The sequence below is a fragment of the Pleurodeles waltl genome, chromosome 12, assembly GCF_031143425.1.
Source record: "Pleurodeles waltl isolate 20211129_DDA chromosome 12, aPleWal1.hap1.20221129, whole genome shotgun sequence".
Taxonomy (NCBI): Eukaryota; Metazoa; Chordata; class Amphibia; order Caudata; family Salamandridae; genus Pleurodeles; species Pleurodeles waltl.
The window spans coordinates 162,870,223-162,942,311 of record NC_090451.1 but is presented as its reverse complement, the minus strand read 5'-3'; positions in this window follow the sequence as shown (position 1 = coordinate 162,942,311).

Below are 72,089 nucleotides of genomic sequence, written 5' to 3'. Positions count from 1 at the left end.
TCCTAACAGTGAAATACTGCCAGATGTGGGTTTCACTGTTGCAAGGCCTATGTCCCTCGTAGGTTAACCTGGAGACTGCCTTTAAATAACTTTAAGGGCTGATAGAAATGTGGAGTTCGGGGTCTCTGAAATTACAATTTAAAAATACATCTTTTTGTGAAGTTGGTTTTTAGATTGTGAGTTTGAAAATGCCACTTTTAGAAAGTAGGCACTTTTTGGCTGGGTCAGTTTGACAGGTGGGCTGTTCACACCTCTCCTCCAGACAGTGACACAAAGGGAGCTGGGATGCAGCCTGCCTATCCTGATGAGCCATCTGGGCTAGAGTGGAGGGAGGAGTGGTCACTTACACCTGAAAGAACTGTCTGCCCTCAGACAGTGCAGTCTCCAACCCCCGGTGTGTGTCTGGGGCTTGGCCTGGACAAGGAAGGATCTCACAAACACTTAAGACTTTGCTTTGAAGTTTGCCAACTTCAAAGGCAGAAAGGGGTATAAGAGGAAGACCCAAAAACCCAGACTTTTAGAATCTTTCTGGAATCAAGAGGAACCTCTGCCAAGTAGAAGAGCTGAAGAGCTGGAGGAGTACTGTCGCTTTGCTGTGTTGCTTTGCTGGCCTGGCATGCAGTGAATGTTTCTGCTTGAAAAGAGTGCAAAGGGTGAACTTTGCTGTGTGTCCTGCTTGGAGAAGAGCTGACCTCCTATTGGAAGTCTCAGGGACACCAAAGTATTCTGCTTCCTCAACCTGCAGCACTGGGAACTGTGTGTTTTGTGCTGTTCAAAAGGAGAAACCACCATGACACCGCCAATGAACCAACAGGCCTGCACTGTGACCTGCCAAAACCGCACAGAGTCACATTCCCTCACTTTGCACCATGACCCTGGTCTCACCGACGCCGTCATCGGACGACTTCACCAAGCTGCTACTCGCACCGCGACCTGTGGGCCCCGCACTCTGACATTGCTTTGCTCATACTGCAGCCTGGGCATCCCCCACGATGCCGCGCCTGCAGACACTGCTCTTGAGGTACACGAAGCACCGTCCCGTCCTGCACTGCAGCTCCGGTCCACCGACGCCAGCACCATCGACTCCACTGTCGTCACCAGGCATCCCTGCCTGCACCGTGGCCTGTGGACACCACTCGTGAGGGTCACGAATTACCGTTGCATCCCACAACGCTGGATTTACCCTACCGATGACAGCGTTTCAGCAATGATGACACCACTGCCTGCACTATGACATGGTGGCACCGCACATCACACTGCCACACTTCAGATTGCAACCCCGGTCTCACCGATGCTGCTAGATGCGCTCACCTAGCAGCTGCCTTTATCCTGACCTGTGGGCACTGCATGCTGCATCGTCCCGCTTTGCACCACAGCAAAAACACCATCCACACCAGTGCTCCTGACTTCATCAGCCCGGAGTTCGGTCCGCAACGCGTTTGATTGCAGGGGCCCAATGAATCCTGCATCAACTCCAGAACCGCAACCGCAACACTAGCGATGCCGCTCTCTGGAGCTCACCGCGAGGATCACAATACCCATTAATTCCAAAGGTACTTTATTGGGTCTTCCTGATATCGTAGCTGGCTCGCAACACTGCAGCTTGCCTGAACTGTTGATTTTGTTAATCACAATGCCATTATAGCCAGAGGTGGAGCTATTGACTTCAAGGAACTGTGTTTTGTTTTCAATTACATGCTCCTCACATGCAGAGGTAAGTTAAGTTTATGTTACAAATATTATGTGATCCAGTTTGAGCTTGCCAGGTGCTCAACATTACCTTATCATACTCTGCCACTAAGATAGCAATAGTATGATGAGTGAGTTAACATTCTCTGTGTCTTTCTTTATGTAGCTCATACAGTACCAAACTCCCAGTGATGTGTAGTATGCATCTATGCATTGAAAATGGAGACTGATTTGGCCCATCAAGGGGGGATGAGAAGCAAACATCATTTGTTGCAGTGCATTAGTAGTTCCAAATGTAGTTTAGGTTTAGGAAATTGGGACTCAGGCTTAGGTTTGGGAAATTAGGAATAGATTAAATCAAAACTACTATTACTATAGGCAAACTGATTTAGAAAATACAGTGCTACTGTTTTTACCTGTAAAAATATTTTTGGGGAGATTAACTGCACCACTCATCAATTTTTTTTAAATTTAATTAATTTCTTACATCAACATCCAAGGGCAAGAGGGCATCTACAGTGGATGGAGGAGAGAATGCCACCACCAGTGCTACTGCAGTTACAATCACCAACATCGCGGGTGCCACCAGTGGTTCTGCTGGCCCTGGTAAGTCCTGTTGTTATTATTATTTCCCTAACTTTTACCTCTGCCCACTATTAGAATAACTTTAAGTGTGCCTTGTTTTTTTATACTGTACTATTTTTATTCAATTCCTTGATCGAATGTAGGTGAAATTCTTGTTATCTCTGCATTATACTTTTTTCCATATTTCATGTTTCTGTAGCTGACTTCCTCTTGTCTGTCCTAGTCTGTAGCTTTCTTGAGCTTTGTTAGTAAGCTTTCCCTCTCCCCTTATACATCTTGTAATACTGAAAGACTAAGGGGCATATTTATTTGAGAAAAGTGGTGCTGTACCGAGTGTAGCACCACGTTTCTTGAGCCCCTTAGCGTCCCCCATCCTACTGCCACCATGTGTGCACCGTATTTAAAATACAGCACACCATGCTGTTGGCTGGGGGGCAATAATGTAATTTTTTACGCTATTGATGTACTATGCAAAGTTTTGGTACTACTCTTGCAGAGTACATAGGGGCCCGTTGTATTAAATGGCATGCCCCCTTTTAACGCCTGCTCAGAGCAGGCGTTAAAAGTGCAGCACAAAATTACGCAAAGAAATCAATTAGAGTTACTTGTGCCATTTTTTCGTCCCTTCTAATGTGGGAACGCCCACTTTGCATACATTATGCCTGACGCAGGTATAATGTAGTGCAAATAGTTACAAAGTGGCACAATGCTTGCATTGCACCACTTTTTAAATATGGTGCTGAATTTATGGACTTCTAACACCACATTAGCATAAAAAAATTACGCTACTGTGGCATTAGAATGACAATAGGGTCTCTTAAATATGCCTCTCAGAGACCAGCTTTTTATACTCGACTGATTGCAGGCCCAAGTCAGCTATTATTCATCAAGCATGTTTCTTGAGAAGGCTTTCTCTTTGTTGCTGATGCTCAAACAGTTAAAACAAGAGCATGGCCATGATCATGATGGACCCCTAATATCGTGTTATCATTAGTTTATACAGTATATCAACAGTTTCCATGACAGTGCAGCCTAGAAGGAAAGTGTGAGGTTCCATTGCATATGCCAATCAAGATCATAAATCCTTCATTGACCATTAGTCTACCCACCTCTTCATTGCACTTCAGTGATTCAGAGTCATCATAGCTCTGCCCCTCCATTACAAAAAGTGTTTGGTTGACTTGGCTACCTAGCTTTTCTAACATTGTAAACCAACGTCAACAAACCATCCAAAGTGATAGGTTTTATAGAAGATATTTTTAAGCTAAATGTAGTGAGGTATTTACATTTTGTTAAAAACAAATAATAAGGGTTAGGCGTATCTGCCATCTAAAATATATATTTTTTCTAGCCCCACAGACCACCAGTGCTGGGGCCAGTGCCAGTGTACCGAGGGCGTTAGGAAGGGTAGTCACAGCGGTGGCAAGGTAGATTGGTGGTAAGTAATATTGCTTTCTTATTGCCAAATTAAAGATACTTACTGTTTTTGTTGAGCGAGGCAGATATCTTACCCATCATCATTCATTACCTCTCTGTCCATGGCATTTCATCACCCGGGATCTAAAATCAGCATGGTTCAATTGCGCACTGCAGTGTTGGCTGTGAAATGTGCATCGGATTCAGTTAATGTGGCATTTACAAAGTTTTCAATGCTTTACAAACCAAAAACAAGGTGTTTCTCCAGTGCTCCTTTAGTCACCTCCTACAAATACTTCACTGTTTTATTTTTTCTAAGTTCTGTCCCAGACTACCAAACACATTTGAAAAATCCATTCTTCATATGTGCCACATTTGTCTGGAAAATTGTGATTTAACTATATATTTCATGGCTTCTTCCATAACTGAGTTATGCCTGTTGAAATATTTCCCTTTCATCATTCATCAACTATGGTGACTGACCACGGCAAAGCTTAGCACATGATGCTCAGTGACACCCCACAATTGTCTAGAAAAAACGCTACTTAATCTGTTTACCCTAATCTCTCTAAATTGCCCTGCAGTAGAATAAGTTTCCATAACTGCCAAGAGAAGGTATTTGTTGAAAAAAATTGATGGTGGAGGGCAAGGCCTGGGAGTAAAGTGGGACTAAGTGCCTGATTTAGAGTTTGGTGGAGGGGATACTCTGTGACAAACGTGTTGAATAAAACCTATATACTGTTCCTTCCCCTGTACTGCAGTGCATTTTTTACCCACTGTCTACTTATTGCAGACAGGATATTCATGTTTTATATGTGACATGTGTGATGTTGAATTGTTATTATTATTCAACTGCCTATTTGGAGTCAGGGTAGAATTGAAAGGCAGTTGGAGAAAAGCAGAGCCATTGGAATTAAAGTAAGATCATAAATTGTCCATTACAGCTGCCCCAGCTACAGACTGCCAAATGTTGAAAAGTACCTGATGAACAAGTCTGCCTCTAATAATTTAGCACAAGAATACTATTAATTGTGCTGCATAGTGCATAATACTTTACTTATTATTGAGAGGTGATTTATTTTCATTTTACACAAAAGGTGTTTGGTTAGATTTCATACTAGGAAATCCTTTAAAGAAAAAAAAAACACTTCGGCACTCATTACAATTTTGGCAGCCTTTTCCAAAGACCGCTGAAGCTGCTGCAGCCAGCAGCTGACTGTCAGATTTGGAGTTGGTGGAGGACTTCCGGACATTTATGGTCGGAAGTCCAACTCTATCAGCCTGGCCGACGAAGTTGAAGAGGCAAGTGCATCGCTAGCACCGCCACAGCAGCAAGACTCTGCCCACTGTATTATGAGCCATAATATAGCTTGGCGGAGTCTTGCTGGTGTGGTGATGCTGGCAGTGCAAAACCGCCTGGACCCATCCCCTCCCTGATGACCAGCTCGCTGGGAAAGGTAAGGTGATTGCCTGAAAGGGGGTTGAGGAGTGTTGGGTGTGTGTGTGTGTGTATGTGTATGTGTATGTGTGCGAATGGGGGTGTATAAGTGTGTGTCGGTGTGCGAATGGGGGTGTATAAGTGCATGTATTTGTGCTAAAGGGGGTGTATGAGTGCATGTCTATGAGCGAGTGAGTCGGGTGTCTGTGTGCAAGTGTGCAGATGAGGGGGGTGCATATTTGAGAGTGCGGTTATGTGAATGGATGCATACAGTTGGGGGGTATCTAGGTATGTGAGTGCATGAATGCGAGTATGCAGAGAGGGTTTGTGAATGCGTGCGTGTATGTGATTGAATGTGAATGTTTCTGTGTGTGCGTGTGAATGGGGGTGTTCATGTGTGCATTTGCATGGGTGTGCCTGAGTGCGTGTCAGTGTGTGAATGTGTGTTTCAGTATGCATGTTTGAGTGCGTGTCTCTGAGTGAATGGGGCTGTATGTAGCAAGTGCGTGGGAGAGTGGGGTGTGTGTTTGTAAGAGTGTGGATGTGTGTGGGTGCATGTGGGCAGATGTGTGGGGGTGTATGTGCCGGCAACAGGAATGGGATTCCTGTCACTGGGTACGTTTCCCCCAGAGTTTTCATTGCTGGGTGACTGCCATGGTAAGCCTGGCAGTCTGCAGCTCCATAATCCAGACGGCAGGCTGTGGCCTGTCGCCGGGCTGAAGGTGCTCACCGCTGGTCATGTCAGTGCGACCGCACTGGCGGGCCAGGCGGCGTTGTGGAGGTTTGGCTTCTACCAAACCCCACAACTTGTACTGCGGAGGTCTCTATCGCCGGCTCTGCGGCGGTAAGGCCGCCACAGCAAGGCTGGTGGTCTGAGAACTGCCAGCTTCATACTGAGGGCCTTAGTCTTAAACTGGTGGTACTCTGGCTTAATCCTTTCAGCCAGTCAGTATTTTTATGTGAGGCATGTGTGGGGAAACAGGGGACTGCAATGTACTGCTACTGTGTCATTATTTAAACAACTATTTGCAAAGAGAATTGTTTACAATTTGTCTTTTCAATTTCTTTTATTTCTTGATATAGCTACTCCTGCTGGTCCATGGCCATCTTGGCATGAGATTAGCAGCTCGGCTGCGATGGCACTGGATGGAGGCCACCAGGACAGAAGATGGTCAATTGGTGGCTCTGGAGGAAGAGGGGGATGCAGAGGCATCTGTCTCTGCCCCAGGCCCGAGTTCCTCCAGTCAGCCGCCAGTATCTCCATCCGGGCCACAACATTAGCATCTGCCCCACAAGCTAGGATCCTCTCAATCCACCCAGAACTCTTCAAATGCTGCGTGCTTCGTGGGCTGGAGCTGCTTTGTCACGAGATGGCAAGCCTTCTCACCCCCATGCATGATGCCCTCTGATGCTCTTTTTTATTTTTTGCTTTGATGGGAGGGACTTATGCAGTGGGTAGAGAGAGCGTAAATTGGGAAGTGAACAGGAAGTTTGACTATGCTTTACTTTGGACATTCTTTTGGGCTTTACTTTGTGCTGCTGCCTGTTAGCACCACCTGCTTTCTTAATCCCCTCATCACAGTGTATATCAGTTAATTGTACCCTTATCTTATTACTCTCTGTAACTATAATGACCACTAGGTTGGTGTGCCATTGGCTATGCCAATATTGCCTAAAACCTAGATAAAAAACATCCTAATCTTCAGTAGAAGTTAGTTACTAACTAATCTAGTTCACTTCAGTCTATAGTTTTCCTACCTGAATAGATGAAGCAATGGCTGCTACCTCTCAATCTTCCAAAGCCTTGCTGCAGGGTTTCCCAAATTGTCTTCTTAATGGCTGTGGTAGTAGTAGCAGGCTACCGAGCTAAACCTACCTAGGTGAACTCCATCTGTAAGATTAATCAAAAGTATTATCCATCACAGGCAACTAGATTGAAAGAAAACACAGAGTTAGTGGTTTATTTATTTATATCTTAGCGTTACAAATACTGAGGCCATGCTGTCACCTTGACGCAAAGACCTCATATCATTACAAAATGGGTAACTTCTTCTTAGCAATGGGGAACTAGTATTTAATTAAACTTACAAAATACTTGAGTAAGGAGAAGTTGCCCCAGGAGTGAACAGGGTTAAGTGTTTATGCAAAACAAAGCCTGATGGATGATATTGACAAATTATGTTAAATTATGGATTCCTTTTATGCATGGGTGGGACAGTGGGGCTGGTGTAGGTTGTTGCTCAGGTATGAGAAGATCCCACAGTGAGTTGGTGTCACTTTCACCACATCCACTCAACAAAGTGTGTGTGATCTATTTATGGAGAAGTAGCCCCAGGAGTGAACAGGGTTAAGTGTTTATGTAAAACAAGGCCTGATGGATGATATTGACAAATTATGGTAAATTATGGATCCCTTTTATGCATGGGTGGGAAAGTGGGGCTGGTGTAGGTTGTTGCTCAGGTATGAGAAGATCCCACAGTGAGTTGGTGTCACTTTCACCACATCCACTCGACCAAGTGTGTGATCCATTTATGGTGTAGATTGAGTTACATCTCAATAAATCATACTCCCTAGGAGAAGAAAATTAGGGGTTTGATGAAAGGATTGAAAAGGGGAGTTGGGAAGAGGTGTGACAAAGACAAACACTACACAACAACAATATTCATCAGGGGGATGAGCAGCACATATTCATCATCAAATCTTTTGTGGAAGGAAATGAAGAAATGACAGTTCAATTAATAGCATTACAAACAGTCCTTCAGCCCCAGCGACCCAAGTTATTATGGCCCGCATTACAACATTGGCGGTAAATGCTGCCTACCACCATCCTGATGGCTGCCAAGATACCGTGAACGCGGCTGTATACCGCTACGAGTATTATGAACCACACAGAGAAATCCGCCACTATACAGACACCCACACAGGTCCGCTAGACCAAAGGTCAGTGATAAACTGGCAGTACCAAAACCCACACCATTACACCATCAGAAATACGCCCACAGTATCAGGACCCACAAATCACTGCAGCGGACTTTCAACCGCAGTAAACCATTGGCAGTATACACCACTGCGCTAAAAACACACACAAACTTACAAAACTACACCACTTCGGACATTTCAAACTACGCACACCTGACACACATACACACACCCACAACACTATAAAACACACACCCACATTACCCACAACCCTTTCAATGAAAAAAATGATTGCTAACAGAGAGAGAGAAGCAAGCCAGGAGCACCCACTCAATCTGAGCCACAGAACACCATCACCTATGCACCATCCACGCACCTCACAGCACACACCACATCACCCCACACCACTCACACAACATCCATGGCACCCCAAAGACTTTTCAGAGGAGGAGCTAAGGGTCATGGTGAAGGAAATCATCTGGGTAGAGCCACAGCTATTCGGATCACAGGTGCAGCAGACGTCCATTGCTAGGAAGATGGAACTATTGCGGAGAGTCATGGACAGGGTCAATGCCGTGGGACAGCACCCCAGAACAAGGGATGACATCAAGAAGAGGTAGAACCATCTACGGGGGAAGGTGTGTTCTGTGGTTGCAAGACACCAGGTACCTGTGCAGAGGACTGGCGATGGACCCCCACCCCCTCCCCACAACTAACAACCTGGGAGGAGCAAGTCTTGGCGATCATGCATCCTGAGGGTTTCGCAGGAGTAGCAGGAGGACTGGACTCTGGTAAGCCAAATCTTTACTACTAAATCCCCCACCCTACCTGCATGCCGTCACAAACTCCTACCTCTACCCTCACCCCATCACTCCACCACCTCACATATAACCCACTATCACAACCCACCATCCCAATACCAAGCCCTGCATGCAACACTAATGCATGGACACCCATCACAGACCTGCATGGACATCCATCACTAAAGCATGCCCATTAGAGAGAATCACCTAGCCCACAAAATCACCACGCACACAAGGCAAAGCTGACAGGGCTATCACAACAATACAGGGAAACATACCCATGCACAAGATGACACACGCAGATACAATAACACTGCATTTCCGTCCCCACAGGACCACCACTCAAGTCACCGGAGAGAGGAGGTGCCACCAACATCCAGTCCCCCCCACAGAAGAGGCCAACAGTGATGACAGCAGCTCTGCAGGCCTGAATCAAGATGACCAACCTGGCCCATCAGGGACCTCTGGACAGTCGGTTACCCTGCCACAGTCCCATACCACCACAGACCCTCCCCCTCAGGAAACACCAGCACAGCACTCACCCAGCAGGCCCATACCGCTGTCCTCAGGACACATCAATCAGCAGTGTGTCCACCGCTACAGGGACCCCAGGCAACCCTACAAACCCAAGACAATCAGGCACCTGTGGTCAGTGGCAGTGGGCACACGGTTCATGGGACAGAGGCACCTGTCCGACAGCAGGGAAGCTGGGAGGACTGCTGTGTGACACTGGGTGACAGGCCCAGGGAACCCACTCTCCACGAGGCACTTGCAGGGATCCTAGGAGCATACCACCATTCCCAGGAGACCTTGGGCCAGATACTGGCCAAGTCGCAGGAGACCCAGTGGCTGCAGGAGGGACAGTACCAGGGGATCAGGGAGGACCTCAAACACATCCACACCATCCTGGTCCCCAATGCAGGATGGTGACATGGCCAACACCATGAGGGAGGCAGTCGCAGACCAACTGGCCCCTGACACTAGCCACACAGAAGAATAGCCCTCCACCTCCACCGGCAGTAGTGGACAGGAGGCCCGCCACTGGAACATCAGGCCACCAGCACCCCCTGCAGAAGGAGAACCATCCCAAAAACCCCTGCGATCCAGGCAGAAGCCAGAAAACATTGCTAGGACCCCCGCCAGGGAATAGGACTCTCCTGAATGACACCCTTCTCTCCCACTATGTCACCCTGTCCACCTTGAACTTCCATTACTCCTCTTCCTATGTCCCCTTGGACAATGCACCTGTGATACAAAGCGACTGGACTCTAACTGGACATTCCTCCACCATCACCCCAGGTCATTGCACATCACTCTCCACCTCATAGCACTTAAATAAACACCCTTGGAACAAATACAAGTCTTGAGTCTGTCAATTGATTGAAATATGTATTAGTTCAACCATCTGTAAACATTGCAATTCATATGTACAGTTATATATACATTGGTATGACCTGTAGTGGGCAGCAGTAAGCATACCAGGAGCCAGAGCACAGAGATCTGAAAATAGAGATGCCAAAGGGTACAGTATTTGGCCATAGACTTAGGTAAATCATGCTCCCATGTCCAATGTCCAACACAGAACTGCAATGTAAAGTGAAGTTACAGTGTCTTACCTGTGTGTCACTGGAAGTACTGCTGAATGAGAGAACTTCTGTTGTCCACATCTTCATTCTCTGCATCCTCTTCCTCACTGTCCACAGGCTCCTCCGCTGCCACAAGACCATCTCCAGGCTCATCCCCCTGCAGAAAAGGCACTGTGCGTCACAAGGCCAGGTTGTGCAACATGCAATATGCAACAATGATCTGGCACACCTTCTTGAGTGAGTTGTACAGGGATCCACCAGTGAGATGGAGGCACCTGGCCTTCAGGAGGCCAAATGTTCTCTCAATTATTCTCCTTGTTCGCTAATGTGCCTCATTGTAATGTTCCTCTGCCCTTGTCCTGGCATTCCGCACTGGGGTCAGTAGCCATGAGAGGTTAGGGTAACCAGAGTCTCCTGTAAATACCTGTTAGCCACACACTCACCCTTAGGGATGACCCCATACCCATACACCAACATATACTTGGTGGGGACCTTGGGCTCACCTATTAGCCACACCTGGAGCCTCTGGAGCTGAGCTATCACATATGGGATGCTGCTATTCCTCAAGATAAAGGCATCATGCACAGAGCCAGGATACTTGGCATTCCCATGTGAGATGTACTGTTCCGCTAAACGCACCATCTGCACATTCAAAGAGTGATAGCTGTTTCTATCCCTGAACACTTGTTCATTTCTCCGGGTGTTGGCAAATGCTACATGGATACTGTTAGACCTGACATGCCTTAGGGTGGTCACCCCTAACTTTTTGCCTGCCTCCCTCCACTTTTTGGACCCTGTTTTGCTGGCTTTTAGACTCTGCGCACTTTACCACTGCTAACCAGTGCTAAAGTGCATATGCTCTCTTCCTTTTTAAACATGGTAACTCTGGCTCATACCTGATTGGACTATTTAATCTACTTATAAGTCCCTAGTAATGTGCACTACATGTGCCTAGGGCCTGTAGATTAAATGCTACTAGTGGACCTGCAGCACTGGTTGTGCCACCCACTTAAGTAGCCCCCTTAACCTTGTCTCAGGCTTGCCATTGCAAGGCGTGTGTGTGCAGTTTCATTGCCACCTCGACTTGGCATTTAAAAGTACTTGCCAAGCCTAGAACTCCCCTTTTTCTACATATAAGTCACCCTTAATGTGGGCCCTAGGTAACCCCTAGGGCAGGGTGCTGTGTAGGTAAAAGGCAGGACATGTACTTGTGCAGTTATATGTCCTGGTAGTGTAAAACTCCTAAATTCGTTTTTACACTACTGTGAGGCCTGCTCCCTTCATAGGCTAGCATTGGGGCTGCCCTCATACACTGTTGAAGTGGCTGCTGCTGATCAGAAAGGAGCTGGAAGGTCATATTTAGTATGGCCAGAATGGTAATACAAAATCCTGCTGACTGGTGAAGTCGGATTTAATATTACTATTCTAGAAATGCCACTTTTAGAAAGTGAGCATTTCTTTGCACTTAAATCTTTCTGTGCCTTACAATCCACGTCTGGCTGGGCTTGGTTGACACTCCTTGTGCATTCACTCAGACACACCCCAAACACAGGGTACTCAGCCTCACTTGCATACATCTGCATTTTGAATGGGTCTTCCTGGGCTGAGAGGGTGGAGGGCCTGCTCTCACACAAAGGACTGCCACACCCCCTACTGGGACCCTGGCAGACAGGATTGAACTGAAAGGGGACCTGGTGCACTTCTTAGCCACTCTTTGAAGTCTCCCCCACTTTAAAGGCACATTTGGGTATAAAACAGGGCCTCTGCCCTACCTCATCAGACACTTGCTGGAGAAGAAACATGAACCAGAAACTACATCCTGCCAAGAAGAACTGCCTGACTGCTCAAAGGACTCACCTGTCTGCTTTCTACAAAGGACTGCTGCCTTGCTGTTGCCCTGCTGCCTTGCTGAACTCTTGTCTGGCTGTGAAAGTGCTCTCCAAGGGCTTGGATAGAGCTTGCCTCCTGTTCCTTGAAGTCTCAGGACCAAAATGTCTTCCCTCTTTTACTTGGACGCTCCGTGCGCCGAACATTTCGACGCACAGCTTGTTTCACGGCGAGAAAAACGCCGCACTCCGACGCTGATCGACGCGACGCTCTTGGGACGATCGAAGATCCGACGGACGGCCTCGCAAGGACAACACCGCCCGACGTCTAGAGGAGAAATCGACGCGACGCCTGCCGTGAGATCGTAATTTCAACGCGAAGCCCCGCAGATCGAAGTGTAGAGGAGAAATTGACGCAACGCCTGCCGTGAGATCGTAATTTCGATGCGCAGCCCCGTAGACAGACGCGCAGCCGGAAAACAAGCAGGAAAATTCACGCACAGACCCGGGACATCTGGTAGTCCCCGCGATCCACAGAAAGAGACTGTCCGCGCGCCGGAAAATGACGCCGACTTCCCCGCGTGGAAAATAAGGACGCAAGTCCGTGTGTGCTGGGGAGAAATCGACGCACACACCCTTTTTCCACGCACCTCTTCTCTTGTGGCCCTCTGAGGAGATTTTTCCACTCCCAACCAGGTACTTGTGCTTGAAAGAGACTTTGTTTATATTCTAAAGACTTAAGACACTTTATATCACTTTTCTGTGATATTTCTACAATTTTCCATTGCAACCTTATTCTTTTTGACCTACAATTATCCTGATAAATATTATATATTTTTCTAAACACTGTGTGGTGTATTTTTGTGGTGCTATATGGTGGTATTGTATGATTTATTGCACAAATACTTTACACATTGCCTTCTAAGTTAAGCCTGACTGCTCGTGCCAAGCTACCAGAGGGTGGGCACAGGATAATCTTGGATTGTGTGTGACATACCCTGACTAGAGTGAGGGCTTTTGCTTGGACAGGGGGTAACCTGACTGCCAACCAAAAACCCCATTTCTAACATTGGTGATCAGCGGTGAGGATAGGACTTGTATTTGTGCAGTGACATACAGTAGCTAAGTATTTCACTACCTACCCACAGTTAAAGGTCAACTTGGTTTTTATCTCTTTTTGAAAACCCGATTTTTTTCCTGACAATTTTCAAAAACTAAATCCTCACTCAACATGTCTCTGACTGGGTCTCAGACAGGGGACTTTGACCTAGTGCAGTTGGATACATATACGGTCAAACAACTAAGAGGATTCTGCAGGGCACTGAGGGTACCCACCCAAGGGGCCTCCAGAAAGGAGGACTTTCAAGTGGTGCTGAGGGCCTGGGCAGAAGCCCATTTAGAGGAGGATGAGGAAGAGGAGCCAGAAAATGGCACCTCAGAGGAATTTTCACTATCTGTGGATGGTGTTACCATTGCAATTGTGCCCCCTTCCAGACCAGGGAGCAGTGTCTCTATGCAAAGCCTGACCGCAGAGGAAAGGAGAGAGGAAAGGGAGTTCCAATTGCAAATGGCAAAACTGAAAATTGAGGCTCAACAGGAGGAGAGAAGGGCAGAGAGAGAAGCCAAACAAGCTGAGGCTGAAAGAGCAGCCAAACAGATTGAAGCTGAAAGAACAGCCAAACAAGCAGAAGCTGAAAGAGCAGCCAAACAAGCAGAAGCTGAAAGAGCAGCCAAACAGGTGGAAGCTGAAAGAGCTTTGGCTGAAAAGAAACTATTGTTGGCTCATGAACTGAGTCTCAAGGAGCTGGAGATCAAGGCGAGACAGTCTGAATCCAGCAATAATGGTGGCAGCATACAGACAGGACCTGCTGGAGAAAGGAAGGTTTGAATACCCAAAAATGTGGTGTCCAGTTTTGTGGTGGGAGATGACATAGATAAATGGTTAGCTGCTTATGAAGTTGCACTAAGGGCTCATGAGGTTCCTGAAGGTCAATGGGGGGTAGCTATGTGGGGTTATGTGCCACCTTTGGGGCGGGACACACTTCTCACACTGGATCAACCTGATCAAAACACATACCCACTTCAGAAAGCCACTTTATTTGCCAAGTTTGGGCTGACCCCTGAGGGATACCGTCAGAGGTTCAGGGACAGCACCAAACAACACACACAAACATGGGTAGATTTCTTTGACTTTTCCAGTAAGGCACTGAATGGATGGGTGCGGGGCAACAAAGTAAATGACTATAAAGGGTTATATGACTTGATTCTGAGAGAGCATATGCTTAATACTACTTTTACAGAGTTGCGCCAGCACTTGGTAGATAGTAAGCTGACTGATCCCAGGAAGCTTGCTGAGGAGGCGGACCTCTGGGTTAGCACCAGAGTGTCAAAAAAGGTACCTGGGGGGGACTCACACAAAGGTGGTCAGGGATCCCAACAGAAGAAAGAGGGGGGAGATAAACTTACAGATAAGGAACTCTCAAAAGGCCCCCAAAAGAATTCCCAGGGAGGGGGTGGCAACCATTCCTTCTCTAGATTTGGGAAGAAGCCAGGGACATTTGATAAGTCAGGGAAATCCAACCCCAAATGTATGGAGTGTTACCAGTATGGTCACTATAAAGGCGACCCCCAGTGCTCCAAAAGGGCACCGTCCACTACCGGACAGACACCTGGGATAACTAGTGTAGCACTTGGAGGGGAGATGGACCCAGATAGCTTTGGGGAGCAAGTAGAGATTTCCCTAGTGTCCCTGGGAGAAAGAGAAATGGTGCCCAAAGCCCACATGCCCCGAAATACTTCCAAGTACAGGCAGTGGGTCACCATTAATGGGCAGAAGGTGGAGGCTCTGCGTGACACAGGAGCCAGTATGACTACTATCCAGAGTCAGCTGGTGTCCCCAGAGCAGATAGTCCCTAATACATTCCACCAGGTCATAGTCGCTGACAATCGTGAGAGTCACCTACCGGTGGCTCTGGTTCCCTTTGAGTGGGGGGGTCTCTGGTACTCTGAAAGTAGCTGTGAGTCCTGTCATGCCTGTAGATTGTCTGTTAGGCAATGATCTTGAGCACACTGCTTGGAAAGAAGTAGAGCTCAGGTCTCACCTGGAGATGTTAGGGTTACCTGAGTGGGTCTGCATGACCACCAGGTCCATGGCTGCCTGGGAAGGGAGTCAAGGGCGTCTGGAGCCTGGAAAAATGGCCCAGACAGCCGCCCAAGAGGGGGGCCAGGGGCGCGGGATACCCGCCTCCAATGTTCCCACGGTGGTAGACGAGGTCCCTGAGGAAGAGGAGGCCCCCGAGCCAACCGGGGAGGACATAGCTGCCCTGGGTAACCTACCTGAACTTGCTGGCTGGCAAGTAGAGGGGGGGCCAACCAGGGAGGCATTCTGCAAGGCGCAGAGAGAATGCCCCACCCTTGAGGGTCTGAGGAAGCAGGCCACAGACCACGCAGCAGGTGACGCCTCTGGCGCTCACCATATTTACTGGGAGAATGATCTCCTTTACAGTGAGCGTAGAATTCCAGGTCCTGGCCACACCGTGTGCTGGTGGTCCCCCAGTGTTACCGGAAATTCCTACTAGGCCTGGCTCACGACATTGCCCTGGCAGGACACCTGGGCCAAGACAAGACCTTTGACAGGCTTAACACCCACTTTCATTGGCCCAGAATGAGGAAAGCCTCAGATAACTTCTGCAGAGCTTGCCCCACCTGCCAGGCTAGTGGGAAGGCAGGGAAACGGCTTAAAGCTCCCCTGATCCCACTCCCAGTCGTTGGCACCCCCTTTGAAAGGGTGGGCATCGACATTGTTGGTCCCTTGGACCCCAAAACTGCCCTGGGCAACAGGTTTATCCTGGTTTTGGTGGACCATGCCACCCGCTATCCAGAGGCAATCCCTCTGAGAACAGTGACTGCAAAGGTGGTGACCAGAGCCCTGATGGGAATATTTACCCGTGTGGGATTCCCTAAGGAGGTCGTGTCTGACAGGGGCACAAACTTCATGTCTGCATACATGAAGACCCTGTGGGATGAGTGTGGGGTGACCTACCGGTTTACCACCCCTTATCATCCTCAAACCAACGGGCTGGTTGAGAGATTCAACCAGACCCTGAAAGGCATGATTGGTGGCCTGACTGAGGCCATGAGGCGTAAGTGGGACGTTCTCTTACCTTGCCTGTTGTTTGCTTATAGAGAGGTGCCCCAGAAAGGGGTGGGGTTCAGCCCCTTTGAGCTTCTCTATGGTCACCCTGTCAGGGGACCCCTAAGCATCGTTAAGGAGGGCTGGGAGAGAGCTCCCCAGTCCCCTCCCCAGGATGTGGTCAGCTACATGCTGGCCCTCCGCAAACAAACCCAACGCTTCTGGAAGGAGGCCCAGAGTAACCTCGAGGCCAGTCAAGAGGTGATGAAGGAGTGGTACGACCAAAAGGCCACTCTAGTTGAGTTCTCACCTGGAGACAAAGTTTGGGTGATGGAGCCAGTAGAGCCCAGGGCTCTCCAGGACCGCTAGACTGGCCCCTTTGAGATCAAGGAGCGTAAAGGGGAGGCCACTTACTTAGTGGACCTCAAGACCCCCAGGCAACCCCTAAGGGTCCTCCATCACAACCGGCTTAAACCTCACTTGGAGAGGTCTGAGGTCAGTATGCTCCTAGTCACCGATGAGGGCATGGAAGAGGAGAGTGAACCTCTCCCCAACCTCCTCGCTGTCAAAGAAGGGGATGGGTCAGTAGGTGGTGTCATTCTCTCTGACTCCCTGACTCCAACACAGAGAGGGGACTGCTATGAGTTGCTAGAGCAGTTCTCCCCCCTGTTCTCCCTTACACCTGGACTAACCCACCTCTGTGTGCATGACATTGACACAGGTGACAGTGCTCCTGTAAAGAACAACATTTACAGGTTGTCAGATAAAGTGAAGGCCAGCATCAAGGAGGAGGTCTCCAAGATGTTGACTTTGGGGGTTATTGAGAAATCCAGTAGTCCCTGGGCCAGCCCTGTGGTATTGGTTCCCAAGGCTACTGCCTCAGGTGCGAATCCAGAACTCCGGTTCTGTGTGGACTACCGGGGTCTCAATTCAGTCACCCGAACTGATGCTCACCCCATCCCCCGAGCTGATGAGCTCGTTGACAGGCTAGGCGCTGCCAAGTTCCTGAGTACGTTCGATCTTACTTCCGGGTACTGGCAGATTGGCCTGACTGAGGGGGCTAAAGAAATATCTGCTTTTTCCACCCCTGATGGCCATTACCAATTCCGGGTGATGCCATCTGGGCTGAAAAATGCCCCGCTACCTTCCAACGGTTGGTTAACGGGGTCCTAGCTGGTAAAGATGCCTTCTGTGCAGCTTACCTAGACGACATAGCTGTCTACAGTTCCAGCTGGGAGGAACACCTGCTCCACCTCAAGGAGGTGCTTCAGGCCCTGCAACAGGCAGGCCTGACTATCAAGGCTAGTAAGTGCCAGATTGGGCAGGGTTCCGTGGTGTACTTGGGACACCTCGTAGGTGGTGGAAGGGTGCAGACGCTCCAGGCCAAGATTGAAACTATCAAGGCCTGGCAACCACCTAGAACACAGACTGAGGTGAGAGCCTTTTTGGGCCTCACTGGATACTACCGCAGGTTCGTCAAGGGCTATGGTACCATTGTGACAACCTTGACTGAACTCACTTCCAAGAAACAACCTAGGTTGGTGAATTGGACAGAGGCCTGTCAGAAAGCCTTTGATTCTCTGAAGGAAGCCATGTGCACGGCCCCCGTGCTCAAGGCCCCTGACTACTCCCAGGAATTTATTGTTCAGACAGACGCTTCAGAGCATGGCATAGTGGCTGTTCTAGCACAGCTGAATGAGGAGGGCTCAGACCTACCAGTAGTCTTTATTAGCAGAAGACTATTACCACGGGAACAAAGGTGGAGTGCTATTGAGAGAGAAGCATTTGCTGTGGTCTGGGCACTGAAGAAGCTACGACCCTACCTGTTTGGGACTCACTTCCAGGTTCAGACAGACCACAGGCCCCTCAGATGGCTCATGCAGATGAGGGGTGAGAATCCAAAACTCTTGAGATGGTCCATTTCCCTACAGGGGATGGACTTTACGGTGGAGCATCGCCCAGGGGCTGACCACAACAATGCTGATGGTCTCTCCAGATACTTCAGCCTTAGCGATGAGAGCTCCCAGGAGGTAGGGTAGCTCACCCCACTTTCAGCTGGGGGGGACACATGTTAGACCTGACATGCCTTAGGGTGGTCACCCCTAACTTTTTGCCTGCCTCCCTCCACTTTTTGGACCCTGTTTTGCTGGCTTTTAGACTCTGCGCACTTTACCACTGCTAACCAGTGCTAAAGTGCATATGCTCTCTTCCTTTTTAAACATGGTAACTTTGGCTCATACCTGATTGGACTATTTAATCTACTTATAAGTCCCTAGTAATGTGCACTACATGTGCCTAGGGCCTGTAGATTAAATGCTACTAGTGGACCTGCAGCACTGGTTGTGCCACCCACTTAAGTAGCCCCCTTAACCTTGTCTCAGGCTTGCCATTGCAAGGCCTGTGTGTGCAGTTTCACTGCCACCTCGACTTGGCATTTAAAAGTACTTGCCAAGCCTAGAACTCCCCTTTTTCTACATATAAGTCACCCTTAATGTGGGCCCTAGGTAACCCCTAGGGCAGGGTGCTGTGTAGGTAAATGGCAGGACATGTACTTGTGCAGTTATATGTCCTGGTAGTGTAAAACTCCTAAATTCGTTTTTACACTACTGTGAGGCCTGCTCCCTTCATAGGCTAGCATTGGGGCTGCCCTCATACACTGTTGAAGTGGCAGCTGCTGATCAGAAAGGAGCAGGAAGGTCATATTTAGTATGGCCAGAATGGTAATACAAAATCCTGCTGACTGGTGAAGTCGGATTTAATATTACTATTCTAGAAATGCCACTTTTAGAAAGTGAGCATTTCTTTGCACTTAAATCTTTCTGTGCCTTACAACCCACGTCTGGCTGGGCTTGGTTAACAGCTCCTTGTGCATTCACTCAGACACACCCCAAACACAGGGTACTCAGCCTCACTTGCATACATCTGCATTTTGAATGGGTCTTCCTGGGCTGGGAGGGTAGAGGGCCTGCTCTCACACAAAGGACTGCCACACCCCCTACTGGGACCCTGGCAGACAGGATTGAACTGAAAGGGGACCTGGTGCACTTCTTAGCCACTCTTTGAAGTCTCCCCCACTTCAAAGGCACATTTGGGTATAAAACAGGGCCTCTGCCCTACCTCATCAGACACTTGCTGGAGAAGAAACCTGAACCAGAAACTACATCCTGCCAAGAAGAACTGCCTGACTGCTCAAAGGACTCACCTGTCTGCTTTCTACAAAGGACTGCTGCCTTGCTGTTGCCCTGCTGCCTTGCTGAACTCTTGTCTGGCTGTGAAAGTGCTCTCCAAGGGCTTGGATAGAGCTTGCCTCCTGTTCCTTGAAGTCTCAGGGCCAAAAAGACTTCCCTCTTTTACTTGGACGCTCCGTGCGCCGAAAATTTTGACGCACAGCTTGTTTCGCGGCGAGAAAAACGCAGCACTCCGACGCTGATCGACGCGACGCTCTTGGGACGATCGAAGTTCCGACGCACGGCCTCGCAAGGACAACGCCGCCCGACCTCTAGAGGAGAAATCGACGCGACGCCTGCCGTGAGATCGTAATTTCAACGCGCAGCCCCGCAGATCGAAGTCTAGAGGAGAAATCGACGCAACGCCTGCCGTGAGATCGTAATTTCGACGCGCAGCCGGAAAACAAGCAGGAAAATTCACGCAGAGACCCGGGACATCTGGTAATCCCGGCGATCCACAGAAAGAGACTGTCCGTGTGCCGGAAAATGACGCCGACTTCCCCGCGTGGAAAATAACGACGCAAGTCCGTGTGTGCTGGGGAGAAATCGACGCACACACCCTTTTTCCACGCACCTCTTCTCTTGTGGCCCTCTGAGGAGATTTTTCCACTCCCAACCAGGTACTTGTGCTTGAAAGAGACTTTGTTTATATTCTAGAGACTTAAGACACTTTATATCACTTTTCCGTGATATTTCTACAATTTTCCATTGCAACCTTATTCTTTTTGACCTACAATTATCCTGATAAATATTATATATTTTTCTAAACACTGTGTGGTGTATTTTTGTGGTGCTATATGGTGGTATTGTATGATTTATTGCACAAATACTTTACACATTGCCTTCTAAGTTAAGCCTGACTGCTCGTGCCAAGCTACCAGAGGGTGGGCACAGGATAATCTTGGATTGTGTGTGACTTACCCTGACTAGAGTGAGGGCTTTTGCTTGGACAGGGGGTAACCTGACTGCCAACCAAAAACCCCATTTCTAACAGATACCATCAATGGCACCAATGATGTTGGGGATATGCCCCAGGGCATAAAAGTCAGCCTTCACTGTGGCTAAATCCTCAACCTGGGGGAAAACGATGTAGCTGCGCATGTGTTTTAGCAGGGCAGACAACACTCTGGTCAACACGTTGAAGAAACTTGGCTGAGACATCCCTGATGCCACTTGCCGCTGTTGTTTGGAAGGAACCACTTGCCAGGAAATGTAGCACTGACAGGACCTGCACTAGAGGGGGGATCCCAGTGGGGTGGCGAGTAGATGAAATAAGGTCTGGCTCCAATTGGGCACACAGTTTTTGGATTGTGGCCCGATCAAATCTGTAGGTAAGGATTATGGGGGTCATTCTGACCCCGGCGGTCATGGACCGCCGGGGCCAGGGTTGGTGGGAGCACCGTGAACAAGCTGGCGGTGCCCCGCAGGGCATTCTGACCGCAGCGGTTTTGCCGCGGTCAGAAGTGGAAAACCGGCGGTCTCCCGCCGGTTTTCCGCTGCCCTAAAGAATCCTCCATGGCGGCGCAGCTCGCTGCGCTGCTATGGGGATTCTGACACCCCATACCGCCATCCTGTTCCTGGCGGCTCTGCCGCCAGGAACAGGATGGCGGTATGTGGTGTCATGGGGCCCCCGTAAGAGGGCCCCACTTTGTATTTCAGTGTCTGCTTTGCAGACACTGAAATACGCGACGGGTGCCACTGCACCCGTCGCACCTTCCCACTCCGCCGGCTCAATTCTGAGCCGGCGTCCTCGTGGGAAGGCTGTTTTGCACTGGGCTGGCGGGCGGCCTTTTGGCGGTCGATCGCCAGCCCAGTGCAAAACCCAAAATACCCTCAGCGGTCTTTCGACCGCGGAGCGGTATTTTGGAGGGGGGAACTCTGGCGGGCGGCCTCCGCCGCCCGCCAGGGTGAGAATCACCCCCTATGTGCCTGTCCTCCATAGTCGCCAGGTCCACAAGGGGTCTGGACACAGGGGGGTGTCTCCATCTCCTATTCATCCTCAGCGGTTGAACTCTAGGGTGGAAAACAGTGAGCAGAGGGTCATATTCACACATATGTTGCAATAAAAATGCATTTCTTCCTTTACAGAAACAGTATGTGAACTCAAAAGTCAGTTGATGTGCCAATGTCTGTTGTGACACAGTTAGGTGCCATGGCCTGTGCCCCCCTGAAATGGCGGCTGCCTGACCTCTCAGGAGAGGCAAGTGGAAATGAGGTAATTCCAGTGACCTGCGCCTGGAAGCGACAATGGATCGAGTGTCTGGGGAAAGAGCCCCCACCTTGACTTTAGAGGAGTTGGAGAGACTGGTGGATGGGGTCCTACCCCATTATACTTCACTCTATGGTCCTCCAGACAAACAGGTGAGCACACTGTGAGCATGATGCGTGGACCATGAATGTATGGAGTGCTGTGTGTGTCAGCCTCGTGTGGGGGGGGCTGAGGGGTCCTGGTTAGAGTGCTGCATGTCTGGTGGTCAATGTCTGTGTGTAAGGGGATGGGAGGGATATTGTAGGACTTGAGTGTAACAGTCCGGACGGTATTACTAATACCTTTTTTCTATGCATATTTTCCTGCAGGTCAGCGCCTATCAGAAAAAGGGTATTTGGAATGCCATCGCCAAGGAGGTGCGGACCCTGGGGTTCTTTGACAGGCGGAGAACCCACTGCCACAAACGGTGGGAGGACCTGGGCCACTGGGCAAGGAAGACAGTGGAGGCCCAGCTGGGGCTGGTCTCCCAATGAGGAAGGGGTGCCCGTCGTACCCTGACCCCCTAATGTCCTGCATCCTGGTGGTGGCCTATCCAGAGTTGGATGGCGCTTGAAGGCATCACAGCAGCCACAAGGGGGTGAGTACAGAATCATATTCATTACTTTGTGCGTGTTAAGGTTGTACCTGGGTGGGGGATGTGAGCTGTAGGTGACCCTAGGCCAGGGCAAACTGGCAGGGTTAGGTCCCTTGTTGGGCAGGCTCTGAAGCACTCCAACCCCAAAAGTGTTAGTGAGCATCTACTACTGGGCAGGGTCCTGTTGGTTTCAGGTGTGGAGCTGATGGCGCTAGGCAATGTACCCCATGGGCTGGTGACTAGCTTTGTAACTGGTAGTGCATGGCCTAGTGAATAGGGCTGATCCCTGTGTGTTGTGTACGCCAATGAAAGTGTTGTTGCTGGCATTGACCATGTGTCTCCTCTGTCTCTCCCCCCCTTTTTTGTTTTTGTCACCCTGTCCTTGTGTGCATTAGCATCATCTAACGGAGGAGCAGAGGCACAGGCGACAGAGGGAGCTGCATCCCACATGGGACTGGAGGCCGAATCCACCAATGGTGAGGGCACCAGTGGGATGGAGGGAGAGGGGAGCACTACGACGGAGACAGGAGGGGACACTATAGCCAGCGACTCCTCCTCCGATGGAAGCTCCCTGGCGGTGGCGTACACCTCTGTGCCCACCCCAGCAACAGGTACAGCTGCCACCCCGGTACCAGCACAGCCCCCCCAGCAGCCCCTCAGCGTGTTTCCCGTGCCCGCTCACCCAGGAGGGTGGACATCTCCTTTGCCCCAAGCACCTCAGGCACTGCCCCAGTTAGCTCTGCTGCCCTCAGTGAGGAGGCTATTGACCTCCTGAGATTCCCTCACTGTTGGGCAGTCAAACATTCTGAATGCAATATAGGGTGTTGAGAAGCATTTGCAACAAACAAATGCATACCAGGAGGGCATTCACTCTGGTGTGGTGGCCCAACAGAGAGTATTTGAGGCTCTGGCCTCAGCACGGATGGCAGCCACTGTCCCTGTCTCCAGCCTCCCCCCTCCAACTTTCTCTACTCAGTCCCAATCCCCTTAACCCCAATCTATCCCAAGCCCACCTTCAGACAAGTATTCACCCAAATCAACACACTGAAGTGGCTCAGGCAAACACTAGCACCACACATCATCCCACAAGCACTCACACAAGCACCATCCAGAAGCAGACACACCAACATCCACTGCCTCCACTGTGTCCCCCTCCTCCTCCTCGTCCACCTACCTCCCAGTAGCATCTCCACTCACACCTGCATGCACTACATCCTCATCCACTACCTCCATCACCAGCACGCCTATCACTACACGCCCTTCATTGGCAGTCACCACCCCGACATCCATGCACACGTCCCCTGTGGCCTCTCCCACTGTGTCTGTGACCCCTCCTCCCAAAGTACACAAACGCAAGCACACACCTACCCAACAGCCATCCACCTCACAACAGCATCCAGCTCATGGACCTGCACCCAAACGCAGCAGACTGACACCTCCTACAACCACTTCCTCTTCCTCCACTCCCAAACCTTCACCCTCTTTCCACCCCAGTGTCTGTAATAAGATTTTCCTCGCCACCCTTGATCTCTTCCCTCCCCCTCCCCCTCCCCCATCCTTCACCTCGGGCTAGGGTGGCCTGAACCCAGCCCAGCACCTCATCCAGCAAGTCCACGTCTGCTGTGGTTTCTGCAGCTCTGAGAGGCTCTAGGGAGGCACCCTTCAGCCCAGCCAGTGTGCCACCAACACCTGCCAAGGACAAGAAGGTTCCCCCACCAGGAAAGGGCAAAAAGGGGACAGCATCATGCAAGGAGAAGGAGGCACAACCAGCCAGCAAGGCCAAGACAAAGACTCCAGCTGGCAGAAGCAAGGAGGCACCACCATCTGCCAAGGACAGGAAGGGGCACAGAACACCAGCCAGGACACGTCAGCCATCTGAGGCTGCAGGGGAAGGGCTGGAGCCTCCCCCCTCCACTGGCAGCTCCACCACCTGCACCCCAGTCAGCACAGCCACCTGCACCACGGCCAGCACCGCCACCTGCACCGCTGCAAGAAGCACCGCCATCAGCAGCAGCAGCCCCAGTGGGCAGCCGTCCGAGGCTGCGGGGGAAGGGCTGAAGCCTCCCCCCACCACTGGCAGCACCGCCACATGCACCAGCACTGCAACCACTGTAAAGCCATCCCCATCGGCAGATGGACTGTAATCATGAATCCATGGTGTGTCATGCATCCTGCCCACAGAGAATTTGTGGATCTGACACCCAGGTGAGTGACTGTTGGCACCACACCTCCTCCAGAACCAGAGGAAGAAGGCATCCACTCACCCTATCCTTGGCAGGATGAAGAACACTGGGAACCAAGCCCCCTCCAGAACCAGTGGAAAACTGGCACCCACTTCAGAGACTGTGGTTTTGCACTCCCCAGGACCAAGCAGTGGGCAAACCACCCACTTGGGAGACGACTGTGGCCTTGCACTCCCCTGGACCAAGCAGTGGGCAAAGTACCCACTTGAGAGACTGTGGCCTTGCACTCCCCAGGACCTAGCAGTGGGCAAACCACCCACTTGAGAGACTGTGGCCTTGTACTCCCCAGGACCAAGCAGTGGGCAAACCACCCACTTGAGAGACTGTGGCTTTGCACTCCCCAGGACCAAGCAGAGGGCAAACACCCACTTGAAAGCCTTGAGAGACTGTGGCTTTGAACTCCCTACGACCAAGCAGTGGGCATGGAGCCCCCTCCAGGAGCAGTGGCATTGTCCCATCTTCCGGCTGAGGTGCCCCCCCTTCCCTGTCTCCCTGAGGTGCCTGTGTGTTTTCGACCTGATGCCCCTGCAGTGTTCTCTCCGTATTGAGGCAGTAGTCAAGTGTGGGCTTGGCCTATGTGTTTTGGCCCAGTGGGCCAAAGACATTTTGAGTGGACATTGTCCCACCTTTTGTAAATATTGTATATTTTGTAATACTGTTTTTGAAATATTAGTGTATTTCTAACTATTTCTAATAAAACACTCATTTGACTGAATTACTTTTGTCCTTGCTTTATTCCTGAGGGTTACGGGGTGTATACGCAATGTTGTTACATGTGTTTCTGTGTATGCTGTTGGGGGTGAGTGTGGGGGTGTAGTGCTGTGTGTTGCGTGTGTATGTCACTCTCTTTTTCCTCCACCCCTCCCCTATGTGCTAGGTGCAGTACTCACCGTGGTCGTCATCGCTGCCATTGGTACTCCTGGTATATGAGCAGATTCACCAGCATGGGGAGGACCTGCAGCTCAGGCTCCATGGCATCCAGGTTCTTCCTAGAGTGTTGAGAGGTGAGTGGTTTCCCTCCAAAGTACTGTTTCAACCGTGCTTTTGATGGCATTGGTACAGCCCCGTAAAAGCTGGCGGATGGGCGGGTTGTAATGGGTGGGTGGTACATGGTCTTCTGCCTGGCTGTTGGTGGTTATCGCCGCAGTCTTGGTTGCTGCCGCTGTGGCGGTCGGAGTGTTAAAGTGGCTGTATCTGTTGGTGGTTTCCGCTGTGGTCATGATTCCATTTTTGTTACCGCCAGCCTGTTGGCGGCATAACCGCCGCTTTAACACCGACCGCCAGGGTTGTAATGAGGGCCTATATACCTAAATGTTTTGTCTAGGTTTAAAAAATACAAATTATGAAGGAGTAGTTGAACCCACACAGTTCTAAAAAATGATGATCATTAAACGTAAAAGGATCCTGTATATAAATGCCAAATTGGGCGGTGCATCTGCATTCTTCTCAGAATGATCATCTTGGGTGCCTGGATGAACTGGTTCGTTAAGGTGAACAGGAGTGCTGTGGGGCTTTCGCCTTTCTCACAAGAGAAGAGAAAGCCTGCGGATTGTAAAACTGTAACAATATTCTAGAGTCAAGGAAAAGTAAAGAAATTAAGCTTTATAAGGAGTAGACCAAGAAGCAGAGCAGAGCTAACACATAGGCTGCTGCAATCAATGATGATGACTTATGTGATTAAGTGAGAAGTCAAAGCAATTTTACAATCAATCCAAGACACATAGCTGCAGGTCTTTCTTCACTTACAGCCGCGGACCACAACCACATAATAGAGGAATTTGACAATTATTTGAGCCAACACACTACTTAGTATTTCCCAAATCAACGGACCTCTCTCCATTGCATAGGGCTGAGTGGGTATCTTAGAGTTATCATCATGTTGGTTAAGTTTCCCTTTGTCGTCGATGACTTGCTTCTTCTGCTATTAAGGTAGTCGCCCCCCAAGTCCTGACTCCGAGTAACGAATCAGTCAATCTCCTGACCAAAATGAAATTGAGAGAGATAAATCTGAAGTGTCCTGCTGGTGATGAACAAGAAGAGCAAACAAATTTAAGCATTTTGTGCAGATTTGTATTGATTAACTGAACTGACTTACCTGGTCTTTGAAGATCCTGAAAAAAGTACAGCAAGGAGTGGACTATGCAAGTAATTCTAGGTAAGTGTGAAAGTGCCAATATCTTTCAGGTAAAATCACCCATCAACCCCCAAGCATTCCATATCATTGAAGTCAAGTTTACAAATTAATTGAAACCCCTCCCTCACTCTCTGCAACCACATGAATAAGCAATCATCACAATCATCAGTCGCAATCACTCAATTATATGTAACACATTTGTGTAATAGTTACCTGTTCTAATTCAAGCATGGTGGTACACAATTGTTTCTCCTCTTTTGATGGAAGCAACACATAGGTGATCCGGTAATCCATGCCCCTAAAATGGTATGGCTGCCTAAGTCAGACAGAAACAAAATATATAATGCCCTCTAGCTATATCTCTCTATTTTTGGCAAAGTAGTTTGACGATAATCTGAAGGCCTATTCAGTCAGCGAAGTAGAGTTCACCCTCAAACACTGGGGTTTGTCCAGATGTAGCTCAGATAACACACTTTTGTCTGACCAATCGCCCCCATCCTCCTACTCCTTCTGTGGTGTTAAAGGAACAGTGTAATTGTGTGGTACGAAGTGATGGTTCCTTTTAATCATGGTCAATCTCTCCACATTTTGAGGTGTGAGACTGCTTTTTCTGACTGAGACAGCTGCACTGAACACATATTCATGAGACACATTGGCTACCCGTCAAGCCAATTACATTATTGCCAGCATGCTGGCACATTTTTCCATACCAATAGGCCAATGGGTTCCCAATGTACTAAGTTGGTCATATCTGTTGGTTAACTTCACCTGGAGGCCTGTGAGCTTCTGTGGCACTCTGGTATTATGGATGGGCATTGAGAGACTAAGAGGTAGGTAAATAAAGCCTAGGGGAAGGACTTGGATCGTGGCTGTGTGAAGGTTAACCTGCTTAGCTCGCCATAGTAAGTGACCAGCGATGTCTGACTGGTCAAAGTTAACATTACCACAGTCTACCTTCCAGGGTTTCTCCCTGTTGCCCACCCACTCAGTTTTTCTGACCACAATAACGTGTGCAGCCAAACAGCCCCCATCCCCCATTTGTGTATTACACCAGTGCACAACTTTGTTTCTGAGTTGGTGAGTGGTTTCCTTAATCCCTGGTCTTCATATTGGCACTTTAGTAAGGCTCACCACCAAAGGGGCACATGTTGGGGGTATAGATGAGGTGAATATCTACCAGATACCATCAATAATTGATCCTGCTAAATGGTGGGTGACTGAAGAGGACCAAAGTTGGAGACTTATTGTGGGTCAAGAGATGTTAAGCCAGAGTACATGCTAATTTAGAAAGGAAGGAGATGAGCAAGCCTAGGGTTCATGCCTATGTCACTGTGAGGACATCCTCAGCTACCAACCCTTACCACACGAATGTTGCTAACCCACATCACTGGTTTCTTTTAACAAGATTTAGACATAACCTCTGGCACTGGATCCTAGCAGAGCCCACATGCTAGAACTGAGTTGATAAGCCAGGCCCTTGTAACTGTGACTCATTTTCTGACCAAGACACTTTGCACTTTATTATGTTCTGTGATCACTACATTTTGCTCCGGAAATAATTGCTATTTCTTTTGTTAAGAAGGCTCCAATTTATGCAAGTAAGATCTGCATTAAAGTTTCTGCAATTATTGTCTAATGAATGTGTATGCTTTAACGTAGCTAGCTTTTTAGTTGGGGTGGTGATGTTCAGAGGGTGTTGAGGACCCTAGATACACTACTGTTAGTGAATTGCCTGCTAAACCAAGTGGCCGTTTTATGGTTTTAACAATTTACATCTTCTTATCATTATTTATTGTTTCTATTGTTGGAGTAGTGCTTTTTTAATTCGTACATTGCCCACAGTTGGGAGAATAACTGTATTACTGTTTTGCTTGATTTAAAATTATTGTCCCTTTTATGGTTTTAAAGTAAGCAAATATAGAAATTCTAAATTGATTGATTGGTTGACCAATGGGTTTTGATGCAGTTAGATCAGTTTTGGGTCAACCAGATAGTCCGGGAACATCCTCTGAATAGTTATTAGTGCTGCCACCTGCTTGTTCTCTTTGGCCTTTGCCTCTGCACTTGACTTAAGCCCTGTCACTTGAAACCAAGCCATTACAAAGGTTGGGTCTGATTCTTCTGTTGGTGTTGTTGCCAGTGTTCTTGTTGCTGGTGCTGGCTGCTGTGAGACAACAACACTGCCCTCTCTGGGAGTTTAAGGCTGCATGCTAGAACTTCTAACCAGGAGTCTAACTTCCTTTTGTTCCTCCTCCAGGTCTCTTGCTTGCTCAACAATCCATATCTTGTATAGTGAAACATCCCCTCATGTAAAAGAAATGGAAGCTGACAGTATTCTTTTGTACCATGGATCAAGTAGTGTGGCATACATAAGTAGTCTATGGAGGACAAGATGTGTCTTTGCAGTGTTGGATTACCAGTAGAAGGTGGTAGACTCAATGTGCATCTTGGGGCAGTCACTGTATGATGTGTCACCTCCATCTGACTATTAGGCCATTTTGAGGTTGCTGAGGCGAATCATACTGGTGCACTGCTAGGGCAAGGCTGGGTTGTGTAAAGATGTCACTGTCTTCTTACTCATCACCACCCACTGTGATTGGAACTGATGATTCCCTGCTCTCCTTGCCTTCACCACCACCACTTGCAGCAATTTTGAAGGTGCTCCTCCCACCGAATAGCCTAATGTTTTTTCTTATGGGTCGTTTGGCCTCCAGTACCATAGTGTGTGCCAGGCTTACCTCAATGAGAAGTTGTGTGGCAAATGGATCATACTGCAATGTTATCTTCCTGCTTGCTAATCCTAAAGAAGTCCCAAGCAGGGGAGAATAATTTCTTTAGTGGGCCACTGATGTCACTGTCAATGCCTGAAGACCTGGAGGTAAGTGGATTGACAATTTCTTCTCTGCAGTGTGTACTTCGACTGAGGTAGTGGTGGATGTAGGTCTCAGCAGGGGCCTTACAAATATGGACGCTGGCAGCGATGGTGGTATTGGTGCCACATCCCTTGGAGCATTTTGAATAGGAGGAATAATGTTGCTTCCATGACAATGACTGACTCATCCTCCTCCTCCCCTTCCATAATTGTAAGGCTTCCAGGAACTTTCCATTTCCCTTTTCTCTTGTGGCGGGTCTTGGACTCAGGTGGGGTCCAATCCATGTACAGATCATGAGAGGGGGGCTTGGAGAAGATGTTCGAGTACCCTCCCTTTTTCTTGCTGGATATTGGGAAGCCAATGGTTCAAAAAGAGGTGCGTGTTGCTCAGCAGGTAGCTCAACCTCCTATTCGGCTCCTACTTCAGGAAGATCTACTGTTGCTGGTCGTGACTGCTGTTGTCCATATTGCTCCGATTCTTCCAAAGATTGGGTACTGATTTGTAGTTGAGATAACTTCAGTTCAGACTCACTGCTCGTCACCATGTTTGCAGTGGCTGCCTCGCTGAGAGACATGGCTTTGGGCTTAGGTTGGGGTGGTGCAATTAATGCTGGTGTGCTGCTCCAGGCTTTCTGGTCAGAGGACGGTGCAGCAGGCGCACGTTTCCTGAATAAGGTTTGGAGCAGCATGCCAGAGTTAAAAATCTGTTTCTTCTTCTCCTCACTGCCCACTTTCTTGGCAGCACCTTTCTTTGGGCCACTTTTAAGCTCTGTCAGTTGGCAGTGGCACTTAGCTGCACAAACAGAACAGACTGGAGGAATTGTGTGTTGTGGTCACATCATTTTGTGTTGGCCTTCTGTTTGACAGAACTATGTGGGTTATGTCTCTTGTGCATCTAAAAGCAAACAAGCAAGAAAAACATTTAGTGAAACAAGGCATTTTTGCAGTATGAATTATTCATAGTACAGACAATTTGATTTAGTGTGGTTAGTTATCTATTCCAAAGTCAAACCACACCACTATATCATAATATTTAATATTCAATCAGGATAACAACATACAGATGTAACTGTTTGCTTTAGGTATGTCTAAGAAGAGACACCTGTGACAGACAACGAGGGTGCAGGGGAAAATGGAATAAGTCTTTAAAAAATGAATGCTGGTGTGCGTATATGGCAGGCAGGGGGTCACGAGGAAAATAGAATAATCATTAAAAAATGAATGCTGATGTGTGTGCTACTGGGCGCCTATGGCAGGCAGGGAGTGGATGGAGGGAAAATATAAACAAAAAAGCAAACATTTTTTAAACAAATTAAAAAAAATGTAAAATTAAAAAGGTAAGCTAAATAAATAAATGAATTAAAAGGTAAATTTGGATATTGATGAGGTAGGTCATTTGTGATCCCATTGGGAATCACACAGTGTAATTAATACTGTTGTACATTTTGTTTTGCAACTCACAATTTGCAGTTCCCAAACGGATCGCAAATTGCGAGTCACAAAACAAAAGGTCCAACATCTGGCTGTAAGTCAGATAGTAAAATAAATGAATAGTGCAAATTTAACAAACATGGGGAAAATGTACTGAACTGTTCAATATTTTCCCTTACAAAAGACAAAAAATGAAATGCAAAAATATAATTAGCCCCTACTGAAACTCCAGGCCCCCCACCAACATCACAATCAAATTTAAAAATCGAATAACGTACAAATACATACTGATGCATACCCTCAACAAACAACACCATTATACAAAATATTTTCAACTTACTTTTGATATCACAAAAACAATGACCTTAACATCCAATGCTATATATGCAAAACGAATTGCAGACAAAGGGATTGATCCTTCCACCTCAAAACCCAAATAAAAAGTGAACAGGAGATAGACAATGCACTAGGAGAAGCCTATTGGACAGGAGGAGGAAGTTGGAGTCTCCAGGGCACTTCCTTCCTGTTGGAAAAAAGAAGCACAATTAAAAAAATATGCTTTTTGCACTAAAAAACAACCTGAATGGTCCGTTGTAAGAGAATATTCACTCCAAATTGTTTTTGAAAGCAGATTTATCAGCTTCTTGAGTAGAAAATCTGCTTGAGAAGCAGCCGCTCACCAGCATCGTGAAAATGGAGCAGGAAGGCTCTGGAGCATCCAGAAGCCACGCAATCAGGCAGCAAACCTCATGTGTGCTCGCTAGCAGCCTGCAAATCTCGTCACACTCGCCAGCACACCCAAAATAAGTCTTGCACATGCCAACAGAAAAATTATTCTGCCACGTTCTGGATGGTGGAATTTTTCAGCATTGCACGCACAGTGTAGAGTTCCCAAATTCCGCCAAGTCTACAAGTGGAATTATATTTCCGCCCAGACCTAGGGCCTCATTACGAGTTTTGCAAGCGGCGGAGGCCTCCCGCCAAACTTGTTAGGTCGGAAGACCCCCACTCCAGTCTTCCTCCTGCTGGCCCTTTTATGAGTTTCCTGCGTGTCCAGCAGGTGGAAACAGCATTTACACCAGCTTGCCCAACGGGAAACTACCCACAACATTGACGCCGGCTCGTAATCGCAGCAATGTTGCGATGCGCCGGGTGCGACAGCACCCGTCGCGCTTTTCACTGCCTGTAATTAGGCAGTGAAACGCATGATGGGGCTGTTTATTGGGGCCCCTGCACTGCCCATGCCAAGTGCATGGACAGGGCTTGCCCCCCTCCCCCTCCGCTAGGCTTTTCATGGCAGTGGACCCGTGTGCAAAAGCTGGCATACACAGGAGTCTTAATGCCCAGGACAGCACTGCTTGCACCACTGCCCTGGCAGATTAAGACCGCTGGCACCACCAGGCCGTTGGCAGTCAAAAAAGTGGATGTGCCGGCAGTCGTCACAGTGGTAATGTGTCTGTCGGACCGCCACTTTGGTGGCGTTCCGACTGTCACTGCGATTCTGACGGTCCTAGGGCCGACAGACTTGTAATCCGGGCCCTAGACATTAGTCAGTGAACGGAATTATCTAGCAACCAATTCTGAAAGAAGTCTTATAAAAACAGAACTGTTTCCAGCTCTTCCTGTTTCATTTAGCTTCAAACCTTTTCTGTTGCCTTTATTCAAGGTGGTAAGGTTCAAGAGCTCCGAGGCCCGTTGCTGATCAAGATGGAAGGAAATTAGTAATCACCCCCTCCTCCTGATAAAGAAACAATTTCCCTCCTGCTGTCAGCGGAGATAAATCTTTAAAAGAAAGGAAGGCTGTTGCTGTGATATTTGTGAGGCTGAATATCCTTATCACCTCCCAAATAGGCCAATTGAGCTTTGCATGTTTGAACGTGTAGATCCACATTTATAAGAGGAAAAATACATCAGGAGTCCTGATTTGAAAAGTGGCAGATAGATGTGACAGATGTGAAACACAAAGGACATTAACTGTCGTCAGTGGTTTGCTCAGTGGCATGTGCATTTAACAGTGTGCGTTTCAAGTACGATGGGTTTATATCGACTAATTCAATTCAAATTCAAAAGTAAGTTTCTTCTGATACATTAAAGCTTTAGAACTTATATTGGGATTGCTAACATGCACCAATGCCACTTTTGCTTTCCCTTTGAGAAGCATTTCATGGCTTTGTCTGCTGTTACCTTGGCATTAACAAACAGGTGATGGAAGAATTGCTTGAATTACTCTCAGCTGCAAGTGATTGCTCGGCCTCATTTCAGGCCATCGCGTTTTTCCCGGAATGCCACTCAATAAAGAGACCGGTCTTATTCAAATCAGTCTTGGCCCTACACCAATATAAAAAATCCACACTGAACTACCATGCCAGGTCTCCTCTGGACACGAATAAAAAAAAAAACAGGCGTGTTTTGGCCTACATAGGCCTCGACAGAGGGCTATAAATTGAGCCATGTTCACAGTGAGAACGTGACCAGACAGGAAATGTTTGGGAGGCCACAACACAAACGATGTCCTGTCATGTAGAAGGAAAAATATTTTTGAGCAGGAGTTCCAATGGGCACCCATAACTCCGTGTCGGATCCACAGCAAAATATTATTTTCAACTGATGATCATTTCTCTGAAGCAGCATCAGCTTTCTCTGCCCAAAGGTCCATCTGCACTTTCAAGAAACAGGAAAGAGTTCTACATGTGCAAACAGTATAAATGTAAATAGTCCGCTGGTTTTAATCTAGGTGATCACATCATATTCTGTTCTCAGTACGATCTCCACTCTCCAAACAAAGAAAAAAGTTCCATAGAAGGAAGGGGCTACAATAACAGGTTGTGAGCCACAGACCACGCAATTGGCACAGTTAGCTCTGGGTTGCAGGGATTCAAAACAAGTTGGGGACATCTCTCAGCACAGTCCTTTATCATTGCAGGAATTTATTAGTTATTAGTTATTTAGTTTAGTTATGGAGTAGGGAAGTATTTTAAATCTATCGGTCAAGCAAAAGGTAGTTCAGATTCAGTGGAACGGCTGCTTACCACGGACTCAGTCATGGAACTCGAAGTTTTGCTCTCTTTCACCCAAAAGTAGATGTGTATTGGACAGTTTGAGATCTGGCATGTTACCCAATACTATTTCTAATTGTGAGTTGTTGTTTTGCCAGGATATATTTGCTATTGCAGATGATGCTGTATGGCTTCATCTATCAAATGCCACACCTACATGTTGACAATGACCAGTGTGACAAGGAAATATGGATGCAATATCTCTGTTGGTTTAAGTGGCATTAATGATCCATACATTTTGATTTCACTATTTTAGTAAGGATCAGATGTACTCTAATATTAAGCCTGCGTCACTACCTTATTTTTTAGAAAATGCAGAAGGAAATGAGGAGCGGGTCCGTAGATGGATGCTGCCAATGTGACTTTCCGCCCTATCAGGGGTCTTGGATAGAGAATACCTTTGAAAGCTTAAGAGATATATTGTACCCATATTTCGGAACACCTTGTTAGTGGTGCAGAGGGTTACAATTGAATACAGTGGGCACATTTTATTGCATGATGAATATGCCCTCCTAGTTTGCGATTTAAGCTTTGCCCAGTTTGGGTAACCTTTGTTTTCAGCATAGTCCCGATTTAAAATGAAAGGGGAGGAGCTGTAAACAAAAAGCTAAACTTTTTATGATAATCAGAAATGCCCCTTGATGCCCACTTTCAGCTCAAGCTGTTCAAGTGGGGATTTCTGACGCCTTATTACTATTAACTCCACAGCATTTTTAAATCTACCACAGTATTAGTTGGACACAGAGAGTCCCAAAAGAAATGAGAAATTACCAGATTATTAAATTTTGGTTTAATTCTACTAGTATTACCTCAATTTCCCCCTGACTTTCAACCAGAGATTTCAGCTGGTTTGAGCAGCCAAAATCTCAATGCGAAACTGAACTGAAGTACTGGGTTTTTCAGAACCCAGTGGTGCCAGGGAACACACCCTAAGACTTCGAGTCCTTCCTGTTTCAGACTACAGAAACACAGAGTCTTCTTGGTGAAGTCAAAGATCTTGTTTATTGGCTGCAGCCAGTAACAGGTATCCTAGAAGTACAACACGGTGTATATTCTCAGGAGACTGCTCCTCTTGCAAAGCTAACCTTCTCTTTTATACAAAATATTATGCTTTAGGCAAACATTCCTTATTTTACAGTTGACCATTCACATATTTTCACTACAAAGAAATAGCAGGTTTATGATGACAAGCCCATATTCCAGTTTGTCCAGCCCTCAATCAATTACCCGGCAAGGCTTAGTACTTTCATCAGATATCGACGGACCCCCAATATAAACGGGCACCTCCTCCTTGTAAAGCAAGTCATAAAGAAAGAAACAGGGACAGGTGTGTATAAGATTAGGCATGGTTTGTGTGTGATGAAAGGTTTATGATGTGTTGTGCCTTGATACTAATCTCATTCGGCCACTGGGAAAGAAACTGGCCGAACAGGTTTGGCTTCAGGCGTGGAGTCAGCTTGCCCAGGTCACAGAGGAGTCAGCAAAGATGTACGTGTCCTTCAGACTCGTTTTCAGCATTAGACATTGGCCTATGTGAGGGCAATCATAAAATGGCTGTCGTTTAAATGGAACACAAGGGTTCAGGACGGAAACTCTGATATTCGGGTGATTTTGTTACCCGAATATGAATACAATGCTTGTGCATACTATTCTAATCATTCCCGGTCTGCTAATACCAAAATCGTTGTGATACGACGACGTTTATAACACGGGTCCAGAATTTTCTGTACCACAGAACAGGTCTGCAATGATATGATGGCTCGTCTAATTCCAATGGAGAAGGTAATGGCTGTTACCTGTCCTCACGATTAGTGGCAGCTATAGGATATTTCATCAATACTTGACGCTCAGTGTTATTGAAGGCTGCTAATAGGTCAAGTAAGAGAAGGCTAAAGCTGGCTCTGAGAACCTGTATTTATATTTCAATTAGGTAGTTTTCAAACCTTCCACTGTCCACACTGATTTTCATTCAGATCCATGTAGTAGAATGACAAAGAAGGGAACAGGAAATATCTACTTTCTTAACTAGAGATATTGAGGTGTTCCCATACAGAATACTGTCTTTATTCATGTTTGTATTATTTTTATAAAGCAGTAATCTTATTCAGGTGGTGTCATAGTGCTTGTTGATAAACAATAACCTCGAGCCAGGGATCTCTAAGACATTCAAAAAACTATATAAAAAAAGCCTGCAATAAATATTCAATCAATCAATAGTTTATTCGCGGTCTAAGATTAGACCATTTAAAAAAATAAAAGTGACCATACATACAGAAAAATAGAGATCATAACCATCACAAAAGAAGGGAGCATTAACAGTTGGCACACTGCTTATCCGATGGGCCAGAAGTTAGATAAAACTCCTCAGTTTGTACTTCCTAGGTAAAGAAATACCATTTACCAAGACAGTTACAAAGAAAAACAGATAGTATGCCAAATCCTTTCAAAAAGTGCCTATGAAAACTATTCTAGAGCAAGTTATACTTGAGAAATGGTTTATAGTACTTCGTAGAGGATTTCATAAATAATTAAATACCAGACAATTAAAATGGTACCTAAATCTTGCCATTTACAAAGTGCTATGTGCTAAGATAATATAAATCGGTTTAAAAGAAATAGTATACCAAATCTTTTCTAATAATACCTATGAAAACTATTCTAAAACAGGTTTATGCATGAAAATAGATCATAAAACTTTATAAAATGGTTCCTGTTTGCAAGAGTTAAAAGCCAAACAATGGAAATAGATCATAGAACTTCATAAAATGGTCCCTGCTTACAAAAATTAAGAACCAAACAATGGAAAAGGGTACCCTAGAATTAGCCTCATTACTTGAGTAAATTGATCAGGGGAATTAGGTCTTGCAGTTTGCGAAGTGCTATATGCTAAGGTACTGTAAACCGCTTTAAATGGGGAAACCCACTAGAAGACATACACGGGGGTGCAATCTAATATCGTCAATAGATCAGCACTGGTAGTTATATTTAAGATCCCTTTCTATTGTAACAATCCACGTCTGCTAACTACTAGACCATTCTTCAGCCAGTGGATTAAGATCTGAAATAGTCCTACTGCGGATTGTCCATGCTGCTGACAGATATTTAGAAACAGAGCTTACTATCAGCATGGAAGTATCATATTTACATAATCTATAGGCACTGATTCGGTTTTGTAATAGCAGTGCTTTACACAAGGGAATAATCCACTTTCCTCTAGGGCATTTATACAAGGGGCAAAAAAATAGGACATGCTCAGGAGTTTCCTTGCATAAATGGCAGTTTATACATTTGTCAGACATAGGACTATTGGACGGCCAGCGAGCCGTAAAGCTGTTGACCGCCAATGTTCCGTATCTGAACTGAAGTAGTAAAGTACGGGCATGTGCTGATATGGGGAGATCCAGGAAACTTTCAGGCAAGGGTTTGTGCTTGACCAGCAGGAACTCTGCTGTCAGCCAACCTGGCCCATTTGAGCCGAAAAACTCCTCGTAGATTTTCCCCCAATATCGATCTTTGATCAGCAATCTGGCGTTAGCAGGAATCATCTCAGGATTCTCCCAATAATCGGATAAGCCCAATTTGACCTAAGCTGCTTTCATCTCCCTCAACCAGCGAACTTTTCCCCATCTGTGACAAGGTGGTATTAGATCTTTGACTGCTGTCCTAAAGGGTTCGAGTTCTTCTGTTTTCCATAGTTGAACCCAATATAGAAGTGGTCTTAAGTATGCTGTATCTTTGATGCTATTCATACCCAGGTCTAATCTTAGGGGGAGCATTGGCGTGCCCTTCCCTAGTCTAGATATGTGTCTAAGGAAATTGTTTTCTTTGGTTTGAAGGGTGTCCAGTTGTCTGTATGAACTCCAGAGTTCCGCTCCATACAAGGCAGCGGCACGGATTTGGACTTTATAAATTTCAGAAATAAGAGTCAAAGGGGGGCTTACTGCAGTACTGGCCTTCCGTCCTAGCACTCCGCATCTTTGGCTGATGGTAAGCGCCCCTTTCCTGCAATAAATATTGTAATTTATGCAGCTATCATACATGGGATTCTGTAATACTTTTCTAAATGGCAATCACTAAGGGCCATATGTACAAAAGCTTTTTCCCATAGACACAGAATGGGTAAAATCCTTTGGTACATCTGGCCCTAATTTCTTTATAATCGGCAATCTGTGCCGGTTCTAAAGGTAAGATATCAGAATTTGACTATTATAAAGTTATTACAGTCGAGGTTTAAAGCAACAAATATATGTATATTTACATTTTAATTTTGAAAATCATTCACAATTTTGGAAGTCACAGTTTCGGTGATGACGGTACTTCGAAGACGGAATTATGGGCCAGATGTAGGTAGGAAACATTTTGCTAGTCAATGCGACTCGCAATTTCCGACTTGCAAAATGGGATCCAAGAAAAAAAAGCGACAACAAATTGTGCCTCGCAAATTATGTTGCACTGCAGTTTGCGAGTCCGCCTTTAGCGAGGTCGCTTTTTGCGACCTCGCTAAAAGCAAACTCGCAATTTGCGAGTCGGATGTCGCAATTAGCGACTGGCCCGCAAATTGCATGCAGGTGCAGCATAACAGTTGGAAAAACACTTCCTGGCCCTTGCTGATGACATCAGAACCAGGAAGTCTTCAAATACACCTGGGAAGAGGGAGGACCACACCCTTTTCAAACTGCTGTGCAACAAACAGGAGAGAGGAACTGCTGCTACCATGGAAGACACTGGCAGTGCAGGAAGGAAAAGGAAACTCAAGTTTTCTGAAAAAGAACTTGAGGTGCTGACAGAAGAATGCTGCCAGCACCATGACCAACTTTTTGGCAAGGCAGCCCTGAGTGTCCCAGACACTGAGAAAAGGAAGATCTGCAATTGGGGTGAGCAACCGAACCCTGGATGAAATAAAAAAAAGGTGGTACGACCTGCGCTCCAGAACAAAGGAGAGGGTGGAAGAGCGCCTCAGGGAAATGAGGGGCACAGGAGGAGGCCCATCCACCATCCCATCACCCACAGCCATGGAGGAATTGGTGGAGCAGACACAAGAGCCTGAGGCTGTGTCAGGAATGGGAGCATTGGACACTTCTGCGCAAGGGACATCCAAAAGTGAGTACCATGAAATATGCATGTACACATACAAATGCAGTATCCACACCCTCCCAGTACACAGCAGCAGGCACAACCAGACTAGCTCCATGCCAGACTAGCAACCACCAGAATGGAGCATTATGGGCAATGTAGTACAGTAGTCAGCATATAGGCAAATGTTTATTATGAAGCATTCAACAGATGTTAGAGACTGACAGTGTGTTCCCTATGTCCCACAGGTCTCACACACGACACCCCCACCAGCCACACCATCCAGGGAGAAGACAGCAGGCCACAGGCAGTGCAGGAGGCTGCAGCAGCTATTCCAGGGCTCAGCACGACACCACCACAGTCCCCTCCAGAAGAAGTACAGGACATGGAGGAAGAAAACACAACCACTGGCCCCAGCCATACAGTGAGACATCCAGAGCCAGCAGCACAACCGCGTCGCAGACGTAGATGCCAAGTACAGGCAGGGGAGGCAGCAATGACTGCAGTTGAGGCATCCCCCCTTACCGGTCAGCGCCTGCAAACAAAGCAATTACGGATTATTTTAGGTGCATTGCACAGACTGGAAAATAATATGACACACGGCCTGGCTGATGTGACCTCACAGTTCACAAGACTATATGACAATGTAAGCAAACTTACACAGTCAATCCGCCAACTAGTGACGGAACTGGTGGCTGAGTGACACAGCGCAAGGCGCCGGGAGCGCCACCTAGTTCAAAGATTTGACCGCATGGCAGCTTCCATTGGCCGTCTTGCCACAAACACAACAGGCCTGTCAAGACGGACCGTGAGTCCGCAGGTCGAACTTGGCCACTTTGCAGGGGATGTGGCACAGGGACTGGGCCGCATTAGCCACGCAGTGAACATGTTGGAGGCCAGGCAGGTCGCAAGGGGCACAGCTGAGACCCCTCAGGACAGTGAGGAGGAGTCCACTATTGGCAGTGTGTCAGCCACTGACTCACGTGTACTAAGAAGTGGAAGTGCACGGCAAGGGTCAGCAGACCCACCTTGGACGAGCCATGCTCGGCGAACCAGGAGGAGGGTGTAGGGCAGAACACAGCAGGACTCATGAGGCGCATGCAGTTAATGTGTCCTCATCAAGGGTGGACATGTGAAGCCCCTTGCGGACAGTTATGTTCTTTCGACATTTGGTTCACTAATTAAAATGTTTTGTTTGTTCCACTACACAACTGGGCTCTTTTTGTGTGACATTAGTGAGTGTGGTGACAGTTCCAACGTACCTTCCAAAGTATTGGGTTGCAATGTGCTCCCGTCTCTGTCTGTCTTGATTTGCAATGCTTCTATCTCCAGGCTGGCGATGTGGTAGCTCTTGCTCCTCATCCTCTGAATTTGGGTCTTCAGGGGTGAGATGTAGTCCACGTCTGGCGGCAATGTTGTGTAGTATTGCACATGCAGCAACTATCTTGAATGCTGTTATTGGGGCATACTGGAGCACACCTCCACTTCTGTGGAGGCATCTGAATCTAGCCTTTAACAGTCCAAAGGTCCTCTCGATTACATTTCTGGTCCACCGATGTGCACAGTTACATTGCCTCTCATTCTCATTGCCAGGTGTTAGGTACGGGATAAGTATCCATGGTCTTAGCGCATATGCACTGTCACTTGTTAGGCAAATATAAGCAATGTTAGCAGGGTATGGATGGTTTCTACAGTGACCTGTGTGTATGGCTTCAGGGTGTAGTCAGCAATACCTAATAGATATCTGTCTCCAAACTCCCCACGTTCTAGGTGTTGGTGTATCCCACTGTGCCTGAATATGTATGAGTCATGTGTACTTCCTGGAAATTTGGCTACAATGTCAGTGATGACATTATGGGCATCACATACCACCTGGATGTTCAGTGTGTGGGTACATTTCCCATTGCGGAACAGATAGTCCAGATTTGCAGGAGGGCAAATTTGTATATGTGTCCCGTCCACACACTCTATAACATGGGGGAAGTTGGCAATTCTGTAGAAGTCCAACTTGGTGCTGTTACTTTCTTCCTCATTCCTGGGTAGGTATATGTATCTGGACATGTGTGTGAGTATGGCATCTAGGAAACATCTGAGGAATCGTGAGAGTGCACTTTGGGATACCCCACCTGCCACAGCAATCACCCCCTGATAGCTACCCGAGGCCAAGAGGTGCAGTGAGCATAGCACTTGCACATGTGTGGGGATGGCGCTGCCGCGCATAGTGTGCCGTTGAAGCTGCGGATTGAGTAGTTCAATTAATTCTAATATTACTGCACTGCTGAGTCTGTATTTGTCATAAATCTCCTCAGTTTGTTGGAAAAGTGTCTGCCTGGTTCTGTATATCCTCTCCTGTCTCTGGCTCCTCCTCCTCCTCTGCTGCGCGGCGTGGACTCTTCTCCTCCTTGCTATCACATATATTTCAGCCATGTTGAGTAACCCAGGTGCCTTCTGGGTCTCCTTTTATACTTTGGTTCTGGTTACCACCTGCTCTGACTTAGTGGTAATTTGGGTGTGCACAATGGGCTTTTTGTGACTAGTCACAATTTGCAACTGGCTTTTTCATATGATTTGAGTCGGTAATGGCTTGCATCGCAATTTGCACTTCGGAAATGGGATTTTTGCATCCCATTTCCGATTTTGCGATCTTGCAAATTGCGATTCGGGCCATTTGTGACTCGCAAAATTTTGCTACATCTGGCCCTATGTCATTTGTTGCACTTTAGTATGTCTCTTCCAGGGGCACTTAAAAAAAGCTTTTTTCTTTTGGAGTTTAATATGCACAACTATATTTTTATTAAATAAAAACTGTAGAATATTTGAAAAAAAGGCAATTTTCAAACCTAAACATACATGTTTTACATCATGTCAATTATAATGATACCCCGTCTATTTGATAGCCACAAAGCTATGAAAATATAGCCTCTGTCCACATCTGGGCTGTTTCAAATCTGTTAATGATTATAGGCGAATTTGACAATGTTCAATAATGCTGCCTACACCTGAGATGGTATCATTGATCGACAAGAAGCAAAATCTTTCAGGAGCAGGCACTCTATTTGAAACACCGAGCTTTAGATTTCTATGCATGCAATCAAACAGTTTCACCCCTGTCCTTGTAAAAATGAAAGAAAAAGCGACATCAAAAGCACCATTCAGGGGGACAACAGAGATGCTCCATTGTTTGGTGCCTGAGGACGGGAACTGATACTCTGCCTTTATTCATTGGTGTTCCATTGCCACACGCTGTGCACAGCATGCTTTCAATTAATTTAAACTAACTTTCCACCTGCTCTGACAAATGTATGAATTTCTTGAAATACCTTATGCTGATGGAGCAACATGAAACAGGGTAATCGAAATCCCTCAGATAAAAGGCAGCCTTCTGTAAAGGATGGAATAAGTATTCTGTGATTTTTTTTTATAAAGGTTATATTTTTATTAACTTTGTTTGCAGAGAAACATAACCGCTATTCACATATCCAAGTATTCCATCCCCCCCCAGCACCCCCTGAATAGTTTGCAGAAAAGCTCATCATCTCTGGAGCTTCTGGGCACTCCTGCAGCCAGGACACCACAAGATTGGAGACTATGGTGCACATTACTTACCCTTACCGATGTACATGCATTGTGCAAAGGCAACACAAGGACATCACAAAGGCTTGAGTAAGATGTGGCCTAACGACCAGAGCTTCCAACTTTCGAGCTGGGAAACCAGGTCTGACTCTCAATGTGGATTCAGTATCCTGTGATTCTGGACAACTCACTTACGGGCATATTTATGAGAGGCTTGAGCCACCATTATGCCAAACGTTTTGACGCATTTACAGCACAAGCACTACTCCAAATCTTTGAGACAACGTTAGTCTGTTAGTTTGTGCTGGGTGCAGGAGGTGTTTTGAGAGTGCCTGTGGGATTGTCAAGTTTGGCCTTGTCAGTGTGTGCTCTGTTCCTGAATTGTGTCTCCGTCACTCCTATTGTGTATTTTTTCATTAATTTGCATAAATATTTGTCACTATCTTGTTCAAAGTTATTCTTTTTGGGGTTTAGTCTTTTGGGGTAGTAATACTTGGTAGGGGGTTTGTATTTGGATTTAGGTGGTCATTACAACCCTGGCGGTCAGTGTTAAAGCGGCGGTAAAACCACCAACAGGCCGGCGGTAAAAAAAATGGAATCACGACCATGGCGGAAACTGCCAACATAGACAGCCACTTTAACACTCCGACCGTCACGGCGGTACAAACACACACCGCAGCGGTAACCGCCAACAGACAGGCTGAAGACAAGGGTCCACCCACTGTATTACAACAGGCCAATCTGCCACCTTTTCCGGGGCGGATTCACCGCAAACAAAAACACGGTGGAAACAGGACTTGGAAGGGAAAACGCTCACCTCTACACACCCACGAGGAACTAGGACGCCATGGAACCCGAACTCCAGATTCTCCCAGCCTTTATCTTCCTGCTCCTCTACCAGGATCAACAAATACGGTGGCAAAGAGCACGGTGAGTACTGCACCTACGACACAGGGGAGGGGGGAGGGAAAAAAGAGTGACACACACATGCAACAATCCCATACAACATACACACAAGTACAGGTAGATACATTACATTTACAACCCCCAACCTCCCCTGGAAGAATGCAAGGACAAAAGGAAATTAGTCAAACGTTTGTAATCTATTCAAATACAGTAATCACAAATATATATATACATATTTACACTATAAACAAACATATACAACAAGAATACAAGTCCAAGGTATTCCACCATCATAGTCCGTGGACCACTGAGCCCAAAATGCATGGGCGAGACCCACACGCAATACCCGATCAAAACTGAGAGAACACTGCTGGGGCATCAGATATCAATAAAACATGCAACTCAGGGGGAAGGGATGGGGGGGCACCTCAGCCGGATGAGTGCACAATGCCAGATCCACGAGGGGGCTTCATTCCCACTGCTGTATCCTGGGGAGTGCAAAGCCACAGTCTCACAAGACTTTACAGTGGGTGGGTTGCCCACTGCTGTATCCTGGGGAGTGCAAAGCCACAGTCTCACAAGTCTTTACAGTGGGTGGGTTGCCCACTGCTGTATCCTGGGGAGTGCAAAGCCACAGTCTCTCAAGTGGATAACAGTCTCCACTGGTTCTGGAGGGGTCCTTGTACCCAGAGTGCTTCATCCTGCCAAGGACAGAGTAGTGGATGTTAATCTCCACTGGTTCTGGAGGGGACCTTGTGCCCAGAGTGCTTCATCTTGCCAAGGACTGAGGTAGTGGATGTCTTTCCTCACTGGTTTTGGAGGGGCTTTGTGCCCAGAGTGCTTCATCCTGCCAAGAACAGAGGTAGTGGATGTCTTTCTCCACTGGTTCTGGAGAGGGCCTTGTGCCCAGAGTGCTTCATCCTGCCAAGGACAGAGGTAGTGGATGTCTTTCTCCACTGGTTCTGGAGGGGGCCTTGTGCCCAGAGTGCTTTATCCTGCCAAGGACAGAGGTAGTGGATGTCTTTCCCCACTGGTTTTGGAGGGGCTTTGTGCCCAGAGTGCTTCATCCTGCCAAGGACAGAGGTAGTGGATGTCTTTCTCCACTGGTTCTGGAGAGGGCCTTGTGCCCAGAGTGCTTCATCCTGCCAAGGACAGAGGTAGTGGATGTCTTTCTCCACTGGTTCTGGAGGGGGCCTTGTGCCCAGAGTGCTTTATCCTGCCAAGGACAGAGGTAGTGGATATCTTTCTCCACTGGTTTTGGAGAGGGCCTTGTGCCCAGAGTGCTTCATCCTGCCAAGGACAGAGGTAGTGGTTGTTTTTCTCCACTGGTTCTTGAGGGGGCCTTGTGCCCAGAGTGATTCATCCTGCTTGTGGCGGCCTCAGTAGCGTCGGAAGCTTTGGCACTCATTGGCCTGCTTTGCTGGTGGCGGCGGTGTCCTTTTCAGCGGTGCTTGTGGCGGCAGTGTCCTTGGCAGCTGTGCTTATGGCGGCAGTGTCCTTGGCAGCGGTGCTTGTGGCGGCGGTGTCCTGTTCAGCGGTGCTTGTGGCGGCGGTGTCCTGTTCAGCGGTGCTTGTGGTGGCGGTGTCCTTGGCAGCGGTGCTTGTGGCGGCGGTGTCCTTGGCAGCGGTGCTTGTGGCGGCGGTGTCCTGTTCAGCGATGCTTGTGCCGGTGGGGTCCTTGGCAGCGGTGCTTGTGGCAGCGGTGTCCTGTTCAGCGGTGCTGGTGGCAGTCTTGTCCACCGTGCAGGATTTCACCGACTTGCCTGTTTTTCTGTGCCCCTTCCCCACCTTGGATTGTGGCGTAGCTGTCTTCCCACTCCCAACTGTACCCCTGGAGAGGCTTTGATGCTAGATGTTTTGCCTCTCTCCCGCCGGTCACTGGCCAACTTTTTGTGCTTTTGAGGTGGGACACTGTCTGTGGTCTGGCTCCTTGGCACACTGGCTGCCCTGCTGTTTGGCGCACTCCAGAAGCCGGTTACTACTGGCACCACTGTTCCCGCAGATGTTGTGGATGAGGTGCTGGGTTGGTACCTTGAAAGGCGGGCCCTAGGGGAGTGAAGGGGCGGGGGGGGAGAGGCCAGGTTGGACAGGAAAAGTTTTTGGGACGCTCTGTGACGGGTAGATGGAGGGGGTTTGGGAGTGGAGGAAGAGGTAGTGGTTGTAGGAGTGTACTTTTGCTGACTTTGGGTGAAGGTGCATGGGCTGGAGGCTGTCATGAGATGGAATGCTGTTGGATGGGTGTGTGGCTGCGTTTGTGTGCCTTGGGAGTTGGGCTCACAGACACACTGGGAGAGGAAACTGGGGATGTGTGAATGGTAGTGGGGTGGTGACTGCACATGAGCGGGGTGTGGTGGTGGGTGTGCTGGTGATGGAGGTAGTGGCTGAAGATGTAGTGCATGCAGGTGTGAGTGGAGACAAGACTGTGAGGGAGGAGGGAGACAAGGAGGAGGCAGGACACAGTGGAGGCAGTGGATGGTGGTATGTCTGCATGTGTATGATGCTTGCGTGAGTGCCTGTGGGATGTGTTGTGCTTATGTTTGACTGAGATTCCCTTGTGTGTTGAAGTGTGTGCATGCTGGTCTGATGGTGTGCTTGGGATAGGCTGAGATACAGGAGTTTGGGTCTGGGTGGAGGAAGTTGGAGGGGGGAGGCTAGAGACAGGGACAATGGCTGCCATCAGTGCTGAGGCCAAGGTCTGAAAAGCTTGCTGTTGGGCTGCCTGACCAGAATGAATGCCCTCCAGGTATGCATTGGTCTGTTGCAACTGCCTCTCTACACCCTGGATGGCATTCAAAATGGTAGACTGCCCAAAAGTGAGGGACCTGAGGAGGTCAATGGCCTCCTCACTGAGGGCAGCAGGGCCGACTGTGGCAGGGCCTGAGGTGCCTGGGCAAAGGAGATGCCCAACCTCCTGGGTGAGCGGCCACAGGGCACACGCTGAGGGGCTGCTGGAAGGGCAGTGCTGGTAGGGGGGGTGGCGGCTGTACCTGTAGATGCGGTGAGCAGAGAGGGGTCCACCACCGCAAGGGAGCTCCCCTCAGAGGAGGAGTCCGTGTTGTTGGTCTGAGCTCCTGTCCCCGCCGTGGAGCTTCCCTCGCACTCTGTCCCACTGGTGGCTTCTGACTCCGTTGTGTCACCCTCCAGGGCCATGTGGGATGCAGCTTCCTCCATCTCCGATGGCACTGCTCCACCGCCTGATGAAGCTAATGCACACAAGAACAGGGAGACCACAAAAAGGGGGGGAAGACAGAAGAAAGACATGTTGAGTGCATCCAATACCGCTACCGTTGGCGGACACTACAGACACAGAAGCCCCCTGCACTACGCCGTGCACTTTGAGTTCCCTAATTAATCACAGGGGCATGGGTTACAAGTCCTATGCCCGATTGCTGCACACATGGAAGTCACAGGAGCCTGACTAGGTGTAGTTGGCTCTGAACACAAGTGGGGTGGGGTACCATAGGGCCTGCCTTAAGAAGGGACCTTGCCTACTAAACTCGCCTTGGCCTAGGGGAACCCACAGCCCACCTCCCCCACCCAGACACCTCCACTGCGTGCTGAATCAGCAGAATGAGAGTGTACTCACCCCCTTGTGGCTGCTGTGATGCCATCAAGCGCCCATCCAACTGCGGATACGCCACCGCCAGGATCCCGAACATCAGGGGAGTCATGGTGCGACAGACACCCCTCCCACGTTGGGAGGCCATCCCCAGCTGGGCCTCCGCCATCTGCTTGCTCCAGCCGGCGAATGTCCTCCCATCTTTTCCGGCAGTGGGTGCTCTGTCTGTGGTGGACCCCCAGGGTCCAGACTTCCTTGGCGATGGCACGCCAAATATCCTTCTTCTGGTGGGCGCTGACCTACAGGAATAGTACAGGGGAAAAGGAGAAGATATAACCGTCCGCACCGTCACAGTCATTGGCCCGCATCCCTACCCTTGCCATGACACACATGCACTCACCATCGCATCATGCACGCATCATTCTCCCCCCACTATCTTTCATCAACACCACTCCACACAGGCATTGCCCATTCGGCATGCTCACAGTGTACTTACCTGTTTATCTGGAGGATCGTAGAGTAGCGTGTACTGGGGGAGGAACCCATCCACTAGTTTCTTCAACTCCTCCGTGCTGAAGGCAGGGGCCCTTTCCCAAGACACACGAGCCATTGTCTCTTCCAGACTGAGGTCACAGCAGCATTTACAGTGTAGGTCCTCTCCTGTCGAAGATCAGGTATCAAGCGATTGAACAGAGAGAAAATGACTGTGACGTCCACGGCGATGCATACCGTCACCGCCAGCATACATCGTCATTGGCTACTGGGACCCATGGGGTCCAATGTTAACCAATGCAGGATTGTGCCGCTGTCTTCAACCGCCTATCGCGACGGTGTGCAACGCAAGTGCAGTTAGCTCATTTCCCCTTGTTCCACCTTACAGGTCAGACAGCCGTCATTTCAGGGGGCCACATGGGATGGAAAAAAACTGCGTCACACCTATCTATGCCGGGAATACAGACAGATATCGGCACATTGCGAATTACCAACGTTTCGGCAAATCTTTACTACTTTATCCCCCGCCCCCACCTGCATGCCATCACATACTCCCACCCTCACACCCATCACCCCAACAAACCACAGGTACCCCACTTACACAACCTACACATCCCAGCACAGTTTCCTCATATCCCCTTGTCCCACATTACAGGTCAGGCAGCCGCCATTTCAGGGGGCCACATGGCATTAATTTTGACTGCGTCACACATATCTAGGCTTTGCTTAAACACTAATACAGCCATATATCGATTTTCACACATTTTGCTATAAAGTTGTGTTATGTACCTCAGTGTTGATTGACTCTCTGCTCGCTGTACTCCTCCATAGAGCACGTCCGCTGGGCAGGTGAGGAGATGGCGGCATCCTACGGTGTACAGACCGCAGGTGGACCTGTCGACAATGGAGGAGCGACATGTAATTGTCACATACAGACTTGATCGTACCACAGCCCTGGAACTGTGTGCCCAGTTGGAGCCAGACCTGATGTCAGCTATCTGCCATCCCAAAGGAATCCCCCCTCTAGTGCAGGTCCTGTCTGTACTCCATTTCCTAGCAAGTGGGTCTTTTCAAACAACAGTGGCCATTGCATCAGGGATGTCCCAGCCTATGTTCACCAACGTGTTGTCCAGAGTGTTGTCTGCCCTGCTGAAACACATGTGCAGATACATCATGTTCCCTCAGGTGGAGGATTTGCCTACAGTGAAAGGTGACTTCTATGCCCTGGGACATATCCCCAACATCATAGGTGCCATTGATGGGACACGTGTGGCCTTGGTCCCCCCGCAGGAGTGAACAGGTGTAGAGAAACCGGAAGAGTTACCATTCTATGAATGTGCAGATGTTGTGTTTGGCCGACCAGTACATCTCCCATGTGAATGCCAAGTTTCCTGGCTCAGTGCATGAAGCTTACATTCTGCGGAATAGCAGCATCCCTTATGCGATGGGCCAGCTCCAGAGGAACTGTGTGTGGCTATTAGGTGAGGACATGGACCCAATACAGTGTGACTAGGTGCCTGGGTCTGGGGATGTCCCTAAGAGTTAGTGTGTGTCTAACAGTTGTCCCTCGCCATGTACAGGTAACTCGTCATGGCTACTGACCCCAGTGAGGAATCTCAAGACAAGGGCAGAGGAATGCTACAATGAGGCACATGGGCGAACTAGGAGGATTATAGAGAGGACCTTCAGCCTCCTGAAGGCCAGGTTCGAGTGCCTCCATATGACAGGTGGTTCCCTATTCTACTCACCAAAGAAGGTGTGCCAGATCATCGTGGCCTGCTGTATGCTTCACAACTTGGCTTTGCGATGATAGATGCCTTTTCTGCAGGAGGATGGTCCAGATGGAGGTGTTGTGGCAGCTGTGGAGCCTGTGGACAGTAAAGATGAGGAAGCAGAAGAAGAGGACCTAGACAACAGGGACTCTGTGATCCAGCAATACTTCCAATGAGACACAGGTAAGAATACAACACTGCCTGCTACATCTGATTTAATTCTTCTACCTCTCATGTGTCTGTCATTTTCACCCAGTGTATGGACCCTGAGTTGTCACTTTCCCTTTCAATTTCACAGATGTGGGTCCCACTGTGTGACATCTGCTTTGTTTCCTCATGGACTAAAGCTGTGTGACATAGGTATGTTGAAATTACATTGGATATAGCATTTTTCCACACTTATTGCAAATACACATTTCCGAAAGCACAGGCTAACTCCAGATTGTTTTGTAATTTAAGGGTGTTTATTTAAGTGCAAAATAGTGGAGGGGGTTGTAAAATGGTCAGGGCTGATGGTGGAGGAATGTCCATGGCAGAGTCCAGTCTATTAGTCTCACAGGTGCATTGTCCAAAGGGGCATAGGAAGTGGAGCTAGGGCAGTTTAAGTATGGGCGGGGTGACAAAGTGGGACAGAAGGATGACAATCAGGGTAGTCTCATTTCTTGGCGGGGTTTTGGCATTGTTCTCTGTCTTTGTCCTGGATCTCAGGGACCGCTTGTGGGGTGGTTCTCCATCTGCAGGGGGTGGGGTGCTGCTGTGGTGGTCCTGTGGCGGTGCCTCCTGTCCACTAGCGCCGGCGGAGGTGGTGGGCAGTTCATCGTCCAGGCTAGTGTCAGGGGCCTCTTGTTGTGCCACAGTGCCCCTCCCAGTGTTGACGAGTTCCTTCAGCACCCCTACAATGGTGCCCAGGGTGGAATTGATAGATTTGAGTTCCTCACTGAACCCCAAATACTGTTCCTCCTGCAGCTGCTGGGTCTCCTGAAACTTGGCCAGTACCGTTGCCATCGTCTCCTGGGAATGGTTGTAGGCTCCCATGATGTTGGGGAGGGCCTCGTGGAGAGTTGGTCCCCTGGGCCTGTCCTCCCCCTGTCGCACAGCAGCCCTTCAAATTCCCCTGTGTTCCTGGGCCTCTGGCCCCTGAACCGTGTGTCCACTGCCGCTGCTGCCCCCAGGTCCCTGCTGTTCTTGGGGTGGTGAGTTAGCCTGGGTTCCCCGTAGTGGTGGACACACTGCTGCTTGACGTGTCCTGGGGACAGAAGTATGGGCCCGCTGGGTGGGTGCTGTGCTGGTGTTTCCAGAGGGTGGATGCTCTTTAGTAGCCTGTGCCAGTGTTAGGGGAACCAACTGTCGGAGGTTCCAGATGGGCCGGGCTGGTCATCTAAATCCAGTTGGACAGAGCTGCTGTCATCACTGTGGGCCTCTTCTGTGGGTGGAGTGGACATGTCTGGACCCTCCTGTCCGGTGACGTTGGGTAGGGGTCCTGCAGGGGTGTAAAGGCATGAATATTGCATCTGTGTGTGCCATGGTGTGCAATGGGGGAGTGACACTGTACCCCAGTTCTTGCATTCTTGTGTGGGACCTTCTGTGATAATGGTTTAGGAGGGTGTATGGGTATGTGTAGTGGACATGCTTTGGTGATGGGTGTCCATGCTTTGGTGTTGCATGTAGGGCTTGGGTTTGGGATGTGTGGTTTGTGATAGTGGGACATGTGTGAGGAGTTGGAGTGATGGGGGTGAGGGTGGGGGTATGTTTTAGCATGCAGGTAGGGTGGGGGATATGGTAGTTAAAGGTTTGACTTACCAGAGTACATTCCTCCAGCTACTCCTGCGAGGCCCTCAGGATGCAGTATAGCCAAGACCTGCTCCTCCCATGTTGTTAGTTCTGGTGGAGGAGGTGGCGGTCCGCCGCCAGTCCTCTGAACCGCAATCTGGTGTCTTGAGACCACAGAACACACCTTCTCCCGTAGGTCGTTCCACCTCTTCCTGATGTCATCCCGTGTTTCTGGGTGCTGTCCCACAGCGTTGACCCTGTCCATGATTCTGCGCCTTAGCTCCATCTTCCTACCTATGGTGGTGTGCTGCACCTGTGATCCGAATTGCTGTGGCTCTACCCAGATGATTTCCTCCACCATGACCCTGAGCTCCTCCTCAGAAAACCTGGGGTGTCTTTGCAGTGCCATGGGGTAGTGTGGGTGAGGCGTGGGGTGGTGTGTGTTGTGATGTGTGGGGTGATATTTAGGTGTGTGTTGTGAGGTGCGTGGATGTTGTGTGAGTGATGATGTTGAGTGCCTCTGTATGCTGGTGTTGTCTTTGCTGTGCTGTCTCTCTGGCCTTTGTGAACATTTTTGGTCATAGGGGTTTGTAGGTGATGTGGGTGTGTGTTTTATATTGTATTGGATGTGTGGGAGTGGTGTGTGTATGTGTATCAGGTGTGTATATTTGGAATTGTCCAATGTGGTAGTGTTTTGTAAATGTGTGTATTTTGAGCGCTCTGGTGTGTACCGCCAATGGAATACCATGATTGAAAGATCGCCGCGTGGATTCGTGGGTCGTGATAGTGTGGGCGTATTCCTGTTGGCGTGACGGTGGAGGTTTTGTTATCGCCAGTTTAACACTGACCTTTGGTGTGGCGGACTTGTGTGGTTGTCTAGATTTTGGCGGATTCCGAGCTGTGGGTCATAATAGCTGTGGTGGAATTCCGCGACTGCGGCGGTGTGTTGTCTTCTGCACGGCGGCTTTTACCACCAATGTTGTAATGACTACATTAGTGTGTTTGGGAGGGATAGGGAAATGTCTGGGAAGAGGAAAAACATTTCTGTTACAGAGGTGGGTGGGCTGATATGGCTTATCATCAATTACCAGCCCAGGATGTTGGCTGTTAGGGGCGGGGTGAGCCAGTGCTACGCTGAAAATTACCAGAAGGATCACTGGGATTTGTGCTCGGGCATCACAAAGCAGATGTTTGAGGTTTCTTGGACAACCATCCAGATCAAACATAGATTGGCTGATGTTCTAGCACTGGAGGCTGATGTCATTTACCACCTTGGACATGAGATTGGTGGAGCTGTAGTTATATATGTATGTTCCTTGCTTATTTTGTGTTGCATCTTTATCATTAATACCAGACATAGGCCCTCATTATGACCCTGGCAGACGGGGGAGAAGTGGCGGTAAAACCGCCAACAGGCCGGCGGAAAAAAATTGAATTATGACCTGGCAGTCATCTGCCACTTCTCCACTCCAACCGCCAGGGCAGTGACGACCGCTGGGCTGGAGACTTTGGTCTCCAGCCCAGCGGCCATCACCAGAAAGCCGGGGGTATCAGGACCCTGCATACAGCCATGGATTTCGGGTGGTTTAGAACCGCCACGAAATCCATGGCGGTAGAAACTATCAGTGCCAGGGAATTCTTTCCCTGGCACTGATAGGGGTCTCCCCCACCCCTCTCCCTCACCCCGAGTCCTCCCCCCAATTCCCCCTGCCACCCCCTAAAGGTGGCAGGACCACCCTCACCCCCAACATGCACATACACACACCCCTACACGCACACATATACAACAACATATACCCGCACACAGACATGCACACAGACCGACCCGCACACATTTCTCATACACACAACACCCCCCACATGCATACATGCACTCACACACCTCCGATACATACTCACACGCACACCTCCATGCACACACACAACATCCCCCACCCTCCTCCCCTAACGGACGATCAACTTACCTTGTCCGTTGATCCTCAGGGAGGGGACAGGATCCATGGGGGCTGCTCCACCGCCAGCTCCCCGTCACCATAACATCGCCACACTGAATAAGGGGACGTGATTCAGTGGGCGGTGTTCTGATGACGGGGTGGTGGAGGTGGAGCAGCCTCCACTTCCCCGCCGACCGCCAGTATGCCAGCTGACGGCTCTCCATCCGAAAAAGGACGGAGGGCTGCCAACAGTCATAGTACGCTGCAAGAAAAACCGCCTGCACTGGTGGTCTTCAGCACTGCGGTAGCTCGGCAGTCTTTCAAAAAGACCGCCAAGGTCGAAATGACGGTTATAATCATGGACTGTACATCATTTGTGCATTTTTTCCATATTGAAACCTGCTAGATGTATATCAGGATAACTTTATGTAAGGAAATGATGTAAAATAAGGGATCTTTGTGTGCCTCAGAGTGCCTACATTAATCAAAAGTAAAGCAAGCACGTGGCGAATTACTCAATTCCCATACCCTGGCACAAGAGAAAGTTCAATGGTTAGTGTTTGGTACTTATAAATAAAAATGAAAAGATTTCTGAGCATTTCGTTAGGTGACATACAGGAATGACCAGGGGATGTTTTCAAATTCCCAGAATACCCACTGTTGAAGGCTGAACTGGATAACTATTTCCCAAATTCTTTCATGTGATATCCTGTGTGTGCTGCACATGTACACAGATTGGTCTACCTTGAAACTGTCTACATGTGCAGAACTGTGTGTTTTTCAAAGCAAGACAAAAGCATTATACATGCTGACAGCTGCACAAAGTTGGAAAGTACAATAATTTAATGCTAGTCAGCGCTCTGTGCACCAGCGCCAGTAAACCCTTATATAGCTTTCATGATTTTACATAGGATGTATGCCTATCCTTTGCCAGCATAACAACACCTATAAATAATCCGAGGGTCAATGTTGTCACCCAAGTGTCATGGTACAATAGAGTCTGACATGATGCTTCCCAGCATTACTAAATACATCACATTTCTGAGGCATGCTTTAGGTATGTGATGATGGGTACATCTGTTCCTCATCCTCCAGCCAGCTCAGACCTGCACACGGACTAGCTGTGTCCAAAAATCTTGTCATACTGACATATGGTTGTGTAAATCTGAAATACTAGACATTGGGGGTGATTCTCACCCTGGCGGGCGGCGGAGGCCGCCCGCCAGAGTTCCCCCCTCCAAAATACCGCTCCGCGGTCGAAAGACCGCTGAGGGTATTTTGGATTTTGCACTGGGCTGGCGGGCGACCGCCAAAAGGCCGCCCGCCAGCCCAGTGCAAAACCCCCTTCCCACGAGGACGCCGGCTCAGAATTGAGCCGGCGGAGTGGGAAGGTGCGACGGGTGCAGTGGCACCCGTCGCGTATTTCAGTGTCTGCAAAGCAGACACTGAAATACAAAGTGGGGCCCTCTTACGGGGGCCCCTGCAGTGCCCATGCCATTGGCATGGGCACTGCAGGGGCCCCCAGGGGCCCCATGACACCCCATACCGCCATCCTGTTCCTGGCGGGCGAACCGCCAGGAACAGGATGGCGGTTTGGGGTGTCAGAATCCTCCATGGCGGCGCAGCGAGCTGCGCTGCCATGGAGGATTCATTTGGGCAGCGGAAAACCGGCGGGAGACCGCCGGTTTTCCGCATCTGACCGCGGCCAAACCGCCGCGGTCAGAATGCCATGCGGGGCACCGCCAGCCTGTTGGCGGTGCTCCCGCCAACCCTGGCCCCGGCGGTCCATGACCGCCGGGGTCAGAATGACCCCGATAGTTTGTAAGATAGAAATGTAAGCATATGTGAAAGCACTATTTACAATGCAATGTCCTGAATTCATGTCATCTGGGTGGACAGCTACCGTTTACACAGGGAGAGGTGGGCACCTACCACGACCAGTAAGTGTTATGAGTACATGTGAATCATTTTGACATCTGTGTGTGATCTAAGTGAATTTTAACATTTTGATGTGTGGTGGGAGGTAACCTACTGTCAATTAGCTGGCAGTGTATGAATCAGAAAAGAACCCGTCCACAGATTATTTAGGACTGATCAAAGAGGAACATCATTGTGAATGTAGGGCGCATGTAAGCAGGCCCATAGGATCTAAACATCTTTACATTTGTTTTAAAGTTTGCAAATTTATAGTCATGTTGCTTTGGGCATCTCGGAGAGACTGCATGTGTTCACCACAAACACATTGGCCTTCATTACAACCCTAGCGGTCGGTGACAAAGAGGCAGTAATACTGCCAACAGGCCCACGGTAACAAAAATGGAATTATGACCACGGCGGAAACCGCTGAGACAGACAGCCACGTTTAACACCCCAACCACCACGGCATTATACAAGCACCACGTTGGTAACCGCCAACAGCCAGGCGGAAGGCAATGTACCGCCCTCTGTATTATGACAGGACTATTCACCACCTTTTCCGGGGTGGTACCAATGACATCAAAAGCACGGTGGAAACAGAGCACAGAAGTCAAAGGGCTCACCTCTGGAGACTCAGGGAACAACCACAATGCCATGGAGCCCGAGTTGCACATATTTCTGATGCTCGTCTAACTTTTCCTGCATTATGAGCTGCAACACCAGCGAAGACGACCACAGTGAGTACTGCCGCCTAGCACACAATGGAGAGGGGAGGAAAAAGAGAGTGACAAACACACAGAACACGTAACACCCCCACCCCCAACACCATACACACAATCAGATGCACAAACATTACATATCCACCTGTACGCCTCAGGAATAATGCTAGGACAAAATGATTGGAAGAAAGTGAGTGCAATACTGTTAGACTTTTCATCCTTGTCGTGGTCTCCCTTAACTTTTTGCCTCTGTTCCCCAGGTTATTGATGTTTGCTGGACTCTGATTTTGCTGTTTTTATTACTCTGGGCACTTTACCACTGCTAACCAGTGCTAAAGTGCAAGAGCTCCTGTTTAAAATGTGTATGTAATTGGTTCTCCATGGGTGGCATATTTGTTTTACTGTTAAGTCCCTAGTAAAGTGCACTAGAGGTGCCCAGGGCCTGTAAATCAAATGTTACTAGTGGGCCTGCAGCACTGGTTGTGCCACCCACACAAGTAACCCTGTAATCATAGCTCAGACCTGCCACTGCAGTGTCTGTGTGTGTATTTTTACACTGTAAATTCGACTTGGCAAGTGTACCCACTTGCCAGGCCTAAACCTTCCCTTTTCTTACATGTAAGGCACCCCTAAGGTAGGCCCTAGGTAGCCCCAAGGGCAGGGTGCAGTGTATGGATAAGGCAGGACATATAGTAATGTGGTTTATATGTCCTGACAGTGAAATACTGCCAACGTTGTTTTTCACTGTTGCAAGGCCTGTCTCTCTCATAGGATAATATGGGGGCTACCTTTAAATATGATTAAAGTGTGGATTCCCCTAGAGAGTAAATGGACATGTGGAGTTTGGGGTCCCTGAACTCACAATTTAAAAATAAATCTTTTAGTAAAGTTGGTTTTGAGGTTGTGTGTTTGAAAATGCCACTTTTAGAAAGTGAGCATTTTCTTACTTAAACCATTCTGTGACTCTGCCTTGTTTGTGGATTGCCTGTCTGGGTCAGTTTGACAGTTGGGTTGTTTTTCACCTCACACTAGACAGTGACACAAAGGGAGCTGGGGTGTAACCTGCATTTCCTAACTCGCCATCTCTGCTAGGAGGGAGGGGTGGAGTGGTCACTCTCATCTGAAAGGACTGTGCCTGCCGCTGACAATGCACACTCCAACCCCCTGGTGTGTGTCTGAGGCCTTGCCTGGGCAAGGCAGGATTTCACAAGTAGGTGTGAGTCCCCTTTGAAGAAAGGTGACTTCAAAGACTAAAATGGGTAGAAGAAGGGCACCCAAATCTACAGACTTTAGAAACACTTCTGGAAACAAGAGGAACCTCTGCCTGGAGAAGAGCTGAACAGCTGAGGAAGAAGTGCTGCCCTGCCTGTGACTGTGCTTTGTGGAGCTTTCCTTCAGTGCCGCTTCTGCCAGAGTAAGAGGGCAAAGACTGGGCTTTGTGTGCCTTCCATCTTGTGAAGAAATCTTCAAGGGCTTGATTTAGAGCTTGCCTCCTGTTGTTTGAAGTCTCAGGGACAGCAAAGACTTCTCTCTGCCAGCACCTGGAGTCTCTGGAGAGACTCCTGATCTGACAAGTGGTGCCTTATCCAGTCCCTGTGCCCTTGAAAGGAAAGCTATTGGAAATCCAATGAAATCGACTCCGGACTGACGCCGCTGCTGAATCCGGTGATGCCGCCTGCACCCGACGCCGTGACCTTCGCTGGAACGCCATGCTCTTCGCAGGCCCGACGCCGCTGCAGCCCCGCTGAAGTCTGTGACGCTGTGGAAGTCGCTGCACGGTGTCGTGACCAACGCCGCTCGAAGTGCATGGATTCAATGTTTCGCACAGACACCGCGATCCCCGACTTCGCGCATCGGCTTGTTTTCACTCTTCACCAAAGGTACTGTACTTGGGGGTCTACACGACTCCGTGTCCGGCGCCGCTGCTGTCAGCTTGTTGGGAACGACTCCGTCACAACGCCATTTTAACATCTCATCGAAGCATTTTTGTTTCTAAACGCTATTTTTGAGTTTAATCTTTAAAAATTCATAACTTGACTTGTGTATGTTGGATTTTTGTTGTTTTGGTCTTCTTTTGTTTAGATAAATATTTCCTATTTTTCTAAACTGGTGTTGTGTCATTTTGTAGTGTTTTCATTAAGTTACTGTGTGTGTTGGTACAAAACTGTACACCTAGCACTCTGAAGTTAAGCCTACTGCTCTGCCAAGCTACCAAGGGGGTAAGCAGGGATTAGCTGAGGGTGATTCTCTTTTACCCTGACTAGAGTGAGGGTCCTTGCTTGAACAAAGGGTAACCTGACTGTCAACCAAAGACCCCATTTCTAACAAATATAATAAAATAACATGAATAAGTGCATCAAAATACAAACATATATACATATATACATATTGACTAATGGAGTGACACTGCCCAGTCCTCAATGTCCGTAGGCCACAGGGCCACATCACATAGGCGAAGGCCCCACCTCACTCCTGCAACAACACGGAGAGAACACTGCAGGGGCATCAGGTTGAAAATACACAGGCACCTAAGGGGAACGGGGAATGGGGGGCACTTCAGCCACTGGTCCCGGATGGGGCTAAATGCCCACTGCTTGGTTCTGGGGAGTGAAAAGCCACAGTCTCTCAAGTGGGGGCTTTGCCCACTTCTTGTTCCTGGGGAGTACAAGGCTACAGTCTCTCAAGTGGGTGGTTTGCCCACTGCTTGGTGCAGGGGAGTGCAAGGCCACAGTCTCTCTAGTGGATGGCTTCTACACTGGTTCTGGAGCGGGCATTGTGCCCAGTGTGTTTCATCCTGGGAAGGATGGGGTGAGTGGATGGCTTCTTCCACTGGTTCTGGAGGGTGCATTGTGCCCAGTGTGATTCATCCTGGGAAGGATGTGGTGAGTGGATAGCTTCTTCCACTGCTTCTGGAGGGGGAATTGTGCCCTGTGATACAGATCTTGGGGAGTGAAAGGTCAGAGTCTCTCACCTGGGTGTCAGACCCACAGGATTTGCAGGGGCCAGGCCGCACAACAGACCATGGACACAGGACTATACAAGGTTCGCAGGCGGTGACAACTGCTCAGTGATGGCAGTGGAGGTGCTGGTGTCGGGGCTGGCAGTGGTGGGGGGAGGCTCCATCCCATCCCCTGCAGCCTCGGACAGCTGCCCACTGGGGTTGCTGCTGCTGGCAGTGGTGATGGTGGCAGTGCTGGTATCGGTGCTGGCAGCGGTGGGGTGAGGCTCCAACCCATTCCCTGCAGCCTCGGATGGCTGGCAACTGTGGCTGCTGCTGCTGGCAATGGTGTTAGTGGCAGTGCTGGTGGTGTTGCTGGCAGTGATGGGGGGGGCTCCAGCCCTTCCCCTGCAGCCTCAGGCGGCTGAACCACTATGGTTGGTGGTGGGGGCTCCGAATGAGTCCCAGTACCAGGCCTCCTCTCCTTCCAGCTTGCTGGTGCAGGCCTCTTGCCCTTCCTGTCAGCAGCCGGGGATTGCCCCTTGCCCTTCCCTCCTGCAGCTGGTGGGGCCTCCTTGCCCTTCCTAGACACTGCTGGTGGTGCCTCCTTGCCCTTCCTAGATGCTGCTGGTGGTGCCTCATTGCCCTTCCATGTCGCAGCTGGTGGTGCCTGCTTGTCCTTCCTTGATGCACCTGGTGCAGGCACCCTGTCAGTGTTGCTGCCTGGTGCCCGGGATCCTCTCCCACCTGCAGTAGCTGTCGACCCTACTGTGGCCATGGACTGGGTGGCTGAGGTGCTCGCCTGGGTTCTGACCACCCTGGCCCAACGTGAAGGACGGGGGATGGTAGGGAAGAGGTAAAGGGTGAAGAAGAAAAGCTTCTAAGGGACATTGGTTGGGTAGAGGATGAAGATTTGGGAGAGGAGGAAGAGGAAGTGGTTGTAGGAGGTGTCTGTCTGCTGGTTTTGGGTGCAGGTGCATGGTCTGGATGCTGTTGTGAGGTGGATGGCTGTTGGGTGTCTGAGTGCTTGCGTTTGTGTACTTTGGGAGGAGAGGGCACAGACACAGTGGGAGAGGACACAGGGGATGTGTGCATGGATGTGGGGGTGGTGACAGCCAGTGAGGGGTGTGTAGTGGTAGGCATGATGGTGGTAGTGGATGAGGATGTAGTGCATGCAGGTGTGAGTGTAGATGCTACTGGGAGGGAGGTGGACGATGAGGAGGAGGGGGACACAGTGGAGGCAGTTGATGTTGGTATGTTTGCATCTGAATGGTGTTTGTGTGAGTGCCTATGGGATTATGTGTGGTGCTTGTGTTTGCCTGTGCCACTCGTGTGTGTTGTCCTGGGTGCAAGCTGGTCTGCCTATGTGCTTGGGATAGGGTGGGGTTGAGGGGAATGGGATTGGGCAGAGGAAGTTGGAGGGGACAGGCTAGAGACAGGGACAATAGCTGCCATTGGGGAGGAGGCCAGAGCCTGGATTGATCTCTGTTGGGCAGCCATCCTTGATGGACACTGACCTGCAGAGAAATACACATCGGAATAGGAATCAGTCAGACCGTCCTGCCTGTTACACTCATGGCCCACCATAGCCCTCACACCCCCTTAAGCACAGACATTGCCCATCATACATGCAGCACACTGCCCAGGGCCCTTCCACCAACACGCCCCCTACACGAGGCCCTCACACATAGCACTCCATACATTCATGCCCCATGCATCATGCTTACAGTGTACTCACCTGTTGGTCTGGAAGCCCATACAGCATTCGGTACAGAGGTAGGACCCCATCCACCAGTCTCTCCAACTCCCAAGCTGTGAAGGCAGGTGCCCTTTCCCCAGTGACATGAGCCATGGTCGGTTCCAGACACAGGTCACAGCAGCAATTGCAGTGTAGGTTCTCTCCTGAAGGTCAGGTAGCAAGTGAGTGAACAGATAGAAAATGGCAGTCACGTTTGCGGCGGTGCGTACCGTCACCACCGGCGTACATCACCATTGGCCACTGTAACCCATAGGTCCCAATGGTATCCAATGAGGAGTTGCACAGCGGTTCTCGACCGCCTCCCGCAACGGCGCACAACATCAGCTGAATTATCTCATTTCCACATGTCCCTCCATACAGGACCGGCGGATGCCATCTCGGGGGGGGGGGGGGTAGGCCACGGCACCTAACTGCATCACAGTACACATAGGCACCATTTGGGCCTGTCCAACAATATACTGTTACAGTCACAACATGCAATGCAGTGTAGTGTTTGGAAATGTGCAATACTGACCAGCTGCTCACCGTTTGCTCCCTAGATTGCAACAGTTGTGGATGAATAGGAGATGGAGGCATCCCCTCATGTACAAGCCCCTGGTGGACTTGGCAACAATGGAGGACAGGCCCATCATCCGTACCTATAAACTGGACAGGGCCACAATCGCAGAGCTGTGTGCTCAATTGGAGCCTGATCTGATATCTGCTATCCATCACCCCACCGAGATCCCCCCCTCTTGTACAAGTGCCATCAGTGCTCTATTTTCTGGCAACTGGCTCCTTCCAAGTGACAGTGGGCTTGGCAGCAGGAATGTCTCAGCCAATGTTCTCAATAGTGCTGACTAGAGTGTTGTCTGCCCTGATTAAACACATGCGCAGCTACATCATTTTCCCCCAGGTGGAGGATTTGGCCACAGTGAAAACTGACTTCTATGCAATGGGACATATGCCATACATAACTTTGGCAATAGATGGTACACATATAGCATTTGTCCACCCCTCCAAGAAATTAACAGGTGTTCAGAAATCAAACGATTTTTCACTCTATGAATGTGCGATAGTGTGCCTGGCGGACAGCACATCTTCCATGTCAATGCAAAGTATCCTGGGTCTGTGCATGATGCCTGATTCCTGAGGAATAGCAGCATACCATATGTGATGGCTCAACTCTAGAGGCACTGGGCGTGGCTAATAAGTGAGCCTTGGTTCCCACCCAGTAGGTGTTGGTGTATGGGTATGGTGTGTGTCTAACAGTTGTCCCTCAATACTTGCAATACTTGTCTGCCTCTATCCCCTGAACCGTGTGCCAACTGCCACTGACCCCAGGTCTCTGATCGGCCTGTGTTTGTGGGGTGGCCTGGGGTCCCCTTAGTGGTGGACACACTGCTGATCGACTTATCCTGGGGACAGAGGTATGGGCCCACTGGGTGGGTACCGTGCTGGTGTTTCCTGAAGGGGGAGGTTCTGTGGCGATATGGGACTGTGCCTGGGTTACCGAATGTCCGGAGATCCCTGATGGGCCAAGTTGGTCATCCAGATCCAGGTTTCCAGAGCTGCTGTTATTACTGTTGGCCTCTTCTTGGGGGGGGACTGGATGTTGCTGGCACCTCCTCTCCTGTGACGTTGGGTTGGGGGACCTGTGGGGATGTGAATGCAGTGGTATTGTTTTAGTGTGTGTCATCTTGTGCATGGGTGTGTTGCTCTCTATGGTTGTTATTGCCCTGTCAGCTTTGCCTTGTGTGAGTAGTTATTTTGTGGGCTAGGTGATTCTCTCTAGTGTGCATGCTTTAGTGATGGGTGTCCATGGAGGTCTGTGATGGGGGTCCGTGCATTGGTGTTACATGCAGGGCTTGGTATTGGGAGGGGTGGGTTGTGATGGTGGTGTGTGTGTGTGTGAGGTGGTGGAGTGATGGTAGTGAGGGTGAGGGTAAGGGTTTGTGATGGCATGCAGGTAGGGGGGTGATAGTAATAGAGAGTTGACTTACCAGAGTCCACTCCTCCTCCTACTCCTGCCAGGCCCTCAGGATGCATGATTGCCAAGGCTTGCTCCACTCATGTTGTTAGTTGACTGCCAAGACTTGCTCCACCCATGTTGTTAGTTGTGGGGGAGGAGGTTTGGGTCCACTGCCAGTCCTCTGTACAGCTAGTTGTTGTCTTTCTGCCGTGGAATGCACCTTCCCCCGTAGGTTGTTCCACCTCTTCCTGATGTTATCCCTTGTTCTGGGGTGTCCCACGCTGCTGACATTGTCCACGATTCTCCGCCATAGCTCCATCTTCCTTGCAATGGAAGTCTGCTGCACCTGTGATCCGAATAGCTGTGGCTCTACCTGGATTATTTCCTCCACCATGACCCTTAGCTCCTCCTATGAGGACCTGGGGTGTCGTTGTGGTGCCATGGGTGTAGTGTGAGTGGTGTGGGTGAGGGTGTGGGGTGATGTGTTGGGGTGTGTGATGTAAGGTGCATGGAGGGTGTACAGGTTATGGTGGTGTGTGGCTGTGGTCTTGTTTGTGATCTTGCTATCTCCCTTGCGGCAATTGTTTTTAGTCGTAAAGGGTTGTGGGTAATGTGGGTGTGTGTTTTATAGTGGTGTAGGTGTAGTGTGTGTATGGGTGTCAGGTGTATGTTATTCAAATTGTCCAATGTAGCGTTGTTTTGTATGTGTATGTGTATTTTTAGTGCAGCGGTATGTAGCGCCAATGGTTTACCGCCACTGAATGTCCACTGCGGTGATTCGTGAGTCATAATGCTGTGGGCGTAACTGTGTGGGTTTTGTTACTGGCAGTTTATCACTGACCTTTGGGATAGCGGATTTGTGCGTGTGGCTGTATAGTGACGGATTGCTATGTGTGGGTCATAATATGGGTGGCAATAATCCGCTGCGGTGGCTGTATGTTGGTGGCAGTCAGCTTGGTGGTAAGTGGTACTTACCGCCAATGTCATAATGAGGGCCATTATCTTGTATAACAAAACGCACAAACCGAAAAAAATCAGGATTCAACATATGTCTTTGAGCAGTGAAATGTGTGTTGCTAAGCATGTCTGGGCAGGGTTCTGCTGTATATGTCCAAACTTGTGCATGACGGAGGTGCAGATGATGTGCAATATTTATACGTAGACACTGTTACCAAGCATAGACAGGTAGGTATCATTGAATTAGAATCACACACTGTCTAATTGTGGAACATATGTTCCACAAATAAGCAACATATTTGGCTCAGTTATGCTGCACACTTTTGAGCTCTCCAAATAAATGTATTTTTCGATTGACCATAGGGGTGTGCAAACATACCTCTTGTGTTACACCGAATATGTTGGAAGATGACATTACTATCCCTATATCAGTATGACAAAACTAAAGCAGAATTGTGACAATATGTATGACAGTGTCAGCAGGGTTGCCATCATAATCTAACCAATTTTGAATGTGGGAGTTGTAGCATATGTTTTTGTCATGAACAAAAATCTTGATAGGTAATGTATTTGGCTCATGACAGACAACAAGTGACATGGCTACATGTGTGTCTCTTCATGTGTTTGTTCATTATTATATTGAAATATGGATCTTCAATGTCTTAGCCTGCCATGAGGTACATCATAATGAGTGTGAATTCTTGTTCTGTATGATATAGTTGTAATCTCATTGTGAATTCGGTTACTTTTTGTGCACCTACATATATGGAACCTGAATCAGTCTTCTTTGCTCAAGTAGGGGATGTCTATTATGTCTCTGTAGTGAGAATATATTGGTCAGGCAGATATGATTGTGTTACAATGTCAGCCTAATTTCACATACATCATGTAAATGTACAGCATGTGCCAACTATTTTTTCCATTATCACCCTAGCTAACATGACAGCTGATGAGGCCAGGACCTATGAAATGCACCAGGACAGGTACAGACACATAATGCAAGACTCCAAGGCCTATCTCATAATGGCAAAAGTTTATAACCATGCTAAGGCAGCGGGGTCCTGGAATGTCCTTCTGCCCACACCTTCAAGTGCAACATCTGCCACAAGCTCTAACACAGAGGGACCAAGCCAGCAACAGGCACCACAACCCCTGATATCATGGAATAGCCCTGCAGCTACACAGCCAACAACCACATGGGCCAGAAGGCCCCGAAGAAGACAATATTCAATCTTCAAGTACTGTGTAAAGCAATGACTGAGGAAGATCAGCAAGAAACTGGATGGCATTAACAGTGAGCAGGCCAGCTTACGGCAGCAAATGGGCAATATGGAGAAGTCCTTGGTGCATGCCTCCCAACTCGTATAAACATTTTAATGGGCAATGTTTTAGGGTTACATTTATACTTAAGTAATTTAATAGTTTGCTACCTAGTTAGTGATTTACTTAGTGGTTTAGTTTAGTTAGGTGTTTAGTTTTTATGTGCATATGTGTTCTATCTTCTCTATTTAAAAGTTTTTTAGTGGGGGGGGGCTTGATGTTTGGGCTTTGTTGAAAAAATCCAAAAAGTAAATACCAAAAAATATATATTTGTTTTGGTTTCCATGTGTAGTTAGTTTATGTTTAGGTGTAGATGATGTTTGTATTGTGCCAATTGGGGTTGGGGAGTTGATGTTTAATGCTATTTGTGTTTATGATAGGTTAGGATACTTTGGGGGTCATTCTGACCTCGGCAGTAAAAGGCGCTTACCGCCGGCCAAAAGACTGCCATAACACCGCCACGGTCAACCGCCACGGTCATTCTGCAACTGGCAAACCGCCAAAAACCCGACATCAACAAAATTCCGCCCCACCAACGGCCAGCGAATAACTGGCGATGACCAAACCTCCACCGTCACGCCAACAGAAATATGCCCATGCCATTCCGACCCACAAATCCCTGCAGCGGTCTTTCAACCGCGGTATTCCATTGGCGGTACACACCGCCGCGGTCAAAATACACACACCTTTACAAAACACAACCACATTGGACAATTAAAAAAACACACACCTGATACACATATACACACCACACCCACACACCCAATACAATATAAAACACACACCCACATCACCCACAAACCCTTACGACCACAATTGCGACTGAAGGCCAGAAAGACAGCACAGAATAGAGTACACCATCACACAGAGGCAAATCACAACATCACCCACACAATATCCACGCACAAAACACCACACACCACCACACTCTACAACACATACACCACCCCACACCTCATCCACACCACCCCATGGCACCCCAAAGACACCCCAGGTTTCTGACGCAGAACTCAGGCTCATGGTGGAGGAAATAGTTCGGGTAGAGCCCCAGCTCTTCGGGACACAGGTGCAGCACACCACCATTGCCAGGAAGATGGAGGAATAGTGGACAGAGTCAACGCTGTGGGACAGAATCCACGAAATCGGGACGATATCAGGAAGCGGTTGAACGACCTACGGGGGAAGGTGCGTTCCATGGTATCAACGCACAACATTGCGGTGCAGAAGACTGGCGGCGGACCCCCACATACTCCCCCAGAATTTACAGCATGGGAGGAGCAAGTCTTGCACATCCTGCATCCGGAGGGCCTCGCAGGAGTAGCTGGAGGAATGGACTCTGGTAAGTCTAATCTTCACTACTTCATTCCCCCCACCCCACCTGCATGCCAAATCATACCCCCACCCCCATCACACCAACTCCTTGCAAAAGGCTCACCATCACAACCCACCCATCCCAACACCTAGCCCTGCATGCGTCCACAAAGCATGGACACCCATCACCAAAGCATGCCCACTGCACATACCCATCTCCCCCACAAGCCACCGTCACAACAGCCCCCACAAGGGAATGCCAGCACTGGGGTACACGGCCACCCACCCATTGCACACTATGGCACACACAGAAGCAATAATCATAATCTTATACCCCTGCAGGACCCGAACGCCACCACACCTCCCAGGAGGGTCCAGAAATGTCCATCCCACCCCCAGAAGAGGCCCCCAGTGATGACAGCAGCTCTGTCTCCCTGGACCAAGATGACCAGCCCGTCCCATCGGGGACCTCGGGACATTCGGTTCACCTCAGACAGCCACAGGCCACAGCAGACCAACCCCCCTCTGGGAACACCAGCACAGCACCCACCCAGCGGGCCCATGCCTCTATCTCCAGGACACGTCAATCAGCGGTGTGTCCACCACTGCAGGGCACCCAGGTAGACCCACCACCCCAACAACAGCAGGGACCTGGGAGCAGTGGTAGTGGGCACACGGTCCAGGGGACAGAGGCCCAGGGAAACAGGGGAAGTGGGAGGGCTGCTGTGCGACAGGGGGGGGACAGGGCCAGGGAACCCACTCTCCACGAGGCCCTCTCCTCCATCATGGGAGCATACCACCACTCCCAGGAGACGATGGCGACGGTACTGGCCAGGTTCCAGGAGATCCAGGTACTGCAGGAGGAACAGTACATGGGGTTCAGGGAAGAACTCCGAAGCATTAGTTCCGCAATGGGGACCATCGTCGTGGCTCTTAACCAGATTGTCACCACATTGCGGGACCATGTGGCACCACAAAGGGCCCCTGTCACTAGCATGGACGAAGAACAGCCTACCACCTCCACCGGCGCTAGTGGACAGGAGGCCCCCACACAACAACAGGCCACCAGAACCCCACCTCCTGCAGAAGAAGAACCACCCCGCAAGCGGGGCCTGAGATCTCGGAAGAAGACAGAGTAGGATGTCAAGACCCCTGCCAGCAAAGGATAACCCCTGATGTCATCCCACTGTCCCACATTGTCGCCCTGTCCCACCTTAAACTACCCCTGCTCCATCCTTCCACAGGCATATGGACAATGCACCTGTGAGACTGAAAATCTGGACTCTGCCATGGACATTACTCCACCATCACCCATCACCGATTCCCAAGCATGTCCCTAAAATTAGCACTTAAATAAAATCACTTATTGCACAAAAATTATCTGGTATCTGCTTGTATTTTGAACAAATGTATTAGACATAACGGTGCCAAAATGTTCAGTTACATTGTGATGACAACATACCACTGTCACACAGCTGTAGTCCATGGGCAAACAAAGCAGAGGTCACGCAGTGGGGCCCACATCTCTGAAAACGGAAAGTCACAACTCAGTTAACATAAACTGGGGGGAAACTCAGACAGTAGAGAGGCAGGAGACTGTAAGTACATGTAAAATGGCGGTGTTGATTTGTACCTGTGTGTTATTGAAAATACTGTTGTATCACTGTGTCCCTGTTGTCTGTGTCGTCCCCGTCGTCTTCCTCCTCTTCACTCTCCACAGGCTCCACAGCTGTCACAACACCACCCTCTGGACCATCCTCCTGCAGGAAAGGCACCTGGCCTCGCAAAGCCAGGTTGTGAAGCATACAGCAGGCCACGATGATCTGGCACACCTTCTTCGGTGAGTACATTAGGGATCCACCTGTCATATGCATGCACCTAAACCTGGCCTTCAGGAGGCCGAAGGTCCGCTCGATCACCCTCCTAGTCCGCCCATGGGCCTCATTGTACCGTTCCTCTGCCCTGGTCCTGGGATTCCTCACTGGGGTCAGTAGCCAGGACAGGTTGGGGTAACCAGAGTCACCAATTAGCCACACACGGTGTCTCTGTAGCTGTTCCATCACATAAGGGATGCTGCTATTTCGCATGATGTACGCTTCATGCACTGACCCAGGGAACTTGGCATTGACATGGGAGATGTACTGGTCAGCCAAACAGACCACCTGGACATTCATCGAATGATAACTTTTTCTGTTCCTGTACACCTGTTCACTTTCACTGGGGGGAACCAAAGCCACATAAGTCCCATCAATGGCACCAATTATGTTGGGAATATGTCCAAGGGCATAGAAATCACCCTTCACTGTAGCCAAATCGCCCACCTCAGGGAAAACAATGTAGCTCCGCATGTATTTCATCAGGGCAGACAACACTCTGGACAAAACCTTAGAAAACATAGGCTGAGACATCCCTGATGAAATGGCCACTGTTGTTTGGAATGACCCACTTGCCAAAAAATGGAGTACTGACAGAACCTGCACTAGAGGGGGAATCCCTGTGGGTTGGCGGATGGGTGACATCAGGTCTGGCTCCAGCTGGGCACACAGTTCCTGTATAGTGGGTCTGTCAAGTCTGTATGTCAGTATGACATGTCTTTCTTCCATTGTCGACAGGTCCACCAGCGGTCTGTACACGGGAAGATTCCTCCATCTCCTCGCAAGTCCCAGCGGACGGTGCCTAGGAAGGACAACATCGAGCACAGAGTCAATCAACCCACAGATACGTTCCCACAGCTTGCACAGTACACAATTCGCTATGCATTGAATGGCTTGTATGAGTGTTGATGCAAGGCCTAGGCCTGTGTGACACAGTAGAAATTAAGCCATGTGGGCCCTTGAAATGGCAGCTGCCTGACCTGAGAAGTGTGACAATGGGATGTGAGGTCAATGCGCTGGCGTGGCACACCGTGGCGGTAGGCGGTCGAAGACCGCGGTGCAAAGCCGCATTGGTTAACATAGAACCCTATGGGTTTCAGGAGCCAATGACGAAATGCGCTCGCGGTACGCACCGCTGTGGTACGCACCGCCGCGGGCGTGACCGCCATTTTCTATCTGCTTAATCACTCGAGACCTGATCATCCACAGGAGAGGATCTATACTGCAAGTGCTTCTGTGACCTCGGTCTGGAAGAGACAATGGCTGCTGCGACTGGGGAAAGGGCCCCTGCCTTCACTTCAGAAGAATTGGAGAAACTCGTCAATGGGGTCCTCCCCCAGTATGCGCTACTCTACGGTCCTCCAGACCAACAGGTTAGTACACTGGGACCATGCTTTGTGGGCAATGCCTGGGTTGAGTGGGGTGAATGAACGATGGTGCGGATGGGGAGCGTATGAGGCATGCATCAAGCGACAGATGAGAGCATGTGCCACATGGCAAGGGTGGGGATGGGGGGCCACTCACATCGAGCATGCAGAAAATGATGATATTTGATTTTCTCTCCCTGTACGTGTCACATAGGTCAGCGCCCATCAGAAAGTCGACATTTGGCGTGCCATCGACAAGGACGTCCGGGCCCTGGGGGTCCACAACAGACGGGGCACCCACTGCCACAAGAGGTGGGAGGACATCCGCCGCGGGAACAGAAAGACCGTGGAGGCTCTGCTGGGGATGGCCTCCCAACGTAGGAGGGGTGCCACTCGTCAATTGACCCCCCTGATGTCTCGGATCCTGGCGGTGGCCTACCCAGATTTGGATGGGCGCGTGAGGACATCACAGCAGACACAAGAGGCTGAGTACAAGCACATTCTGCTATCTTAGCGCGCAGTAGAGGTGTCTGGGTGTGGGAGGAGGGATGTGGGTATCCCTAGGCAGGGCGATTTCTGTAGGCTAGTCCCCTCTGTAAGGCATGGCCCTGTGCCCCCGCCCTCCACCTCTCTAGGGTGCCAAATACAGCTATCCATGGCCTTGTGTCACCTATGTGTGCAGATGTCGTCCATTGGCTTGTAGGCCAAGTCTCACTGATTGAGTAGTGTACCCCAAGTGCGCGGCGTAGTGCAGGGGGCTTCTGTGTCTGTCCTCTCCGCCAACTGTGTTGCCAATGCATGCACTCAACATGTCTTTATTTCTCCCCCCCCCTTTTTTTGTCTGCTCTTCCTGTTCATGTGTGCATTAGCATCATCTGGCGGAGGAGAAGTGGCATTGGAGCACAAGGGAGCTGCATCTCACATGGCCCCGGAGGGCCATGCAACGGACTCTGATTTCACCAGTGAGACGGAGGGCGAGGGGGGCTCCACAACGGGGACACGTGGAGACATCAGCGTCACTGACACGTCCTCGGAAGGGAGCTCCCTTGTGGTGGCGGCAACATCCGTGCCCACTGCAACAACAGGTACAGCCGCCACCCAGCGCACCAGCTCTGCCCTCCAAGCAGCCCCTCAGTGTTCGCCCCGTGCCCGCTCGCACACCAAGGCGGGCATCTCCTTCGCCCCAGGCACCTCAGGCCCTGCCCTAGTTAGCCCTGCTGACCTCAGTGAGGAGGTCATTGACCTCCTCCGGACGCTCATTGTTGGGCAGTCTATCCTTTTGAATGCCATCCAGGGGGTGGGAAGGGAGGTGCATCGGAGCAATGCATACCTGGAGGGCATTCATTCGGGTCAGACTGCCCATCAGCGATCGTTCAACGCTCTGGCCTCAGCACTGACGGCAGCCATTGTCCCTGTCTCCTGCCTCCCTCCTCCAACTCCCTCCACCCAGTCCCACTCCCCTGTTCCTCTGCCTATCCCAGACACACCTACAGACCAGCCTGCACACACCTCAACACCCAAGGGCAGCTCATCCAAACATAAGCACCACACATCCCACAAGCATTCACACAAGCAACATCCACATGCAGACATGTCAACAGCCACTGCCTCCTCTGTGTCCCCCTCCTCCCCGTCTACCTCCTCCCTCCCTGTGATGTCTCCACTCACACTTGCATGCACAACTTCATCAGCCACTACGTCCATCACCAGCACACCCACCAGAACACTCCACACACGTGCAGTGACCACCCCCACTGCCATACACACGTCCCCTGTGTCCTCTCCCACTGTGTCTGTCACCCCCTCTTCCAAACCACACAAACGCAGGCAGCCACCCACCCAACAGCCATCCACCTCATGACAGCCTCCGTCACAAGCACCTGCACCCAAAGACAGCACACTTGACTCTCCTACAACCACATCCTCTTCCTCCACTCCCATACCCACTGCACCTACCCTTCCCATTGCTCCTAAAAAGTTTTTCCTCTCAAAAATTAACCTCTTTCCATCACCTGACCCACCCCCTCCATCTCGTAAAAGTCCAATCAGCACCTCAGCCACCACAACCCCATGACCTACAAGGACCATAGTCCAGGGTTATTGGAGTCCACCGCCTTCGAGGGCAGCTACATCGGCCAGCAGCAAAGGGACAGCCAGCCCACCCCCTGGGAAAAAAATCGAAAAAAGGCAAGGGCCGGCGCGAGAGGACAGAGACGGCAGCCTCCACAGGCACGACTCTGGCACCGTCAGGAAGTGGGGTGCCACCTGGCACATCTCCAAAGGGAGGCAAGGGCCACAGAGGATCAGGCAAGGATGGCAAGGGCAGCACGGCCGACAAGTCCGGCAGCAGGCGAGCTGCCCAGGAGGGCCCCACCAGCCCCATTGCGGGGGTGAAGGAGTGCACCCACGGGCACGGGACACCAGCACAGGAGGGCCCCGCAAGCGAGAAGTCGGATGGCGAGTGAACACCATATATTGGCCGGATCTGGTGCCCTGGAGACACATGTGAAGAAACGCTGAACAGGGCCCTTCAAGTCAAGCACCGCTGAACAGGGCACTGCCGTCTCAAGAACCGCTGAACAGGGCCCTTCAAGTCAAGCACCGCTGAACAGGGCACCGCCGTCTCAAGAACCGCTGAACAGGGCCCTTCAAGTCAAGCACCGCTGAACAGGGCACCGCCGTCTCAAGCACCGCTCC